General features: G+C 37.8%; 1 protein-coding gene across 6 annotated transcripts; it reads left to right on the forward strand.

Annotated features, from left to right (window-relative positions):
• Positions 1-4,449: 4,449 nt before the first annotated feature.
• On the forward strand, positions 4,450-46,468 carry VSTM2A (V-set and transmembrane domain containing 2A). 6 transcript variants are annotated; one of them, XM_074576312.1, is made up of 5 exons: positions 4,450-5,198; positions 7,591-7,757; positions 8,671-8,721; positions 12,858-13,194; positions 46,322-46,468. In XM_074576312.1, exons 1-5 carry the CDS (start codon positions 5,120-5,122, stop codon positions 46,348-46,350), a joined length of 663 nt encoding a protein of 220 aa, XP_074432413.1. In that variant the 5' UTR covers positions 4,450-5,119; the 3' UTR covers positions 46,351-46,468. The 6 variants fall into 6 exon arrangements, with proteins under 6 accessions (XP_074432413.1, XP_074432411.1, XP_074432410.1 ...); XM_074576310.1 differs by lacking the exon at positions 46,322-46,468 and adding an exon at positions 29,383-30,636; XM_074576309.1 differs by lacking the exon at positions 46,322-46,468 and adding an exon at positions 29,505-29,728.
• Positions 46,469-72,089: the final 25,621 nt, after the last annotated feature.

The following is a 72,089-nucleotide window of genomic DNA, read 5'->3' on the forward strand; positions in this document are numbered from 1 at the left end:
TTACTTCCCAGGCCTGAGCAGAAAGCCATTCTTAGACTAGGACAATTCTGACTACTGAGTGAAGTATGAGCCCAGGTTAAAAATAGGAGGGCTTCACCTGAAGTAGAGCTTGCTCATAATTTCATGCAAATGAAAAGAATGAATTAAGAAATGGACAAACATCATTAATGCATTTTCTAACTTTCAAGCTGTTCATTGATACTTCAGCTCCTTCTCATATCTTTCTTTTCTATTGCCTTTCTCCTGTTCCTCCAGATTCTAATTGCAGGGGTTTTTGTGCAGCTAGTCCCTTTGCTTGTCTGTTCACTCTGTGAAGATGCCGTATATGCACTTAGCATTCAAGGCTGTGAGAAATTTAGGCACAATGAACAAACACAGGCTTCTAAGGGGTATGATCTGTTATTGAGTATATGCAACTGCTATTTTTTCAGACCTTTGAATATGGCAAAATGTGCAGGAATTTTCACAAGAGTGGCAAAGGCACAACATACAAACACAAATGATAACTCTGTAAAATATCATGTCTCTTTTCCAAAGAGTAAGAGTGTGAGGGTATTTCAAATAAAAGATCTTAAAGATAAAACAGCACTTATTTCTAACCTTTGTTATAATCCCCTCTTCTTCCACTGTCGATTTCACAGATAGTTGATATGTTTGAATAAAAATAGGAAAAAAACCCAAACCTAACCACCACCAGCACCTCAAACCCTGAAAGACATAGCTAACATAGAAAAAACACAGCCCAAATGCTGTTTCACAAAATGACACATTTAAAAACTACGAACATGGAGTGGATGGCTTGTGTGTATGCAGAACAGTAATCGGAACAATCAATCCCACTGAAGTAACAAAAAGCATCATTTAGCAAGTATTTTTCAGACTGGTAAGTGTCCCAAAAGCTACTAGTTTTGAAAGATCATAACTTTATTCTCTGTCATGATTAATGTTATAGTGTTACTCTCCTTGTGAAACAGCTATCAGTTGCATTACTGTTTCTGGGAGCCCATGGTGACATCATATACAGACATGATAAATTCTTGTCCATTACAAGAATTTGTAATATCTGTACATACAGATCTGTTTACATACAAATACATACGAATCTATACATACAGATTTGTTTAACTTTTGTCTGTTCTTCAAAGATTACAAATTCTCTGAGCATAGCCAAGTCTCTCACTGGTCTGAATATTGGTAATATTGGTAATATACTGTGCATGTGATATGTCCTTAAACTGAATAAATATGTAATTGTGTAAGAAGTCCCACTGATACTCTCAGGTTTGAACATTAACCCTCCACAAGTGTTTGCAGAATTATTACCAAAATAATTCCTTTTGGGTTATACTTTTACTAGCTCTGCTAAACTTGCACTTATAGAAGCACTGAAAAGTGATTTGTTCATTGGTTTGTTTTCCTCATTACAAATCAAGCTTGTTTATAGACTTCCTATATATTTTAATTACTTATAGCAAAGATACAGTGATACTGTTGCAAAGAGGCAACAGCGATATACTGGAGGAGGCTTATATGAGCACTTGTCCTTAGTGAAAAAAAAGCAACCTCCTTTTTTTAACTGTTACAAATCAGAAATTTTGTCATAAAATGCAAAATTTCCCTTGAAATAGGAAACAAATTGTTGAAATAACAGTAACAATGATAATAAGCTGAAAATACCAAACGATCAAAGAAAGTAATATCAAACAAAATATCAAAAAATACCTTTTTTGTTTTCATTTTTAACTGAGCTTGTTGGATAGCAACAGTCAGTCATGGTCTCATGCGGAAACATAAGTCATCAGCTGACCAGCTTCCTGCAGGGCAAGGCAGCCTATACCAGTGCATGTCTTTGTGGGACCAAAGCACTTCAAACCTCATTGCTGACTAGCTGCGCAATAGCTTTAATTTCTAACTTTATTAGGCTTGGAATCGTAACCTCCACAGCCACTTTTTTCCTTAATAGTTGAAACAGATGCATAGACCTGAGATCTGTAGGCTGGGCATAGTGGTGAACATGGTTGGCCCTCTATGGTTTTGAAGGTGCACTTGATCTGGAACATGTACTGAAGTAGTAATAAGACACAGGATGAACTACACAATTCAGCTCCAAGGCAGCATAAATGGATCTTCCGTTATTACATTTCTTTGGCATGTTTGAAAAGTCATTCCTGTGTGCATGGACATTCTGGCTATGACCTGGGAGAGTGTCCAGTGATGACTCCTCTGTTAGAATCATTGAAAGAGGAAAAAAGAGGCGGTAAAAAGCTCACATAAACCATATCATTCATGCCATAGAGCATAACTGATATTTCTCACATAAGTTAACCTACATGAAAACTCTTTCTACAGCACAAAAGGCAGACATTTTACAAAAGGTAACTAGACACATTCACTGCCCAGGCTCATACAGCATGGTTGATTGTGGACAAGCCACATTCATCAGGGTGAAATTTAACATTGATAGCATGAGGTGGATTATTTCTGTTTTCTGCTTGAAATATTTGACAAATTCATACGGCTTGTTGCAGCACATGAATACAGTAAAAATAATAAGCATGTATCTAAGTTTTAGGATTCTTTCCATTAAATCCATTTCCTAATAAATGCATCCTCTGTTTCGATATCTTAATAACCATATATATTATTTTGTACCTCCCTGTGACATTAATTTAAGATTTCATTAGTTCCATTGACTACAAGGTATTTGGGAGAATTATTCTTGTTTCTAAATTACAAATTGATAAAATTCAATTTACCTATCAAGTGTCTTGAATTGGAATGGGCAAAAAAGAGAAAAAAAGTGATCTATTTTTGTTTTCTGCTTTCCTTCTAAACCAGGTGATGCTGCTTATATTCTTTTTCCTCCTGTCTAATTTACATTTAACTTGGCTGCTGATAATATGTCTCTAATTTGTAATTTCAACTGATTACTGATGACGTACATGGGTTTGAAGTGAATCCTATAATCAGCCTTCATTTTCAGGAGTGACTTAGGATTTTGGCTGTCCGTCTGAAAAGGAACTGATTTCTTTTATAGAAATTATTGAAACATCCACCATCTGAACCTGTAAAGATCACTATAGTGTGTGTCACAGTCCTTGGCTACTTAAGATAATTTAGGTCCACCACCTTTAAAGACTTGTGCTTTTCTTTTGTTTTGTGGGTTTTCTTTGGTTTTTAATATATCCATCATGACCTCCTTTAAAGTAATTAAAACTCTGTGGTAATAGAAAATCTTTCAGGCAACATAATTGTTTTCCTATTTGGGGGATCATTTTGATAATTTCAATTATATTTGATTTATTGTAGTCATTTTTTACTCAGAGTTATTGCTATGCTTAAGATATGACATCAATGGAATAGACCATTACCATGGGGAAAAGCCTCCCTTATTTTCATAAATAATGATGGGAATTCATGCAATTGCAAAACAAACAAATGCTAAAACATGGACAAGAAGATTGTTCTCCAATGAGATGGCATTAGTTCTGTGAAAAAGATCTCTGCAGCTATGTCAGATGTCTTGTATGCGTGCAATAATTTGGATGGTGCAGTAAGTAAGGTGAAAGTTGCATCTTGTACCATTGTGGAACTGCTGCCAGGAATGACAGAACCTGTCCAGTTCTTCATCCAACAGAAAAACATATTGCCCATGCAGATAAAATTCTCTTTAATTTGGTATGGCTTATATCTTTTTTTAATCTGTGTTTAGCAGTTAATTTCAGCTATTTTGCAGTCTGAGTGATTATCAGGTTCTCTTTTCAGATTCCATTTAGTCTTTGTCTCAGCCTTGTGAAGGTATTTGGTGTTTGCTTAGTGCAACAAGCACTTTCTAGATGGCTTCTTACTACAAGCAGCATGATGATTTTAGTCAGAGGAAGTTCCCTCAGTGCAGATGTTTTTCAGGGTGTTTTGAACATCTAATACAGTCAAGGTTAGTCTCTTGTCTAAACATTCTTAATATACATAGTCAGAAAACAGGGAACAGAGAAGGAAACATTCACTGCAGGAGGAAGCATTCTTTAATACGCTGTAAACACCTTCTCTGGTGTACATATATATATTACTGTGAGTAATCTGTAGGATATCAAAATCCATTTTGGTCTACCTAAATATTATTTCCAGAGAAATCTGTATAAATACCTGTATCTTAAGCACACTCTAAGTATCATCTTCTTTATCTGTCTTTGAAGACAAAATGAACAACATTTTAATGTAAGATGCTAGAAGCATAGTTATTTGCAGCAGGCAATAGTGAGTGCAGGAGGATTACTGACTAACTATTTTCACCACAAACCCTGTAAGAGGGAGAGAAAAAGGAGAAAACAGAAACAGCTTAACTCACCAAAAATCAAACCACTGCATTGCCCTCTTAGCCACTGAGTGTTTTGGGATGTAAGACCGAAGATTACATCAGTACAATAAAGGCTCCCTGCTCTCTCTACAATCGCAAGCTGTACACTAGGAAAAAAAAAAAAAAAAGGCAAAAAAAAAAAAAAAAAAAAGCACAGCTTTACCCTGGCATCAGAGCCAGTAGAAGTCAGAACAGTTAGAGAGGTTTAGAGAACAGGGAGAGAGAAGGAAGGGTTAAAGGCATCATCGCAGCCATTAGAGGGAAAAGTTGAAGCAATACAGGCACAGTAGACTTCTCTCTCCCCCACACCCCCCTTTCTTTCCCCCACTCTCCTCTTCCCAAGCTGGATCAGTGTGTAGGGAGGGCAGTCATCACGCCATCCTGAGCAGTAGGAGCTGACGTTGGACGAAGCTGCCAGGTAGCTGAAAAAGGCACAGAAGGCAGCTGATATCCACTTTTCAACGTGTTTTTTTTTTTTTTTTTTTTAAGTCTGAATCTGGACTTCAAGCAACACAGCGCCTGAGACAGCTCATCTGAACCACACTGTATTGCAATACTCGCTCTTCCCAAAGAAAAAGACTCCACTGAGTAGCAGAATGCTGCCAGTGTTGCAGCTAGGGCTACAATACAGAGCCTTTTTGTAACATTTTAAAATCTCTTTCTGTTCATATATTTAGAGATACATACATTCATATATCAATTCTTCCTTTTTTGAGGGCACCTTTGGCTTTTGTTACCCTGATGTGACTTCTTCTTCGTCTTGGAATGATGGGGATCTTTCTAGCTTATGTTGGATTCATTTTCTTTTCAGTTATCTATGTTCAACAAGGACTTTCTACACAAGGTAAGATCACTTATTATAAAATACTTGTGTGTGTTTTTCTATGCTAAAACAGCCTCAGAAGGGGGGGGGGAGAGAAAGGGGGGATCGCAAGGAAAAAGAGAATAAATAGAAGGTAAACAACCACAATGTACAGGAGACGAGAACACCAAACATCAGGTTTAAATTTAGCTTTATTTTTTTCTGTAAAAAGAAACAGAAGTGAGAAGTTTCCCCAAAGTAAACAGGCTTCCTTTACTTGATTGCAAAGAGGAAAATAACAGGCACCTTTGCAGAAGAGTAAAGGGGTGTTGGTTAATCAACATACATGCATTTAGGTTGTGCACATTAGTATATAGGCATGTATGCATACAATAAGTACCTACCCGTGCATGCTTAATTATTGCATTCAGACCAAGTGCCGGATGGCTAAATCTACTGCCTCCCTTAAAATATTGCAGTCTTCTTTTGTGCTGCGTCCCCTTTCCTCTCCTGTTACCCTGCAATCCTCAGAGTCAGACCTTCATTTCGATTCTGTGACTATGTGCATTTCTGGGCTCCCCCCCCAAAAAAAAAAAAAAAACCAAAACCAGAAAAAAACAACAGGAAAAAAAACAGAAAAAAAAAACAGAAAAAAGGGAGAAAAAGACAAGATCGACTTCTTTGAAGACCTCCCCCCCCACCCCCGTCGCCTTCCTCCCTCCCCGCCGAAAGGCGCGCCTTGCATTTCAAGCAGCCCCGGCGCTGCAGGAGCCGGTTGTTTGGGACCTCGCGGCTGCGGCGACGCTGTCAGCACCATGGACAGAGCGCGCCGGGCCGCTCCCCTGCGCCCGCTACCCCCTGCGCCCGCTGCCCGCTGCCCCCTGCGCCCGCTGCCCCCTGCGCCCGCTGCCCCCACACGCTGCCCGCTGCCCCCACACGCTGCTCCCACCCGCTGCCGCTGCCCGCCTTTCCCCGCCGGCAGCTCCCCGCCGGCTCTGCGAGGCTGTGCCGGGCTGCGCTCGGCGGTGCGATGCGGGAGGGCGCCAGCAGCATTCCCCTCCGCCTCCCCACACCGCTCACACGCACTGATCAGGAGGGGAGGGAACGAAGAAACCAAAAAAAAAAAAAGCCCCCCAAAAACCCCAAAACAAACTTACAAGCCCCGAATGCACAAAATGCACAGTCCTTTTGTCAGTTTAACTCGGTGACTAGCAATCGCTGACTGGTGGGGGCGGGGGGGCAGAAAAAGGGACGCCGTGAAATATAAAGCTAGTAGCTTTGCTGAGTATCTGTTGCCAAGCGCTAATGCAAGGGGAAAAAGAAGTAAAATTGGTCGAGCGTATTGCCAAATTATCCCACCAATTCCAGGCTAGCGAGGAACCCTGGATAAAGAGAGAGAGAGAGAGGGGAGGAGACAGCAAGCAATATTTCCTTCACATCATAATATGCTCTAGTCAATCTGTAACAACACATAACAGAAAGCAACATTGCAGGGTCTTTCCAAATTTCCTTCTTCTTGAAACACAAGTTTTATTTATTACATTGTTTGTCTGTAGTCCCCCTCACTTGCCTCATTGTGCAATTACGTTGCACAATTTTAAAGTGAGTTATAGGAACGGATGAGAAGGAAGTAAAGACTGAGACTTGAAGAAATACTGGTGCCCTGGACTATGTCCATCAGGATTAGTTTTGAAATCCAGCAGTGGTACATTGAAATGGGCAAATCCTGTTTGTTAAAGAACTGGGATACAAAGGTGAAGGTTGGTTCTAGAGAGTATATGCAAGGACTGAGAAACAGAATATGTATTGCTTCTTGGTCTGATTATGCAAGCAGAGGTTCTCAGGAAGAGTAACTAACTCAGGTAAACCCTTTGAAATGGGCATTTTGATGAGTGGTTGTAACCCGCACCTCAGAGGAGTGCCCGTTCCAACAGCCACTCCAGCCGGCTGTGGAAGGTTTAACAATTCACACTTCTCCAGCTCAGCCCTACGAAATACCATAAATCAGTCTGATTTTTTTTCCCTCTTCCAAATTGGTCTTGCACAAAATCCCTCAGTGAGTCTGATGAAATACTGCATTCTGCCCAAGGGTATTTGGACCTAATTACATAAAACTTTGCTAGCCCATGGGAGCAAGCAGGGGCGTCTATAGCATTTCCCATGAGCAGAGCTTAGAGTGTAAAGAAGGTGGATTTATGCCTAAGGGAGGAAAGGCATACCCGGGTGTGAGAGAAACCGGGGAAGATAACGTGTGGGGAAACTGGAAAATCAGAAAAGAGGGGGAATGAGAAAAGAAAACAGATAAATTAATTAAAAAGGAAAAAGAGAGAGACAGAAGCAAAAAGGCAATACGAAAAAAAAGAAAAAAAAAACCAGAGAATAAACAATGAGTAGGTAACAGGAGATCCCAATATCTTATGCATTTGTTTTGCAGCAAAATTCACTGAGTTTCCGCGAAATGTCACGGCCACTGAAGGGCAGAATGTTGAGATGTCCTGTGCTTTCCAAAGTGGCTCTGCTTCGGTGTACCTCGAAATCCAGTGGTGGTTTCTGCGAGCAGCTGAGGACCAAGAGGCTGGAGCTGAGGTGACAGGCACTCAGGTACTGACCCTCTGCCATGGGGTCCCCAAACCACCTGGGAATACCACAGGAGAAGGGGTTGAGAGAAATGGAGGGAAGGAAAGAAGTGGGGGGCAGGGGGGAAGAGGGAAGGAGCAGAGGGAGGCTCTGGTTCTCCCCAGGGACTTAATTTTGACCATGAAATAACAGCACAGGAACCTGCAGATAAAAATGCCCACCTCGAGGGATGGTGCCTTTGGTGGCTGTCACTCTCAGGATGCAGCTAGGGACATTCACAAAACCACACGGATTTCCAAAGCCTGCCTTTTTTCTTTTTTCTTTTTTTCCCCCCTCTCTTATTTTCCCTTTGGAAAGCAGCTGTTCAAGAGACTGCTCCCCGTGCGAATTTTTTATTTCCCAAATGACAAGATCCTACACGTGCCCTCCAATTTACAGCTGGTGCAGTCGAGTTGGCAACCCTAACTCTCTGTGCAGCTGCCACAGGAGGGCACACGCTCTGGGGGGAGGGCCGAGGTGGGGGGGAAGCAGGGGGAAACCACTGCCTCAAAGATGCAAAAGTCCCCATCATACAGCAGCGCAATTTAAGCCTTCCGAGCGGGACAGAGGGGACCCCGTCCACTTACATTGCCATCCCGGGACCCTCCTCCGCTGCCACCTCCACGCCGGTCTAGGCTTGCAGCCCCCCCCGACCCCACGAAAAGACGCCCAGGCGACTAGGGCGGGCCGTGGGTGCGTAGGGCACTGCCCCTCTGCCGTTCTTGAGGGGTGTCCGGCGGTTCGTGCCGGCTCTCCCCTGCGCGGCCCGCAGGTGGCAGACGCGCCGCGCCGCTCCACGGGCTCCGCGGCGGCTCCGCGGCGGGCAGCGGGGCGCGGAGCCGGGGGGACCGGCGGGGCGGGGGCCGGCGAACCCACGGCGGCGTTCCTTTCCCTGCAGGTGGAGCTCTTGCCCGAGCGGGACCTGGACAACGACGGCACGAAGATCAGCGTAAGTGGGGCCGCGGGCAGCCCCCGCCGCCGCGCCGGGAGCCGGGGACGCGACGCAACACCCCACCCCGGCGCTGCCGGCCGCCGCCTCTCAGCGGGCACGGCGGGGTGCGGCGAGGTTGTTGTTGTCCCCTCCCGCCCCGGCTCATCCCCCTCCCCACCTGCACCGCAAACCGAAGCGGCCGGCAGCCCGCGGCTCCTTCCTCGCCGGCCCTGGTAGAGGGTGCCAGGACAGCCCTGCCCCACGCAGCCTACATCCCTGGGCACCCCTGAGCACGAAGGCATCAGCAAGCGAGACCCAGGCAAAACACACCCTTTGGCAGGCTCTGTTTCCACCCCGTGAAGCAGACAGCCTGCACCCATCCTTGTGCCTATTGTTTTCACATACCCGGGGCAACAGCCGAGTCTGCCTTAGAGCTCCAAAACTGGTTTTAAGGCTGAAATTTGGCTGTGAAGCTGCACTTCTCTTCAGTGGGGTGTGCAAATATTTAAATGGATGCTTTCCCAGGTTCATATCCACTGACAGAAAAAGAGCTCTGAAAATCTTTGGGCAAGACCTCCCTGTTGGGACTAATCTCCTCTCTTGGCCACTGAGGCTCTTTCTTAGGAAAGTGGGATTCTGACACCAGAGTTACCGATCTGCCATTTTGAGATTAAACCACAATGTTGTCTTAAAATTATGAGCAGCGTTGCTCCAGCCCTTGTCCAGGGAAAGGATGCCTTCCTCAGTAGACCTGCATCCTCAGTCAGGCACAAGATACAGCCCCTGACTTCAGAAGAGTTCAGACCCTCCTCCCTCAGTGTCCCAAGAAATGTGCGGTGGTGGGGTCATGGTGTGGTGCTCACTGCAGTGGAAAGACACAGATACTATTAGGGAAACCCCCTTTGGGCTCATAAAGCAGTATCTTTCTCAGACACAATCCCTTCAGAAGTGCCTTTTAGATGCAGCCAAGGCTCTAACTACCAGCAAAGTTTAAAACAGCAACAGATAGAGGTGAATCATTTCTTTTAAATCCTTTACTCTGCTGCTCTTTGATGCCTACAAATAACTAACCAACTAATTACATCAGGTCAAAGTGCAGCTAGGTATAGCTAAAAGGCATTTATAAATGAGTGTTAGGTCCCAGTCCAACTAAATTGGGCCCGGAAGAGGTTCACAATGATTCCAAGTGTGAAATTGAGACGCAAACGAGGTCAGATGCCACTCACTGCAGGTCTGCAGGTTTATTGTTATTCCCCACCAAAAGTCACTGAGACAAGCGATAGAGTAAAGGCAGAAGTAGAGGAAAGGCAGAGAAGAGAAGCAATGTTACAGAGCACAGCAAGAGTATAGTCACCACCACAGGCCCGACGACGTCTCGGCGGTCCTCCATAAGTTCAGCAGCGTCCCATTGATCCGTGGTTGATGGTGGTGGGGGTCTTGGTCCCGATTCCCAAATTGTGGTGGGCCGCCGTGCCAGTTATAGTCCAGGTAGCCCAGGTCAGTCCGTAGCTTGACCAGTCAGCGTGACGGTGGCCTTTGCCCAGCCAATTGTCATTTTACATGATTGCCATATAAACTTTTCCTGCTCCCTTGCTGTTTGGGCAGTGCTTGGCACAGTCATTGTGCTTCAGCAATTTGGGAGTTAACAACAGAGGCTCGGGTGGGCCCCGGGCTGGGCAGGGCCTGGCCACTCTGACAGCCAGAGGCCTGCACCCTTTCCAGCTGGGGGCAACACACCCTCCTCAGCTGCTGGCCATCTTGGGTGGTGACTGGCAAGCAGGAGGGTGGTCTGCAGAAGGTGCTAAATAGATACAAGCAAGCTTCTTATCAGCCTGCAAGCCTGCTGTTGATTTGCAGAAGCTTAAGCAAGCTTTGAGACAATTCTTTTAAAGTTCTAGTCTTTCACAATGAGAAATCAGATACCATACAAATTCTAGCCATACTTAACATTTCCTATGATACTTCTCACCATAAACAATTTGTGTCATGGACCATATCTTCAGTTACATTTCTAGACTATCTTACAAAGGAGTGGTCTTTGGATACTATTCCACTAGATGTAGTGCTAGCAGCCAATTTATTCCTTATCAATACTGGCCCATAGTAATCCATAAGATCTATGACACAATATAGGCTGTAAAGTTTGTCCCATCTTTCAAGTTAAAGATCTCTTTCTCTCATTATGTGTTATAGTAATTCACAGTGGGGTATTTATACAGTGTTTTTATAAGCTTGCATAAAACTTTTTATATTTGCAATTAAAAAAAAGTCAACATTAGGTTGACAGTCTAAATACACTTGTTAAAAATGAAGCCTTCTTTTTTGTCTTTCTTGAAGGCACACAGAGAGTCTCCCTTACTATTACTGGGAAGTATCTTCATGAAGAGGAGAGCAAACTTTTAAGTGCATTTAGTAAATTCTTTAAAGAAATGGTAAAATATGCTGTGTTTTTAAACTGCTGAAATGCACCATTTCTATTGGGTTTAAATGATAATCAGGCATAAATTGAAAACATGTATACATGCTGACTGCAACCATTTCTAAATTTCAAATGCAAAACTCAAATTCTGTTTTCCATTAGTGCTATGCAACAACTTTGCAGATGTTGCATGGGAGCAAATGAAGGCAGAATATGACCTACAGATCCTCTGTCCAGTCATATGGCTCATGTGAAACTTCTTTAATCCCTTTACAGAATATGAGCTGTTCAGTAGAGATATGTTATTATTGAATATGATTTAAATAACTATCCAGCACTTTCTGTGTAATTAATATTGCATATGTTATGCCTGAAAGTATGCAATCCATACTTTCAACTCAGCTTGCCAAGTATAAATTCAAAGCTGGATACAACACAACAGCCCGTAAAGTCCATCCAGTACCTTAAAGCAATAATGTATTCACGAGTATTGCTCTTCAATTTATCAAGCAGGCAGAATAGGTGCTTTGCCAACACTGGTAACTACAGCATGCCAAGCTATCAGAAGCAATGTGCTGTATAATCACCAATACCACATGCCTAGTTTCAATCTAACAGCTCTCCATTTTTGTGGCCTACCATATATTCATTACCCTGATGTTTCCCCATTGCCTGTCACTGATATGATACAAGGCAGCATTTTTATGTTTACCATTTTTATGTAGTGGTGTAAGTAAACCAGGCTCAGGAGTTCTTCAAAGCTGAAGTTTTCTGTCCAACTGAATCCCTTTTAACTGGCTTCCTGTGGGGCAACAGATATTAATCCAGATAGAGAGTAATAGCCAATTAATTAAATATAAATTCTCTGAAGTGATGAACATACAAAAAAGAATCTGTATTACTTTTCCTAATGCATCTTAATACCTATCACAGATTTCTAGATGCATAATTTACTCATGTGTGTTTTAATTATGATGTGAGACAAAATTATATTATGTTACCCTCAGATATTAAAAGCAATTAAAAATAAATCAGGAGTCTTATTTTAGCTGACAACTTTTAAAATGATCTTGAGTATGTGCTCCCTGAATATGTGCTGCAGAAATGATACATGACTTCTAATAAGTACACACTTACATAAATGAGACAAAAGGAACTACCTGACACAAGATGTCTTGTTACAGTTAATAAACAAAAAAATACCAAAGGTTTAGATGTGCCTGAAGGAGACAAATTGAATGTCAAATATGCAGTTTCAATGTAGTGAAGACTACAACCTAATCTAAGAAATTGTTATTAAAGAAGTTTAAATATTGGCAAACATCTCCAACAAATTTTTTAATGCACTAGTTCAAAAACTGACTTATTCAATAAAGCCAACTAACTGGAATGGTTTAACGAACAAAGTGCACAGATAGTAGGTTTATGTAAGAAAGCTCATTAAGAATGTTTATGATCTTGAGCAATTAATTAGAATGAGGCCAATTAGCATTTCAGAGCACACCATCTAAACAGTTTTGGAAAGAAGATGTCAGACATCCTCATAGGTACAAATAATCATATTCATCCTTGATGGAACTTCCCTGCAGTAAGCACAATCACACCACTGGTTAATTTGGTACTTGATCTTCTCTGGACAGGCTCTACATCGGTAGAGGCTTCCCAGAGAAAGAATAATACCTGACAACGTGTTTGTTTGGTTTTTTGTTTGGCTTTTTTCCCGGCAAATTTGCAGACAGTGAAAGTACAAGGGAATGACATCTCCCACAAGCTGCAGATTTCAAAAGTAAGGAAAAAGGACGAAGGCTTGTATGAGTGCAGGGTGACCGATGCCAACTATGGAGACCTTCAGGAGTACAAGGCCCAGGCATTTCTCAAAGTCAACGCTAACAGCCACTCTCGGCGAATGCAGGCCTTTGAGGCATCTCCAATGTGGTTGCAAGACATGAAACCTCGCAAAAACATCTCAGCAGCTGTTCCAAGTAGCATCCATAATTCTGCCAATCAGCGTGTGCGTGCCACCTCCAGCCCTGAAGCAGCAGCCAAAATCCCCAAACAAAGTCCACAATCAGGTATGGTAAAGCATTTTGAGCTTTCATTTGATTGCTTACCAGCATGTAAAAGGAGGCTAACTCAACAAGGTAACCAGGAATTGTGACTAGGAAGAGTGGGGTGCTCCTTTATTCCTCCTTCTTTCTGGCTCTGTCCCTCCTGCTATATCTCCTTACTTCCTCAAAGCCGAAGAATAAGTTTCTGGGCAGAAGAGACAAAAAGCCAACAAAAATTCCTGTATGCGTGTTTTATCTCTACTGGCTTTATCCACTTAAGGTTAGCTGTCTAATCAAAGTTTAGCTTTCCCTGTAGTGAGTGAAGAGAGAGAGGAGCATGTCAGTGAATGACTCATCTCATTTTAAGATGGCTGTGCATGATAAATTAAATAAAACACCCATCCGGAAGTTAATTTATACCATTCGCCTAACTTTTATATCTCTAATATATGGTGAAATTAATCTACTTTTAGTATCAATCCTGTTTTCATAGGGAAGTAGGCTTGTAAATCTCAGCAGACCTTAGATGCAGCAGATGATAGTTTTTCAGTTGTGTAGGCTTTAGGAAGACCGTGGGTTTGTCAGAGAATGTAGGTTTGTCATCTTCAGCAGCTTGACCGTTGGCTTTGAATCAAGCATTAAAATAGTAACGCCTCAATTGTCTGTCACATAGAAATTAACACACTACACATTTTTTTGGGGAGATTTTGTACACCACTGTATAAATACCCTATAAGCAAAGTAAGTTTGCATTTTATACATTGGTACTGTAAATTTCAGTTATGCAAAGGTACATGAATATGCAGGAGGTGCAACTGTTGACCACTGTATGATGGCAATAAGGAGACAGGCAGGATAAAAAATTGAGACATGTTGTAAATCATCAAAAATCCTCTGGAAAAAAAACAGTGCAAGTTTAAGGGTTTCTGTGTTACTTCTGTTTACACTGAGGGCCCAGTGTAAGGCAGTAGATCACAGCCTGGCTTAAAATGTATAACAGAAGATAACCCAGTTTGTTGCGATGCATCAGTTTTCTGCTAGCAAATGCCGTGTCATCAAAACCAAAACTAGGAATATGACAAATTTCATAGCAGAACTATTGTGAAATCACTTTCATCTTTCAAGCATACTATTAGAAAAACATTTTTATAAGGAAAATATATTTAATTTACAGATTGGAAAAATACGATTATTTATATGAAAATTATTATTGCTATTAGAAAAGATGATGCGCATACTACCACCATTTTACCTCTGTATACATTTTTGACATTTATTTTAAAGTTACTTTCAGTTCTCTTTCCCTGAAATGGAGCCACTTTCATTTTGTAGCACTTCCAAAAAACGTTTGAGCTCTTAGAGGAAAAAAACTATTTCAATTGATTTAAAATCATTGTTCTACCATGGCTTTCCTTTCAGAGAAATGTATATACTGATTATTTTCCATCAGACTCATACATTTCAAAGTAGCAGACTTGTCCATAAAATGAAAAATCTGGTTTCTGTTCAGTTCTATGTGAAATTAATTAAAATAGTCACAAGTTTATGAAGTATATAGCTACTGACTACACCGCACTGGGGCCAAAGTGTGCACACAACAGCCAATCATCTACTAAATCACTTTGTATATACAATTGAATCTATAATATTGTTAATGTCTTTAGTCCAAGCAATGTCTTGCCTTATTACTGGACATTTATTATTTGACAGCTAGTAGGTTATTTCATGTCCCTATAGCAAAAACAAACAAACAAACAAACAGAAACAACAATCAAAAGACACCAAACCAAATCAAACCAAACAAACCCCATAGAAAAGCTTCATCTCTATTTTTTTCCTTGAGCAAAGATTACTGCAAATCAAGTGTAGACAATCCCAATCATAAATAATTTAAAAATTAAACAGGTTAAAATATAATTTAGTTTATTAATTCATTTGTTTTATGATGGAGCACAGATTAATGCTGTATTCATCAGAGGTGAAACTCATCTACTGAAGAAACAAAGAGTGTACAAGGAATCCACATTAGGCTTAATTTCAATTTAACGGTCACTTGCTACACAGTAATTACTGGTGATATTTTTGATGAACATCAGTTTAACACTTGAGAACCAAGATTTACTTTCCTTTTCTCAAGAAAATCTGGGCCTGATTTCACAGCTATGGTGTGATTTGGATTTTCGCTCCATTTTACACTCACTCTATACCAATAGAAATATCCACGGGAGCACAAGACAGTGGAGGGTCTCTATGTGACTTTGAGGACCAACTTCACCTAAGGAAGGAGAGACAACAGCTATGAGATGTCAGAAAAGCAGAAAGGGGGTGTCGTAGACAGTAATAGTCTTTCTTTTCGTGATATTGAATCAACACAATCTCCTTGATACTGTCAAAAGAGAAACTCTTCTCCTCTTAAACATCATGCTAACTATATATGCACGCACAAGACTGATATGTAATTACATTACATGTAAGCAATATATCCATCCAGCCTAGAACACAGAAACATGTCTGAGTACAAATTTATCATTATTAACCACATGTTTGTATTTGAAAGACATAATGGGTGATTGTGATATGCTTGTTCATGTTGAATAATACACTGACTTCAGCAATACCGTTTCAAGAGAGTACTATGAACCATAGGTAATTGTGTCAAATAGTCTCCAATATTAGAGAGCTGGTACATAGTTATTAGCAAGCAATATATTTCACTGCCCTGCTCACAGACTATTGCAAAATACATTTACAGCAGAGGAAAACATGACACTGTGAAATTATTGGGAAATCTGTATTCACTTATTTCTGAAGAACTTGGTTACAAATACAGGAAAGATTGTCTCTGATTATATGACTGTTTTGTCTCAAAAATTTATTAAGGGTAGATAGCACTTTACTTAACTCATTCTATCCTGAAGCACACTGCAGAATTCTATTTATTTCTTAACAATAGATGTTTAATGAGTAGCTCTAGAAAAACAGATTATAGTCACTGCCATTTTAAAATTACAGCTTTTCCCAGCTGAACATATGTTTCTGCCATTTTCCCCTTTTATTCAAAAGTAAGAATATCTGTGTTAACTATGAAGGGGTTATATAGCCAGGGCTGAATTAACGTGATACAAGGTCCATTCAGGATTTCGCGCTGCTCTGAAAAATGCTATGTGAGTGTAAAAAAGATATTTGTTATTTTTAGCATAATGGAGATTCTATATAGGAAGAAAGAGCTAAAGAGAACACGTCCCACAGACAGTCTTCAGATAATATACTGAGAAGCACTAAACGTCTACCCCAAAGTCAAAAAAGTCAAGAAAGTAAAAGTCAAAGCTAAAACAGCTTGACCCTTTCATTTCATATGCATGGGCTGCAGCAAATGAAGTAAGCCATCATATCTTAACAGGAATCTGAGTAATTTGACAAGCTAATCTGCATATATCCAGAAAATGTCCTATGTAGGTGGAGTGACAGACATTTTTTTTCTGCAAAATTCATGACAACGTATCTTAGCCCAAAGCTAAAAGTACAGAGTTATCACAGAGGCTTGTAACTCTAAGCAATGCTGCAATTAACTGAGGTCTAAGAGCTGCAATGAATTCACGCAAAAGAAAGCTAAATAATCTACAGGCTGTACCAAATCTCACCTTTTCATGGATATAAATCTAGACAAATTCTGCTACCTGCATTCAAGTCACACAATATTTATAGCAACACAAAGGGTTGCAGAATTTGATGTGCTGAGAATTTGTATATCCCTCAAACTCTTCCTGTTCTGCCAATGCCATGTTAAAGCACTCAAAGTCATTAGTTGCTTTTCAGACTCAAGATCAGGCTCAGAGAACTTAAAAGAGAATAACTACAAATGAAGAAGTGACATTCGGACCATTGTCTGACTGCTTGCATACAGACTCTGCACATTTCTAGCAATATTTTGTTCTTTCCTGATGTAACAAATTCAACTATTGGCCTAACTACATGCCTAAACTCTTCCTGTGATGATGGTAGTGTTGCGGTGAGTTACTTGAAAAGGAACACAAAGGAGAAGGTGGTCCTTACCTAAGACAGAATGACCTGGATTTTTGGCATCATAAATCACACTGAGAAGACAATCATCAGGCAAAAGAATGCAAAAGAAGAGAATGAAAACATGTATCTTCAGTCTGTTGATACTGATAAACTGATGACATTCCTTCCAGCCTCCATTTTTATCTAGAGAATCCAGGATTCTCTTATTATCAGACTATTGTAAGCACAAATTTTATGCCAATTTGGAATGTTATGGGATATAAACCCAACTTCTGTGTTGTTTTTGGTTTGTTTTTTTTTTTTGTTTTTTTTTTTTTGTTTTTTGTTTTTTTTTTTCTTTTATGCTACATCTCCTCCTAAAGTGAAGGGACAAAAAGTCTGCTCTAGCCTCCATCAAGGCGACAGACAACATTACTGCTTTCTTCACTAACAGAAAGACTTTGGCTTTTGAGGCTGCTGTTTTAAAAACTGTGAGTACCCATAAGGCTGAGAGGCACCAACTTGTTGCACTGCAAAAAGTCAAGTCTCTGTTTCCTTAGGACTACATTAACTACATTAAAGCAAAAGCCAAATGAGAGTTTTGTTCTTCTGATTCCAAACCTTATTCTCAGAAATTCTTGCAAAAAGATGATGCAAGGACTATCCCATTTCACACCTGCATACACTACAATCTCTGCTTTTACTTGAAATATACACTTTGGTTCTCCCTTCCTGAAATGAAGTCACTCCACTTCTTTATATTCTCTGAAATAATGGAACAAATCCTAACCATATTAATTGATGTAGCCCTATTAGCCAGTTAGTTGTTAGCCTTGAAACTGTAAGCATCTTCTGAGAAGTGCTAATCTGCTCCAAATAACTTAATTGACAAAGCAAGGTCTTAACAGCAGCTAAACCTCTTTTTTTAGGCTGGGGTTTCCAATGCAGAATGAACTCACTTTTGCCTTATGTTTCTTTCAAAAAACCCCCATCTTATACGTGCATACTTACTGATAGAACCAAATGCATAAAAGTATTCAAACTCCTTTTCCTAGTGCTTAGTCTAACTGAACCCAATAATAAATAAACTGTTTTCAGTGGATCTGCAGTTCTAAATCCTGTCACAAACAAAAGGGTATCTACTTTTTGTAACTCGCCCTCACTGCCGTTGCCAGTCAATAATACTGCACCACTGTCACCTTTCTATTCATTTCTCTTCCTCTTATAAAAACACAGGTTCAGGAACGAAGAAGAAAAAGCCCTTGCCAACAAATATGTGTTCACTTTTGTTGTTCTACGATTTTTATCAGTTGCTCAATCCCACACGCCCGCGCCAGACTAAGTACCAGATATGCTTAGTTTCAAACATATCCTCTCTGAAATCAGAGATATTATTTCATCCTTAGTTATGCCCATGGTTAAGCGCAAATACTGAATCATAGAAGAAAATCATGGTCTTCTCAGAATTTTTGAGATAATCATGGGTTCTGTCCTTAAACATACGATATCTGCACTGCAAAAGTGATCGTGTTTGGAAACAAATGCTAAATAACCTTAGCTTATCAACTTAAGGGAATTTGAGAAACGTAATGGCATATTAGAAGCAGCCTACTGCAGGAAAAGGGACTCCATTGCAGATATACATTTTTATTATACAATACTCTTAAGCAGTTGCTTTTTCAGGTACCGTACAGGTTATATGCTTGAAAACATGGAAAACTGTCTTTGGATGCTGTACTGCATATTTGCCTCCTGTGAAGCCAATCCAGAAACAGTGAGGACAAACACAGCAGGAACTAAATGCCCAAAGTTTGAGAAACTCATTCTGCCCTTTCTCCATCTACATTGTTTTTTATCTACACACATATATACTGAGATCTTTCCTATTCTTTTAGTAACCTCATCAGTATATTTCACTGTCCATCTGGCACTGCTGTGTATGCACTTAACCACGTCTTTTCCTTTCTTTTAGCTATTTAAAAATGAATCTTTCAGACTTACCTCACCTCTGGAACAAAACTGATACATAAAGTTCTGGTAGGGGACCCCACAGGAGTTCCCTGAGTAGCAGAATCACAGTCATTCTGTTCTACTTGCCTGATATAACTTTATTTGCTAATTAACCACTAGAAAGATTGCAGATGGGCCACAGAGTTAGTAAAGAGAAGAAAAGAAAGGAAGAAAAGAAAAATGGGGGGGGGGGGGGGGGGAAGCTGTTTATGAGTTCTTTGTCAGTCACTCAAATTGCTTTTCATTGCTACACAATTGGACAGCTTGCACTGGGCCTTCAGAGATTGCAGCATATGTGTCAGGGCCTGCTCTTGAAATAACTGATGGGATTTTCTTGCTTCAGAACACAACTCGTTAGTTACTTGACACATATATAGCAAAGCAGAGGGCATTTTCAGATGAAAAGCAGGAAGTTTCCCATCTATGGTGCCCTACTTCATTATGAAAATCCTTTGCATCACTTAAAATTAAAACAAATTGGTAGAATTATGTGGTAGTTGGAATGGATACAACTCTGCTGAAGCCAAAAGAACTGCATTCATTTACAATAGCAAAAAATTTGGCTCAGTCATGAGGATGAATATGAATTCTCTTCTACTCATAAAGTGAGAGTGAATTATAAGAAGAATCTAAGCTTTACCCAGCTTGTACCACCTAAAGTTGTTTAGGACAGTGAAGCTGTCTGGCAGCAAAATGAAGGAAAGGAAAAAACCTGAAAACTGCTATTTTCAGCTCATTCAGATTGAGGGGGAATGGGTATTCTTGGTGGTGGGTTTTGTTCCTTCAGGTTTTTTGTGTGTTTTCTCTTTAGCTTTGACCAACCTTTTCCTAGTATTTATCTTGAAATCTTAGGCTGAACTATCTGGAAAGCTCAACATTCTTAGTATTTTCTTATTCTCTGGACAGGGATTTTCCATTTGATTAAATAATTCATGAGCTTCAAAGATATTCCAGACACAAAACCTTCTTTACAGCTGCAGTAATAATCAATTAATCCTGCTTTGCTGATGATAAAGCCGGGTGTCATTTGAAGAGCAGCTGATGATCTTTCTACTGGCCTTCTGAAAAGAAGACTCTGCCCCAAACCTTCTATTTTACCTTATCGTAAGGAAGTTGCCGTCATACTTTCTGGGAGTGCAACTTGCTATCCTGTCTGTGTGTGGGTGTTCCAGTCTGATCCACCTCGCTGAAGTTTTTTCCCCCACCTACTGACAAATGCTATTGTCTCGGAACAAAGATGCCTAATGTGCTGAGAAGAATAAAAATGTGAAAGTTAACTGCCACAGCTAGAATTCCCAGAGCTTCAAACACACAATCTGTGTGTTCATCAACAGCAACGAAAATACAGATAGCAAATCTGGATGACACTGCAACACTGCTGCTATTCCTGTTTCTACTGCTGTTATTCCCACAGCTGCTACTGTTGCCTGCAACAGTGACTGGGGCTTTTGGCCACCAAATCACAGCCATAGAGCTGTAATGATTATAGAAGTGACTTCTATATGACCATAGAAGATGGTGTATCCAACTCCAGTTCATTCTGAGCAACTGAAAAAAGAGTTAAAAGGGCAAGATATTTTGTCAAGGAGCAATAATACATGAACTATGAAGCCAAGAACTAGCAGTAGTTCTCACAGAGAAGTAGACATTCAGACGCTGCAAAGCCCTTTAGGAGAATAATACTATTTGAGAATATGGATACATAGCATTGTGCCTGTCTGAAACTCTGCCAAAATAAGAGGCCGAATGCCTGTTTTGTATTCTGTTGAATTATTCACATGCATACAATACGTACTGATCAGTGACCATCTTATATCTGAAGAGTCTTTGAATAACAATGAATGACATTTCATGATTACGATTGATCCCACATCTCAGAACTGTAATGAGAAAGGTAAAAAAAAAATGAAATAAAAGTAGAAAAAAATCAACAATATGGCATGTGAAGGAGATAGAATTAATACAGGATTTGGCACAAATACTTCAAGCTTCATTCTCACAATCTACCATTTTTGAACTAGTGCACTGTGGTTGTAGGGGTGATAATGTTGTATTTTTTTATTTGTATCACAGTAATAACAAGGGTGAAGCCTTTGAGTTGTGAACTCTGATTTAGCTCTTACAATTTAAAATGTTGCCACCCAAATTTTCTGTCTTGCCCCAGTCAGAAGTTATTGTCCCAAACCTGAGCAGCAGAAGGAAATAGGGGCCTGCTTCACAGCTCTCCCAGTTCGCAGTGTTGAGCATTACATTAAGCCTCTATGACAGCTGATAAACTAAAACATTGTGGTTGTTAAATTGACATAAATGAAGAGATGGCATGGGTTTTGCTTATATCACTCCTACCTTTGGGGGTTTAATTTCCATAAGAGGGGGAGGTAGGGAGATGGAGGCACTATCGTCTTAAACTGCTTCAGCTAAAACCATTAAGAGCTCGTGAGTCATAGCCCTTAGACAGAGGTATGTTCTGTTAGTCAGAGGCATTGTTCTAATCTCTATAACAACTACATTATCCACCCGGCAAACAAAGGATCAAAAGAATGGTCCCTGCCTCAAAACACTTACCATCTAGGAATCAGGCAGAAGAAAACAGACTCATCCAGTTGGATGGGTACAGATAAATGTGAGCTTAGCTGAGTTCCATGAAAAAAGCTCTTATATAAATGATATAAATAGAAGGAGATCAGGTTGACTGTATGTCAAACATAAGCCTAAGCAGTGTCAGGTGTGAAAAGCAAGCAAAGGGATTGAATATCTCATGCTGAAATATTTACAAAGAAGGATAATTTTCCTTCTGTCTATGTTATAATAACCCTCTTTGTATATATTTTTCTTGGTATGACAGTGCTGTTAAAGATGATAGAGTAATATTAAGTACCATCCCACTTAAGATTTTTTTCTGATAGATGAAAGGAGGAACAGGATGCAAAAACCACAGGAGGAAAAAGACAAGTTCAATTCTATTTTTCTTCAAATAACAGTCTTGTTGCAATTTTATGGTATCTTTCAGAAATGGCTTTGTTAACGGTTTCATTACAACGTGGCATGTATCAAATATACACACATTAATACATATTACAAAAATGCTGAGCAATTTATGCTGGAGCCATGTTTAGTTACAACAGCAGAAGCTGGTTACTAACAAAAGGGTCAATGCAAGAAGAATTTTAATTAACAACCCAAGTTCCCGCCTTCATTCAGGATGGGGCATAACTATATGCAGGTAAAAGGATGAGGACAGGTCACAAAAAACTGCATTTGCTTTGGAATCAGCTGTTACCTGCAGATAAATAGAAATGCAATGGTTTATATATTTTTTCTGTCACACATTTAAAAAAGTCCAAGATATTTTATATCCATGGTTTTCCGGGATAGAATGAGAGAGAAAGGTGCCCAGTGCTGATAAGAGCAGTCATAAAGCATGCTGCCAGTGGTTCTCAAACAATATCAATTAACCAATTTAGGGCCTGCACATACTTGAGCTTGCCCCCTTCCTCCTCAGATTTTAAATGTTGCAGTGGGCATCGGATATTGGACTGTTTCTCACACTAGTTTTATTTAAATAGATAACACTGATATTTCACCGATGATTTGCAAATACTTCTCTTAGCAAGCTTTTTCCAAAAAAGTACTCTCTCACTGAAATAGAAACAGCTGAAGTCAATGCATTTTTTATACACATGAAGAGATCTTCAATGTAAAGAAAGAAAAACACAAAAACAAAAAAACCCCAAACTTTGCAGACTCAAACACCAACTAAAAGAAGGAAGAAAATTAGGATATCTGCTACAAATGGCTGATGCCTGATCATTTGTGAATGAGAGCCCAATGTCTTTCTCCGAAGAAAAGAAGGTCAGTCAGGGTAGTTTGAGTATCAAGACAGAAAAGCTTCCACAATATATTAAATATATAGTGATGGAAGTAGTCATAGTTGCACAGCCACTAAACAATTCAGAGACATCAAGAACTCACTATATCCTTGGCTGAACACACAAAATGTGAGGTAGCTGAACACTAAACAAGTTTTAAGCTGCTAGAAGGAGGAACATGCTTCTGGGTATATCTAAAGCTGAAAGCTGCGTGCCTTAGGTTCAAAAATCATTTTGAGTCTGATATATTCTACCCCACATATCACCTGCAGAGAGAATTAATCTACACTTCATTTCACCCCGAATGGGTACCTAACTTACTGCTACTTTACTATTTTCAACTTGTTTATGAGACTATCACATGAAAATGTTAGGAAAATTAAAATTTCAGAAGCTGAATTTTTGATGGAATAGTCTCTCCAGATAGCTAGACTTGCTTTCACACCAAAACAGCCTAAGTAAATTTCTAAGAAGCATAAGCATAAGCATTTAACAAAACTTATGATCACAGCTATAGAAATGAATGTCAACCATGAAGCCAATGCAAAACTGTATCAGGATTTCCTAATCACGCTAATATGTAAAATATTGTTTAGTCCTGAACTACTTGTTAACACAATTTAAACAAACTACATATTAAAATAGAAGGAAATGCAGTGATGAGAATGTAGGTTCTGAATTACAGGATGAAGAACACAGGAGAGTGCAAAAATTACACTAGAGGTGGACTAAGCCAACTACACTATCCAGTTCATCTTCCTGAAAAACTGTATTCAAACTCAACAGTGATTTTTGGCTATTTTCATCAGAACAGTATGCAAATCTGTAAATGTTGAAGCACTTTGCATTTCAGTAATATGTTTCACAATCTCACTCCTCCCTCCTGCCTGTTCAAAGTAAAAGGATGACAGGGTCAGATCATTCTGATGATCTCATTTTCATCTTTGAGAATGACATTAGACATCATCCGTCCTTCCTTCCTTCCTTCCTTCCTTCCTTCCTTCCTTCCTTCCTTCCTTCCTTCCTTCCTTCCTTCCTTCCTTCCTTCCTTCCTTCCTTCCTTCCCTCACTCCATTCATTCCTTCCTATTCCTTCCTTCCTTCCTTCCTTCCTTCCTTCCTTCCTTCCTTCCTTCCTTCCTTCCTTCCTTCCTTCCTTTCTTCCCTGAGGAAGGAAAGGGGGACCTCAGGTTTGTATAAGGGAAATTTTCTTCCTGAGTGTGGGTATATATTCCAGCAGTATAGGAGAGCTATAGGTAACTGTGATTTCTGCAATTCAGAGGAATAAAAATGATAATAATTGGTAGGCCAGAGAAGAAGAATCTATTTCTTTAAAACCCATGTGACACATATTAAAATAAAATTTCAAATAAAATCAACCATAATTGGTTTAACCTGTCTTTATGGATGTAACACTGCAAATGCCTTCCAATAAATCTTGTGGTTCATTAATATCCCCAGTAAAATTAAGGCAGGTATTTCATGAACATTTCCTTACTTTACATGGAAATAGTGCAAAATTATGATTTCATGTTGTTTCAGCTGGGGTTGGCAAGAAGGCTATTTCAAATCTAGCACTACAAAGCAAAGCTGAGTGTTGTAAAACAGCAAACCAGGTGCTTAAAGATGGAAAATATCAGCACAAATTCCTGAAAAATGAAACTTCCAAGGTTTTAACACCTATGTGATTTCAGAAACCAGTAGTAGAACAGAATTAACTCATTCAGCACAAGCTGAATATATATCCCCCATATATATGCAGGGATAGTTTATATAATGCAAACAGAGAATCTAAGATGGACTTTGGTGTGACTGGCTGTATTTCTTCTGTACTGATCAGCACAGAACCAAGACTACTCAGGCGTTAGTCTTCACTTGTGATCAGTAGCTTACTAATTAAAGGAAACTCAAGGATAGTCTCACTAAACTTAGATGTTTAGTAAAATATTAAAGCAGTGCTGTTGAATTCACAGATGAGTTCTGCTTTTTATATGACGATACACTAATCATTGTAAGCATAACTGTAAGAATCCAGTTGTCCGAGGCTCTGATGGGTATTGAGGCTCAGCGTGCAGGAGGCTAGTTCATCCCAGAGACCTCCCAAACCTTAGCAAGCACAAGGAATGCCAAACTTGCTAAACTTCAACTCTTGCAGATTCAAACTATTTGAGACCCAAGGTGGTTAACCATGTAAGGTACTCTTACAAATAGAGGATGCTAAAATTGTAAGACCTGAGGCAGCTGCTTAGTTTACAAATCCCTGTTTTGTCCAGTTGTGAAAAATACATGGTCAAAATTATGAAACCAGCATTTGCTTTTTTCTGCTTGCATCCTAAAGTCACACGTATTTTTAGACAAATTTTGTCTGATCAATATCTTAATGAGAGTGAGGGATTATAGTCATTCAGGCATTCAATAAGTAACTAGTTTTTTGATCAGTTTGGGTTTCCTAACAATTTATAACTTCTGCTGGTTTTATTTTATACTTAGATGCTCTAACATTAATCTCGAATGAACAAAATTGATGTTTAGCTATTTAGTCCATACACCATGAGCCTTGAAATATGGTTCAGCATTTGTGACAGAGATTATTTTATTATAAAATAATAAAACCCAGATCACAACTATTTATCACTATTGCTTTTTCTGTTTTTCTAGCATTTAAGTAAACCACATATTTGAATAAATCACAGTTTCAAAGAGCTTAATGACATGAACTACTCTTTCATGCTGTTTCACAGAAACTTATCTCATGATCACATGCCTTTGGCAATACAACATTTGTTTAGAGAAGAAGGCTAACAATTTCATGGTCACTTGCTCTTTTGGATGTATGTCAGTCACAGGAAATTAAAGAAAACACATGGGTATTTACATCTCACAGGAAGAATTTAACTGAATCCCAGTGGCTGATAGGTAAAAACATGAGAATCCCTGACCCACATGTCAAGTAGAGTTTAACTAATAATGTAGAAATAATATATGCATATACTACCGTTCTTCTTCCAGGTTACTGTCTTTAAGGGTAACATAATTGTAGTCCGGTTTGCCCAGTGTTTTTGACCTGCAATAAAATTTCTTTTAGCTCTCATTATGTTAATTAGAAAATAATGTTAGAAATGGTGAGGAAATGAATAATCAATTTAGCAAACCCACAGCCAGATCAACAGGGTTTTACTTATATTACCGTGCTCACAGTTCCAATGATACTAAGTCCTGGTCAAAACTGTACACCAAAAACACATCTACATGAAAATTCTGAATTTTTATACTCTGTATTTTTGAGGATTTGGATTCTGGTCTGTACTTTACCTCTTACTTAAGTCTAAAAATAGTGAAACTAAATCTCCGATTTAAACATCATATGACTTTTAGATTCACAGTCAAAATGGAAATTTCTGACTATTTCTGGTCACTTATCCTTTATCAAGATGGAAACCAAAATAATAGAATATCAGCAAATATGACAGAATAGAAAAAGTAAAAAATCTAAAAGGACTACTTTTGATTTTACTATGTATTTTTACTATGTATTGCAGCTTTCACCCCTCCAGTATCTAAAGAAACACTTGGGTTCATAAGAGAACAAATATAGGTTTTTTACACACCTAAGTATATTTAAACTCCAATTGTATTTCATCAAGAATCACCAAAAAGATAAAAGTACACCTAATAGTCATATATTTCACTGTATATTGCAAGGCAATTTTATTGGGGGTGATACATTACTGAAAATGTATCAGTTTGGGTTAGACAGCATTTTGGAAACTATTGAGCCAGTAAATACAGACCTGATATGACATTAGAATATACTAATCAGCTCCTGAAAACATGCAGAGGACACTGTTTATGACAGTGATTTCCAACAGTCCCAACAGCCTCTTTCTTCTCCTAGAAGCTGAAATTGTTTTAGTTGCATTTTTTCCCTTAAATTTTTCTCATGTGTTCAGTATTGCTTTAGCTTGTGCTTACTGCATGTATTCTGACCTAAATCCCTTGCAAGATAAACAAACTTGCTGTTTACAGAAGAACATGCTATAGAACATGTGATATGAATTGTAGGGAGGTCATGATTTATACAGAGACTGAACATTAAAAATAAAAAGATTATCATGTGTATGCAATGTATGACACCTAATTTGGGGATCTGCAGATGTCATATTGAAAAAAAGGCAAAGCAAAACAAAACAAAAATCAAAGAATGCTTTGCCTGCAAATATTATGGTGCTGCTTTTCCCACTGTGAAATAGTTTAAGTCAAAACTATTTTGTATCATACTGTTTCTCTTCTACACAGTACAGCTTTCAAATTCTCAAATTATAATGCCATTAATCGTTAAAAAAGCTCTTTTGAAAATATCCATGAGACTTTTCTGAGTATTTATCCTTATTTGCGTTGTATGTGTCTTGTGCAGAGGAAATGTATCTCCAAAGACCTCTTTAGAATTGTCTTGAGCAGTGTATTTTTCTAGTTCAATCAAAAAAATAATTAAATGGAATAAAACAAGTGAAAACAATTCAATACACCATGAAATAATCTAACACTAACAAAGGTTCTAAGTTCTGCTAACCTCGTCAGGAAAAGAAAAGCCTTTATAAAAAACTGTCAAATGACAAATTTTACATCTTATATAAAAGAGAGAACAAAGCCATGTTGCCGTAAAACCAAAACCAGAAATTGAACTTGACCCTCGGGTGCAAGCTTGTAAATGCTACCTGTATGAGAACAGCCCACAGGAAGAAGTTACACCAAATTTGCTTGTGTGTTTGCTTGTTCCTAATACAGAACAAGTGTTTTGAGAAGCCTAGCAAACTACCGCAGTGTAGTACAGGTAGACTAGCATTATCAGATGGGCAAGGGAAAAATAGGCTTCTCACTCATGTCTATGTGCAGTAAGAGCTCAGAGTTCCCTTGGACTTCTTTGGAAATCTCTGTAACGTCTTTGAGACATGTCTCTATTTAAAAGTTAATATTCATTTAGAAATTCAGTTCACACATAGATAATGGAAATATCACTGTTACGTAGAAGCCCTTGTGTATGTGGCAGAGGACTAAGAGTCTTTTATGGCAACTACTACGTATGCAACGTCTCACACCATGTATTTACAAAAGGAAGCAGTGTTCAGAGGTCTGGGATTTAGTTTAATCCTCATTTTTGAAGGGAAAAATTTACTAAAACCGGGAACAGAAATACTTCTTGCTACACCTATAAACATAGTTAGCAGATATAGAGAAATGTTTTACTGATAAATATCTGAAAACTTCTAAAAATGAGCATTTTCCTTGAGTTCTTTTTGTTTTCATTGAGTACATTCTTGGTAAGAAGATAAATGTGCTTTTAGGGGCTGCAATGGGATTTAGCATTCTGTTTAATGTTAAAATCTTTACAAAAATAGCTTATACATGATTAATAGATTTTTTAAAATATAACCAGTTATTAAAAGCCCAGCATTATTATGGCCTGCTTATAACACCTTTATTACTTTGTTATAGAATTGATGCCTGTAACCATCAATACCATCCATCCTTTTCAAGTATACAACACAGCTATAAAATCTATTAATCACGCATTAACCTGTTATAATTGTTTATAGTGTAACCAAATTAAATTTATGGTTTTCACCTCAAGTAATACATTTCAAATTCTGAATGTAATTCTTTATGATATAGGGAGTTATCAAGCACTGAGACTTGGTGTGCAAGACAACTAAATGATCATGTCCTTGGTGTGTGAACATTTCAGTCTAATTAGTCTAGTTCTGAATGGTTTTATTCTGACAACGTACTTAAAATATAAAGTCATGTTTTTAGAAATAATATGTACTATTGTTTTCATAGTTTTTAAAAAGAAAAAAGAAATCTGAGAAAATGTAATTTCTCAAAAATAAATACTCCAGACCTTTTAGCATTCTGTTCCCCCCTTGTAAATAGCACAGCCATTTGCCAGTATCTGTCTCCTCTGTTTTACAAGAAAACGCTCTTTAGCCATTAGATGAATTTTTTGTTAGAAGTCAATGATGTGATGCTGGAAATTATTTTGTAAAGAACACTCTGAGGTGCAAGGTGGTTGGGTTTATTCCTTTTGGTATATGGTTTCACTGGATAACGTTGTTTAAAAAGAGAAAGAAACAAAAGCAAAGCAAAACAAAAAACTCCCTGGGACTGAAATACTTTGTATGTGTTGTTATTTGCAGTGCATGCCAAGACATTCATGGGCACCAGAGCCAACCTGGCGAGCTAATTAAATATATAAATGTATGTGTTTAAAACAGCCTTATAAGGAGCATTGGAAATCTGCAAGATGAGCGAATATCTTATAACTTCTTCCGCAGGTGCGAGGATAGCTACAAGCCATGGACTTTCTGTCCTGCTTCTTGTTTGTGGCTTTGTGAAGGGTGCTTTGCTTTAATCTAAAAGTGCTGACTTTTTCCAATATCACTTTCTCTTCTTAAAGCAAAGAGCAAATCGCCTGTAAAATCCACGGAGCGGACAGCAAAGTTGACCCTAACCTCCAACCACCACTCTGCACCCAATGTACTCTAAATCTCTACACAAGGAGCACCTTCTTCAGGAAGTACAAACAAAAATACTAAATAAATAAAATTAAAAAAAAATAAATATTATAAAAAGAAGAGGATACCACATGTTTTCTTGATATATCTTATTTTCTTTGGCGTATCACTGATCTTTTATTTGAAGAGAACTGGTGTGATGTAATCAAATGTTTTGTAACAGCAAGACCTAGTTTCCTTTTCTTTCGGCAAGGAGAAGCCTCATCCTTGACTTCTCAGGGGTTGGCCTGCAAGTCATCATTATTACAGAATTAACCATCGATGACATTTGGTTTCCTACGCTGAAAGAACCGTTCCAGCCTGGAAGCAAACAGAGGCAAAATAATGAAACAAAACATAGTGATTTAACATCGACCCCAATAAAATACCCCACAAACTTTATAAAAAAAAATATTCTTTTTTCATTTTTTTTTTCTTTTTGCATGAGGAATAGGGAGGAGAAAAGGAATTCTACAAAGCAGCTAAGCAGACTAGAGGATGTTGTTTCTGGAGGACAAATTTTTTTTTTCTTTAGAGTTCTTTAGGTTTTGTGTTTTTTTTTATTTTATTATTATGCATTTTCCCATGTGGGTTTTTTTCCTGTCTTTTTTGGTTGTTTCTTGTTCAATGGTGGCAATTACTGACTTAGGCCAACCCCTGATGACTGTGTGGAGGTTTATATATATATACATCTTTTTTTTGGTTTTGTGTGCGTTCTATATTTCAGTGTGTTTTCTCTAATTTTGCAACTCCTGTATATGCAAAACTAACTTAAATTCTGTAAATTGCTTACAGTCTGTGTGATATAACTTCAGAGTAGACATACTTGGTCCTCATGCAAGCCAGTTTTTAATATTATCTATATGTCGTGCCACCAATCAACATCTTTATTTCCTTTTTTGACAAAACATCACTCTTTAGTTTGTAATTCAGTACTGTGTGGATTTTGTAATACATACATTCACTTCCACAGGTTTGACCCCTTTCAGCCCTCTGTTTACTCTGTAAATGCACATTAAAATTTGTTATGGTCTCTAGACAATGAATTATTTTAGTTTTGTGTATGTTGTGTTGGAGTTCAGTTGCTGAAAGCTCTTTTAATTTGTGATGTTTATAGAGAATTAAGTGATCCGGTCACTAGAGACTGTAAAACGCAGGTTTGCAGTTGAATACTGCATGTAAAGGAAGGTTAGAAGGGGAAAAGAGACAAATAGAACATGGCTTAAAGGATATTCTTTTGGTAAAGAGTTTTAGGAAAGTGAATTTATTACATTGGTAAAGTATATTTACATCACAGCTCTTTCTACATGGCCAAAGAAGTGTCTTTTTTTTTTTTACTTTTTCTGGAAGTGGATTGTCTTTACTCATTGCTATTCTTAATTAAAATACTTTATGTCTGTGAACTGAATGTGAGAATTTTGCTGTTGAATGAAGTAATATGCATTACATGAATTACATTCATTAATGCAGGAAGGAAAAATTGCTACCATTTGCAGCTGCAATCAGGAAGGTTTTTTTTTCTTGTTCCCCTCCTTCCACTGATGCTGAACAATCCACACCCTTTCATTTACCAGCACAGACAATCACGTATACCACATGCTTATTATGATCTATTTACAGCAGCATTAAGTAGCTGCAGTGTGGTCAGCTGTGTGATTTCTCCTCATTTTGCAAGTAATATAGAAGGAAGTAAAACAGTATGTTTAGTATCTCACCAGTCCATGGCCTACAGGCCTAACATTTTATTTTTAAATGCCCATAAGTCTGACGTTTCCCCCCATTAATTTCCAAGGAGAAAGAACAAATAGTCAAATAGAATCAAAGGGTAATACACGAACATTTTGGAAGAGGATAACATATTTGTGCAAATCTTATTTCCCTTAACCATAGATTGTGTACTATACACTTGACTGGGAATAGTCAGCCTTTCTTTGTTTTTAGAAGTCTTAGCAGTAATAAAGAGAGTAGAAGTTTTGTCTAATAGAGATAAATCAGGAATAACTGTCACAAGAAAAAGGGGAAAAGTTCTTTTATTTCAACATAAAACTAATGACCCACTAAGAATATTGTGTATTGAAAAGGTTTTGCTCCATAGGAATAACATTTTACCAGCTTACTGACAAAGGACATAGAAACAGTCCCCGTTAGAGTGCTCTGAATCAAAACAAATATTGTGGACCAAAGAGGAAGTAAATGAAAAAAAAGAGCCAGAGCTTTTAAAAGTTTCATTTTATGACCATACCTTTGGAACAAAACTTTCAGAGTTATGGAGGAAAGGCTGCATTTTCCCCATGAAATGTATATCTGTGAGTGCATACTGTGAGAAGTTCCCGTGTGGAGTTTGGAAACCTCAGTTTCCATTGGTCTTAAGCAGAACTAAATGCTTAACATCACACGTGTTTCATATGTTTACTGTATACATATATCTTGTATGAATATTCCATGTATGCACATAGTCCTATAGACAACCTGCAGTGACATACGGCATTTTTCAGAAGCAGTTTTGCCTTGCATTGTTAAAGTTAGCCTCTGGTTACTATGTTAAACTGATACCGTGTTTTGCTTTATGCTGTTAGATGCTTAGATATAAATCACCATGTACTAGAAAGTAAGATTAAAGAACCAGCTGAAATTAAAAGCAGAATTCTAGACCACTCGGACTAGTTTGACACAACTCAGAAGACATTACCAAGGAAAGTGCCGTATTGTGATCTGCTATTGTTCTTCAACACTGTCAGCAAAAAATGGTCAAAAGAAATCTGTAGGACTTTTGAAAAGCCTTTAAGTCTTGCATGAGATGCTAAGGGAGTGCTGTAGAACTCCTTCTTCCCCCCTCCCCAAGATAATAAACCCAGTTTCTTCAGATGACACTGGTTCAGCACTTCTGGTTGCAGATGTAGAGCCTAGCTTTACAGTTTCTGACAAGCTGTGTGGATGTATCAGCAACACCTCCTAATAGGAGCAAGTATTGCGTTTCTAAATTCTATGCTGTGTCTCAAAACAGAAGTAGCCCCCCTTTTTCTTAAGAATTCAGTTATGAATGATGTTTGGTATAGGAATGGAACCACTGCCATTTTCTGCTCTGGCCCAGTTCTAGTTTGGATTTAACACTAATGCAGAAAAAAATGGCATAATTGTATCCTTAGAAGCTCCATTGAGTTAAGTATCTAAAAGGGCAATTTACATCTAACAGTGACAAAATCTCTCAAAACTCAATGTCCTTAACCTTTCTGCAAAAATAGTCTAGTTTTGAGGTGGTCATTTACATGACTCATGCTTCTCACTTGGTGTCCACAAGGCCTCATTGAATATATGACTTTCTTCAGGTTGTTCTAACAGCTTTTGTTTTTAATAGAAGAGTAAACACAGGTGAGTATGAAACACTTTTTGTATTTCAAGATATATGCTATCTAAATACAGCTCACACACTTTGAGATGTTATGTCTTGTGAAGCTAAAAGAAACATATTCCAACTCCATTAAATATCCCTGACAGCTTTTGTACTACATGAAAAAAGATCTATAGCTCTTTTGTACTAGTATCAAGGATTAGTACTGCTACAGAGCCTGTCCCATAGATTCTCCTTCATTTCAGTGTTTACCAATATTCTTTTAATCTTGAACTTCATGCGTGCAAGTTGCTGCATAACATGTTTGAACTTCCCTTTCTTAATCGCCTTTTGTAGATTCTTTCAAGACATTTATGGAGGAAGAGGGGTGCTCAGACCATACATTTAAAAAAGCTTGGCAGACCAATTTAAGATAGACTCTTTGTACCTCAGAACTCCTGTTAAGAAAGGTACTAGAAAATTTGAATGGTAAACACTGAATCTATGATGAATTATTGTTATTTCTTTTTAATTCTCAATATTGAATATTTATATTACAGCACTACCCAAAGGCAAAGATCGGAAGTAGGTATAAACATATGAGGCATCACAGCAAAAGCAATAGGATTGCTTGGAGGTTCATACCTATGCACATAATTCAGTGCCGCTGCGATTTAGGATCAGAACATGCCCCAGGACCAGTTTTTCTCACATTCATTCTTTGAAGTATTTTACCTTCATTGAAATAAAATGGGGAAACAGTTGCCACTGCAGAAATCTGAATGCTTGCCTAATATTTTTCAGTGTTAAACATTACACTTCTAATGATCTCTACAGTGATGTCATCATTTAGTTCACCATTTTAAAAAAAAAAAAAAAAAAAAAAAGACTGCGCTGCTGCCAATATTCAACTCCTTCCTCAGAAAAAAGGAAGAGAAAACAATCTAAACCTTTGTTATTTGCAGGACAGGGGAACATTTGTCCATGACATTACTATTGGTAAATGTCAAATGTTGTTTACAGAGCTAAAAGCATTAAGAACCAAGATTGGGATCATCATATTTTGCAATATAAATTTTTAAAGGTTAATCTTCTATGATTAGCTTAGCTAAACAATGCTAAGCACAAAGTAAATTGCTTAATGCAAGTCACCATAAATGGCTTCAGTCTTTTGTTCTGAGCTTCCGAAATATTGATTTATTTGATTTCACAGTCATAAAGTTTGCACATACATTCACATAATTGAAAGATTATACACTGTTTTCCTACTGCTCTTCATCTAAACAGTACAAGAAGACAAGAGCAAAGAAGAAAGTTAAATTTGTCTGTAATAATGAATCACAATCAATTGGTAGAGTTACTTGCAAGGAAAGAGAAGCCTGCTTTCTTGAAAGTCAAGTGTAATTGCAATCTTATTTCATTTTCTGTTTGTGCTATTCTTTTCTTGCCAGCTTTTCAATCTAAAAAAGACAATACTGTGTTTCTTACTACTCACTTCTTACAAGGTGACAGAGGACAAAATAATGTTGTTTTTGTTATGAAAGAAGCTGGGGGGAAAAAGAATTGTTTCATTTAACAACAATCTAAATGTTTACAGTGTCCTATCACCTCAGAATGTCTCTGCTCATAGGTTTATGGGGAAGGAGTGACAGAGAAGGTGTTTTGTGTTTCAGCTTGACTTCCCAGATCTAAGAGTGTTCTCAGTTAATTGTTATCTTACAGCTAAGGACAGGACTCTTCTGTAAGTTTCACAAATACAGTACTTTTTCCTGTAACTACCAGTGACAGATTGGTTTGAGTTTTGAAATGATAGATAAATACTTGCAACTCAGAATATTTTTTCTTAGAGTTATAAATGTTATGAGGAATGGCAACTATTAAAGCCATAAACAAGTCTGGAAGAATACCACCAACTAGTAATCTCTCAAAAGTTTCAAAATATGACAAACACTTTGCTCAAAAAAAGGTTTTTGGTGGGATTTTCATTTAAAGTTTTATTGTAACCCACTCTTTTAAAAAAGTAAGGCAATGTTTACATAATTTCATAAGTATTGTAGATTGTTGTGGTTTTTGTTTTGTTTTGTTTTGTTTTTTTAAATATGTTTCTTAGCACTCAAGATAACAGAAAAGGCTTAAAAAGAGACCCAATAGCATTCTAAAGCTGTGTATGTGTGAAGAGCTGATTGCATTAATGGCAAAAAAAACAGACAAAAACCTCCTGGCCTTGAATTCTTTCTAATCAGATATGAGAAATGCCAGGGAAGGGAAATGGCCAGGAAAAAGCTGTTGGAGTGATTCTGGTGATGGTGATCTGATCTTTGTCTTTAACCTTTCCAGTATACTTCTTGGAACCACCAAGGGCATAAATTCTGAAAGGACTTACTGTGCACATGCAGCAGCAGAAATAATGTATGCAATAAAGCTGACGATCCTGTACAAAGCACAGGACCCAGTGAGTTTGCACAGTGGCACCGTGCACATGGGCAGAATAGCTGGCATTGTCTGGATTCTAGAAATTCTGAATGCCTGGTATGTACTGAACATCTCATCACACATCCCAGAAAGAGCTGCAAGATATAGGCTGCTCTGACCTCTGAATAGGATTTGTCTAACTAGAAATGTTGTTTCCTCTCTAAGGCTCCTAACCTATAGGACAAATAAAATATAGAATACTGAAAAATAAAGAATGTTGAACAAAATTTCTCAGGTATCTCCCTCACTTTGTGTGTTTGTGATTGATGCTTCTTACGTGGAAGTTCAAGAAAACTGCTCTCCTCTGCAATAACCTCCACAAATGGACTTGGAGAATATTGTTTCACCTGAAGTTTACAGCCCTACTTTATTACCTTCACTTTTGAAAGGTATGCCAACATTTAAATAGAATATAAGCAAATAAAAAGAAGCAAAAGCAGAACATTGTGCCAAATCCTCACTCAAAACAATATAAAACATAAATTCTCAAGTATATCTAATAAAAAACCTAACTCTTTTAATGGACACATTTAAAGAATCACCGATTTCTCATCATGAACTTTAAGGAGACATCTGGGAATTTATGCTCTATTATTCATTTGTTTCAAAAAACAACAATCTTAGAGATGCTTGCAATTTGGTAAATTAAATGCTATTTAGTATGGTGAACTATAAAGTTAAACAATATAGCTTATCTAAAACATTTGTTATGAAGATGTACACAGAACACACAGAATTATAGAGACAGACCTGCTAAATCTGTGGTAACACAGATTTTTTTTTTTCAGCAGATGGATAAAGCAGATGGATGATTTGTGTTTTCTTCACACTTTGCCTACTGATCAGCAGTTGCCAGCAGTAATATCAGTGTCTACCCCGGAAATATATACATGCAGAGCATTTTTTCATTAGCCACTTTCCTTCATCAGACTAGGCTTTTGGTAGTCCTCAGAAATACGTAGTGCATAAAAAACCCACAGGCAGTTACACAGAAGTATGTGGGCCTTCAAGTATTTTCACTGGACAAATAAAACTAAGCCAAACATTTCCTTAGGAAAAGAAAGACATGATGTTATTCTGTAAGATGAGTTTGTTGTATACAAGTTATATTTGAGACAGTGTTCAGAAAGATTTGCCATCACATATGCCACAATGGAGGCTCTACTTGAAACATTCCCATTGCAAAATTCTAAAATATCTTATTTGTCATCATTTTATTGTGGATTTCTGTATTGTATTCTGTGTTCTGTTTCAGCAATTTAAGCTACTAAGCCATACAACATGGCTGAACTGGATAAGAAGCACTTGCACAATTTGTTTCACCAGGTCAATTTTGAGGCCTCTGACTTCCTAGCTGTACAGTGGTAACAAGCAGGTGGAGTGGCAGAAAGGTTTTAAAATGTCACAATTATTTCTGGTCACCAAAAAAGCCCACAAAACAACCAAACCATCTGGGGGGATTTAAAAGGTATGTCATCCAGGAAGCTGGCACGAGATCTACTGACGAACAAAGCACCTAGTGTAGGTGAAGCTATGCCAGTGGAAGACCACAACACTGGACAGGTGGGATAAATAAGCTGGCAACTCCTTTTCTCTGTCCAGGTTCCATCTACTGCAGAGGGCTCTTCTAGTAACGCTTATATTAGCATGGGTATAGGTTTTGAAACTTCATTACATAGGCAAGGTCTTAACACATCTGAACCTACCACTGGAATGGTTTGTTTCTGTACTAACTGTAGTCATTCCAGAGAAGGACTGATGCTCAGTGTGACGGGATCAATGAAAACACCGTTGTAATGATTAATGGGTAAACAAGCAGAAAATATATTATGACATACATGAAACTACGCATATAATAAACTCTAAAAATAATAAAATGACATGACACATGTTTCTGCTGCATGCTGCTGAGGAATACTACATGCAGGTTTGGACTCATTATCAGTGACAGCACCAATACCAGAATGTGGCAGTGAGATAGAGCCCTACCTCAAAATGGAGCTGCGATGGCTGAAGCCATTGTATCCTAAGAAGTAACTATGAGTACTTAATGATAGATAGAAAATTTTCAAGTGAAAGTGGACACTTGTAAAGATAATAATAAAATCAACAAATCCAGTGGTGGAGGTTTTTTTAAAAAGCTTGTGTGGGTGAATATAAATCTTGATGTTTGAGGATTGAAGGCAACAAACATCTACCAGTGGTGAGGAATCAAATAACCTTTAGGCATATTATTCCATGAGCACATTATTCCATGAGATTTCATTTGCCTATTTCTAAGAAACATGTAGATATGGCTACTACTTAACACTAAATACTGAACTAGGTAGAGCCCAATACGTGCTGCAGAAATGAACAGTGCAGAGATTTCAGAGATTTTTCTGACTGGGATCATGGCTAAGACTGTAAAGCTGTAGTGTGCCCTTTTAAACTTCCTACTATACACTATAATTCCTACACCCCAAGAGTTAACTTTCGAAGAGAACTGTGAAAACCAAGACTTTTTTCATAGCCTTTTCTGCACTACTTTTCAAGCTCCAGAAGGAAGACTTTGTTGGTTTATGAACTTAAAATAGTTTAAAACAATTTACTGCCAGCATTTCTTAGAGGGAAGAAGGGTAGATGTGGTGGTTACTTCAATATATCGTAAGTAGAGCATTAGCACTAGCACTTTAAGGCAGTGTAACTGAGACTTTTGATTTGTAAATTCATAAGATGTTGTAATGAAGTTGATTGATAGTATTATTTTGCTCTGGTTGGAAGCACAAGCAAATAATTGTCATGTGTCAAGAAAACAGAAGTGTCAACTCAGCCAAAGACATCGGGCCACACTGCTAGCTACATAGCTAGGAGAAACATACCTTGTATTGACTTTTAAGCTGATTTCTGTCCTCTCTATTCAGCACATATTTTAGCAGAAATAAGCAGTCTATCCTTAATCGTAATGCAGTAAGACAATCTTGCCACTGACTCACTTGAGCAAGAGACAACAGGCTGTGTATGAAAATGGAGGAATGTATAAATTAGTACATAAAGATTAAACACAGGAAGACTGGCAGATAAGTTATCATCGCTACCAGCTCACGTCTTTCTTGCAGGAACTACCATGGAAGCATTTTTTTGCCTTTTAATATCCCAATCTGCTAATCCTTTTTCTTCACCACCCCCTTCATTTTCTGTTTTCTTCTTACACATTTATTGCAAAGGAATGTATAAATATGATGTGCTCAATTATTAATCATGTATAATTCAAGCCTGGCAAGCAGCTTCAGAAATAAAAATGCAGAGAAGACTTAGAATTAAATCCTACTTCAGGAGTTTTACCTAAAAATAGCTGTTTCCTGTATCAGCCATATCCTGTTGATTTTTATCACTCAAGTACCAGGCTGGAATTCTAAGTATTCACAAACTGTAAGACATACTTACTTTTTTAAAAAAAAAAATTGAATGAGTAAAGCTAACCCAACGCAAACTCAGGTGCTTTCCTCTGGTGCGTTAGTACAAAGAACCTACTGTCTTTTGAAACTGCATCTAAAGTCATGCAGTAATAGGATTTGTTTGCCCAGATTACAGAGAACTGATACTAAGAACAGAACAAAGCAAAGCTTTAAATCGTATTCTACTTCTGGGTGTCCAGCTTGAAGAGGCCTGATTAGAAATTACTAAAACACTTTCTGCATTGTAAAAGAGCAGATTCTTTAAACCATCACCAGCACAGTACCTACTAAAACTAAGAAGAAACAAGCTCCATTTACTTTTGAAAATACAGGTCAATTCTGAGAGAGGAAGGAAAGGAGAAGTGGGAGAACTGGAATTGCTGCTGCTAATAATAAGGGCAAAGTAGGACAGCACACTCCTAGGGTGTAATTTTTTACTAATCTCTCTTCCATAAAGAGCATCTTCTTATTACATAAGGAGACATTGCTTCCCTTGCCCTCAGACTGGATGTAAATGACAAGGTTTTAGTAGTGTGGGGGCTACAGTGGTGGCCCCTGCATAAATAGGTTGGGAACTGCCCTGTGCTGGACACAGCCAGTTCCAGCCAGCTCTGCAACAGATCTACCACTGGCCAAAGCTGAACTCATGAGACTCGTGTATGGTGCCTCGGGGGAAACATATTTAAGAAAGGTCAGACAATGCTGGGGAGAAAAAGGAGGAGGGAACAAAAGAGTAAGAAACAACAAAGGGAACACCAAAGTCAGAGGAGGAAGTGCTCCATGGAAGAACCTGAAGGGACTACAGCCCGTGGAGATCCCACACCAGAGGAGAGGAAAAAAGTGAGAAGTAAGGAGCAGCAGGGGGAAATGACTGTGTACTGACTATAACTCTCCCTCTCCCACCCAACAACATAGCATCATGCGTTGTCTCGCTGAAAGGTCTCTTCAAAATTTCTGAAGAGAGTTGCTGGTGTTAAAATGTAGAAGGTTAAACGGCAGAAGGTGTATATAGCAAAGGCTGGTCAACAAACTGGTCATCTATGAAACACAGCCTTTATAAGCAACAATCACAGAAGCAAACTAACAACGTTTATCCAGAAATCCTTGCCTTATACTGGGTTGATTACCTCAAAGGAGCTAGCATTTCCCACATCAGTGCCTGTCACTGACTGATGATAAGGGTGATGGTTCTTTTCAATTTCCTTCTCTGCGTTGATTCATTGTTGGGTCCTCTGAATGTTTATTTATTAATGCATTTATTTTCCATGGCAGTTCTTTATGTCTCTTGTGGGAAGGAAGAAAAGGGAAAAAAAAGCTTTGATGTGTCTCTTGACTAGAAATATTTGTCCCCAGATGGAAATGAGTACAGCTATTTAGTATGGAGAGCTGGGGTGAGAAGTCAGACAGGCAGTGTCAGGTCAGAGGGAGAAAATAAGACTGTTTTTCCTTAAAACATTGACTTTTAAAAATGAGAGAGTAACAATACTAAAGATGCCTAGAAGCCTCTCAAGGATTAAGATTTGGAGAGCAGGGAGCTCTAAAGCCAGCTAGATGCTGGAGTTTTTTATCAATGAGGGAATCTTGCCAATATAAAACAATCCCTTCATTAGTTGCTATGAGAAGAAGAAAGACATGAGAAAGAAGAATGGTATTTTAAGTCTTTCAAATAATAAAGTGATCAAATTAAATGGTTACTTAACCCTAGAAATATCACTAGCCGAGAAAGGACATTCAGAAGAAATAGGGAACTGGTTACATTGAGAATTTAGTCTTGAAAACACAAATTCTCAGGTCTTTGAATCACTTGGGCCACAGTTTTTCCTCGTTTAGGCAAAGGACTTCAACAATGATAAGAGATTTTTTTTAGCTTGCAGGAGGTTTTTCATTGTCAAATTCTCCTCTTAGAATCTGTTCAGAAGCTGATTTTGTAGTGTCAAATGGCAAGCATTGTGAATTGCCTCCCATACTTCTATAACATGACGTTCAACTTTTCTTCAGAGTCATTCTGTGCAATGATAATGATGGTGTTAAATAGCATGGGGCAAATCACTAAAAAGGCCTCATGCAGACAAGGGTGAAAATGTGTAAGAAGAAGGAGTTCAGACTGTGTAAAATAGGAAAAAAAAATATATTAGTGGTTCTGTGGTGAAGGGAAAAAAAAGCAGAAGATAAGGAAAATTCTGATAACAACAAACCTTTTAGCAATGGTTTGGAACAGAAGAAAAATGAAACCCGAGATATTCCAGTTTATCTGATGAAAAAGTGGATGATTTCAACAATCAACTGTGTCTGTTGATTACACTAGTTAAGCCATATAACACACAAAGGAAGACAGAGATAAAAAGAAAGCATTCTTCAGCCCTTGCTCAATTCCGCATGGTAAAAGGAATAGAATTTATCACATAAAACTCTACATACCACCAATAAAATCAATGTAAGTATATAGATCTGGCTAAATCTCTATGAACATGTCACATCGCTCTCCAGTTATTTTGGTGCATGCTAAATTGGTAATTGCACCATGCAATTAATTGTACTTTAAGTTTGCCCACATACTAGAAAACTTTAACTCTTTCTAAATATATTTTTATCTCATTAGAAAGTATCTATGTATGATTTCTGTATATTGAACTATAAAGTCACTTGTTGCTTTTCCTTGTGGAAAAGAGAAAACTGAGAGGAGGTATGATAGAGGAAAATAAAACTACAAGTGTCATAAAGTAAGAGGGACTGAAATTGTTCACTGTCTTTTCTAGTGCAGGAAACAGGATGTGTCCAATTAAGCCAGTACAAACATGTTTCAAAACAAACAAGAGCAGGTGCAAAAGACCTTACCAAAACTGCCGTGTATCCTAGAAGTTCATGTGTGTTGATTGGGAGACTGAAAAGGTTTCTTGAAGAATAACTCATTGTGGGTTACAAAGGTAGAGAACCACATAGGGTCAGGAGATTTCTAAAGTGAAAGTAGCTGTAAACTGAAATTAGCATTAGGGAGAAGCATCATATTATAACCTCATCTTGCTCTTCCTTTTTCCAAGCCATTCACTTATGGATGTTGTTGGATACAGTACACAACACAGCCTTTGGCTTGAGCCACTACAGGTGTTAAAACTGTATTAAATTCTCTAATTGCCATAACCCACTGATGTCTCCAAGTGAAACTGTAAATGAGTTTTCAAAGCTATTTGACTCTATTAACTTCATATGGTCTCAATATCTACTCCAGGGATTCTTAAGAGTTTTTTAATAACCTGCAACTTTCCTTCGGTTCCTACTGGTTTCCTAAGGGAGATTTATTTATTTATCTAATGCATTTTTGATGTATTACCCAAAACCATAGCTTTGTCTCCCAACAGAGAGCATTCTGCTGCACATGATTGTTTAGAGGATATATCCTTAGCCAACACTTAATCTCTTGCTAGTCATATACATCAAGCTGGCTAGTCTGACAAGATTTTGGTCTGGAATGGATTCTAGGAAATTTTTCATGTGCCTGCAAGATGAACTAAGACTTTGCTGAGCAATGGAAACCCAGTTAAACTGTTCATGTGGACACGTCATAATCTTCCTTTTTTATGCACAGAGAAGTAATACTAATTCCTTCATTTTAAATCTTGCTCTGTATAACTGTGCAAATCCACCAATCTCTCAATTTCTCACATGGAAAGTTTTCCTCTACACAATATTTTTCCTGAACCTTGCTGACATGAAGTAACACAAAGCTTTCCATTGATTAAGATCATGAACTGTCTTTTGTTGCTTTCCAGGGTGGTAAATTTGACTTTAGTATCCAATTTGGCTATCTTGTGGTTTATCGTTGGTCATATATCACTTTATTTTTCTTTATTAATACTGTTTTCTCTTAATAATAATGATGATTTACATTCATATAGTTCTTTCTCTTGTGCAGTCCTAATGTACTTTACAAACTATACATTGGAATCACTTTGTCCTGCCCTGAATTTTATCCACATCTCAGCTGAAATATAACTACCTAGTAACATTCTGCAACACCTTCACAGAGGTTTAAAACAGAAGAGATCAATATATTAAGGTGAAAATGCAAGCATAAGTTTTCAAATACACACAATCTAAGTAGCTAAATTAGAATCATGGTCAGCACACTACTCTTAGAGAGCACCAAGGAAAATTTATTAATCAATAATAGGCAGAAGCTTTCATTTTATTTGACATTTTACTTTTATGGCTAACCATTTATTAAACAGATCATTGTTTAAGAGAAAACATCTACTACTCATTTATAAGATATCGTATTTATTTTCTGCTTTAAGGTTAGAATTTTATTATGGCATTAAGACACCGCCTTATGCTAACTTTGAAAATACTGACTCATCCTGGCAACAATGGTATAGCAGTGCTTCCAAAACAAACCCAGTTTTCAACATTCAGTGTTGGAGTGTCTGGCACGGTTTGTTTCCATCAGCATCTCCATAATTCTAAGATCAGAGTGAGTGGATATTTGTTTAATACTAAATTAATACCTATAGCCCTGGCTCATACAGTGCCTACCTGTGTACTTATATAAAGCTGCATCATCTTCACTGACAGCACCCAACTGTATATATTATGGAAATTCAGAGTTGTTTACTAGCTTTCTTCTAACTGGTGAAGAATCCAAATCAGTTGTATACCAACACATTGATAATGAAAATCAATTAAGTTCACCACCTGAAAAAGCAGCAGTAACGATTTGCTCTTCTGTCTTAAAAAACACACAAGCTTTTACATAAAATAATCCTAAAATATTGTAGTATTTCTTAAAATTATTCAGTATGTCAACTCAAAAGAAAAGAAAAAAAATTACTTCAAAAACCATTATCCAGAAAAATTACAAACAACACGATTTATTTCTACTTTCTACTTAGTGCAATGCTATGGCTTAATAACACCTATCCATTGATTGCTCTTAATTTATCTCTTATTTCTGTATCTACCTACATGTACAGCTAGACTAAAAATGGTTCAATGAACAGAGTGTGCACTATATGGCAAAGGCTTTTCTAAGTTACTATTTACCTGCACAACTTTGCTAGCTCAAAGCCTTTTTTCTAGAGTGTTCTTTTTCTTTTAGCACTGATTTAATGAATGTGACTAGAGAGTCTGTTTCATTAGAGGTTTTTAAAAGCAGATTAGAAAAACAGTTATCACAAAGTTTGTTGTACAATTCATCCTATATTGGAGCAGTGGAATAAACTCGGTGACACGCAAGGTCCCTTCAGCTTACATGCTAGGCTTTTACAAAAGTTAACAACAAAGTCAAATGTTAGAGATGACTTTGACAACTTTGGGCATGAACCAATGCTATGTAATATCAGTGATGGCTTTTTCAATCAATTGCAAACTATATAGGATTAAGTGACACAACAATGATTATTCTAATCCATATTTTTACAGTCTTTTATATCTTTTATCATTATAGCATAAGTTGTCAGTGGGATGATGATAATAGATATTGCAAATACATTAAAAATATATTTGGACACATACATACATTACAGAGTATCAGACAGCAATGTGTAATCTAAGTTGTCAAATATGTTTTGAAAGCTATGTTTATAGCCCAGAGAGCTACTCAGTGATTTGTTGAAGGGCAGACATCTGGATCATTATAGTATGTGTATGAACAAAAAATAGACAGTTGATTTCACAGCCATTTTTGACCTCTCTGAATAATTTCAATCTGACTATGCAAAAACTCTTCCCCAAGCAGACAACAGCATTGTACCCATGTCAATTATTGTAGGCAGTCAATGTATGGCTGGTGAATAAGTGATTCAGTCCTTACAGAATTGGTATTTAGATCTGGCATCTGTTTTTCTTGGCTGCTTTCTCTGCTGACTCTGCCAGCTTCTTAATCTACATCCCTTTCTTTCTCTTACATGCATAGACATTTTTCCTTTGCCTCTCAATTTTCTGCACCAAGCAACACGTTGACCTGTCTGCTTTTCTGTGATCACGTTTTTTTCAGATGCAGTGTGAGACTCCTTCTATAATTCCAACAAGGATGTTCAAGTTTGAGCATATTGTTTGATTTTGATTCCCGTTGACATTGCTCCATACACAAAGGACTGTGAGACAAAATACAGAAAGATCTGAATTCACTGTAAAAGTAGAATACTTGGGGTAACAATAGGAATTTTTCCTCCCAAGTGCATATTCCTTAAGCGTGGTTAAAAAAGTGTTAGGACACCATAAAAGACATTCAAAACCTACTGCTTCAAAACTAGAAAGGCGGCAGAGACATCAGAGATGATAGGTTTCTAACAGGGTTTTCACAGCCATTTCATCATTTCCTTCTCTTTAATTTAAAGAAAGCAAGGGCCATTTAATCTATATGTATCCTGAGAACCTAAACAGCTATCAAACTTAGACCCACCAGTTGCCTAAACACCCACAGACAATGCAAAATCTATCCACGATACAGAACAATATGAGGTAACGGAACTCAGTACAGTGTAATACTGCTTAAAACTACCCAGAATCTAGGAATCTCTTCTGTAACCTACCCAGCTTCGGGCACAATGGTTTAAAATGTAAACACATGGATAGTGGCCAAGGTCACAGACTAAATACAGGACTAAAGGACCCTCACCTCTCACCCCGGAGGGCATTTCTAATGTTAATCTAGAACTCTAATTATATAGCCTAACAAAAAACCCTCACTCAAATAACCAGTTAAGGTCACTAAATTGAATAGATTCCAGCCACAACTCTAATCATATGGCAGCTGTATTCACTGTTCACTTTAGTATTACCAAGCAAAATATTTGCATGCAATGTAAACAGAAAGAGAAGGCAGTTCAAAATTAAGTTCTTGGGAATGGAAAACAGAAAAACAATTGGTAATGACGACCATTATGACCAACATTCTCTACACAGATGTACATGCAGGTGGCTCACAGACATAAGTAGATGAACTGAAGCCATGTTTTTGGGAGGGCTTTTGGAGACAGTTGAAGGACTGCTTCCCATAATAATGAGAGGATGGAACAGAATTTCTAGAGGTATCTGTTTTGCAAGGATTGTATGTAATGATTATTTCACTGCTGTTGAGCTCTTGTTGTCACCACCACTGGCAAGAAAAAGGCGCTTTGAGAAAAATAAAATCTTAAGAGACTATGGGAGGTGGCCCTAATGACCTTTTTTATTGCTACTTATCTGGCATTGATTCAAGAAAGGTCACAAAACTCTTGAAAATATGCTTAAGTTTCTGTGGAACCTACCAGTAATGTCAGGGCAAAAATTAAAGGAAGTCTTGACCTTTCTCACTCTTTCAGAGATCTCAGAAGATTATTATCTCCTCGTTTAAGTGTATGCCTGCCTCCTGGACTCTTATCCACAGAAAAAAGCCAACAAATTCATAATCACCAGTGGTATAAAGAGTATGTTTTCCTATTTTTACCTGTGGTATTGACACAACTTCACTAAATCAGTCACTCACTTACCTCTTTGACTTTCACAGGTCCCTTCCAATTTATACATTATTACTGAGTCTCGAAGTACAAGGCCTGTTGAGCCAACTACATCATCTTCTACCGGGCTGCTCAATTAAACACCACTACTTTTCCATGTGCAAATAAAGGAGGTATTTTCATTGTTTCAACACTTTATAACCCTGTTCTTCTTTCTTTCATTTAAAGAAGTTGATCTTCATTAGCTTACAAACTTAATGACATTTGAAATGCCATGCCATTCAATTTCAGCTCCGAAAGTAAAATAGCAGGGTTGACTTTGGGAATTCCATCAAAATCCAATAACCCAACTCTTACACTCCACCTTTGCTCCACTACTTAGCATGTGAAGGAAGAGAGCTTCTGCAGATGTCTACTTTACACAACCACTTGTATTAAAGGTATGCTTTCATGTCCTGTCCTCCCCCAAGTAAAATGAACTTGTACTCAACCCAGCAACATTTCTCTGTGTCTGATCAGTACCCCCTGCACCTGAACCCTGTCAATATTCTGCCAAGAATCCCCAAATGAACCTGTCTGTCCCTGTAGTGTCAGGTGACACTGGGTATCTGTCTGTTGCACCTCATCTTTGAACACCATGGGACATAAATTCCAACGTTTCATAGAACACTTTATAATCATTAGGACATGCTTTTAGAGAAAAGTGGAACAAAATAAGAGGTTGGTAAGAGAGGAAAAAATCAAGCAGGCACATAGGTCATTTGGCTCGACAGACTTAAGGATTTTCTTCCATCTGCCAAGACAGCAGTTAAATACAATAAAGTTAATCTCTGACAGCATATCTCAGCAAAATTTTCCAGAGCTTTTACATTCCCTTTAATAAAAACATTTTTAAGAGGCATGCCATTATTTCTTACTCTCCAAATGAGTTACTCACTGACCTTTACTGACTAGGAGCAATCTTAGTACCATCTCAAGTGTTATAAAGAATATTTGTTTTATTTTCCAGCACTACCTTTTCCTATTTTTGCTACTGGACATCACATTACAGAAAATGAAATCGGTAAAAATAAAATGCAAAGAATTCTCTTTGAGAAGCCAAGTCATATTCAGAAGACCGTTCCCAAGAGAAATAGCTTTGAATTCATGGGAGAATTGTTATTCTCTTCAAATCTTTCTTTTCTGTCTTATGTATATTCCCACCACTCTTGCAATTCCACAAATTATGGACTGAAATTACGTTAGCTTTTCATAGACAGTATACTGATGAGAAAGAGAGGAGGATCATCATTCTCTTGATGTTTTCATGTTGTGATTTCTTTGTTGTGTTCTCCGTAACTCCATCATGAGTGTTATTTATTAAATAACTAGGTTAATTAATGATAAGACCAAGCTGTTTCACCTTGGGTAAAATTCATAGACTAGTATGATTGTTCTGATGTTTATGGAAGTTACATATTAAATATATAATTATATTTAAAGAACTCAGGTTTGCACGAATAGGCAAAGTTTGCTCTGCCAAGTCTCCATTTTTAATTGAAATTAGTTAAACAGTGCTTATTCAAAGCAAAATCAATTTCTTATAACTTGTCAGCAACTTCTACATGTGACAGCAATGGGTGGAATTATTTTTACTTGTAAAAATACAGTACATCTTATTCTGTAATATGTGTATGATACTTAACTTTTTTTTTTTTTGGTGGTTTAACCAAGAGCAGTTTGCCGAACTCATATTAGGGTCCATGAGCTCCAAGCCTAGTCCTCAGCTACAAGGAAGAGTAACCCTTAATCCAGTTGAACTGTAGCAAATTACAACCTCAGCATCTCATTCTCTCTTAATCATTTAGAGTTTAGAGTGAGACTGTCGCCTTCAACATCCAGACTGATTTCAAGCTTTGATTTGCTTCTATTATGTGCATCTTTTTGTGCAGCTGCAAAATCACAGCACCTAGGTGCTCAGTTGACAGCAAAGCCTCTCCTAATTTGATTTTATAATTTGGATTTTGCAGACGTTCTAGATTTTGATAGGACTGACTGCATATGCTGGCATTAGCTCAGCTAGTTTATGAGCCTACATATAACTGGTACTGACAAACACAGAGGGACTGGTGGAGGACATTAAGGCTGGGGGCACCCTAGGTTGTAGTGATGATGAAATTATAGAGTTCAGGATCATCAGTACTATGCACAAAACATCAAGAAGTAAAATTACAGCCTTGGATTTCAGGAGGGCTAACTTTGACCTCTTCAAGAGATCCTGTGGGCTGGGGCTCTGGAAGGCAAAGGGGATCAAGAAAGCTGGTTGATATTCAAAGACCACTTCCTCCAAGCTCAGGATCGGTGCATCCCTAAGAGAAAGAAATCGGCCAAAGGACGCAGGAGACCTGCATGGTTGAGCAGGGAGCTTCTGAAAAAGCTCAAGTGTGAGAGGAAAGTTTACAATAAGTGGAAGAAGGGACTAACCCCTTGGGAGGATTACAAGAATGCCGCCAGAGCGTGCAGGGATGAAACAAGGAAAGCCAAGGCTGCCTTGGAATTAAACCTGGCTAGGGATGTCAAGCTCAACAGGAAGGGCTTCTTCAAGTATATTGGAAGCAAAAGGAAGACCAGAGAGGTTGTGGGCCCAGTGATGAATGAGACAGGAGCCATGGTGACAGAGGATGCGGAGAAGGCGGAGTTACTGAATGCCTTCTTTGCTTTGGTCTTTACTGCTTGGACCAACCCTCAGGAGTCACAGGCATTGGGACAAGTAACAGGGAAAGAAGAAGACTTCCCTTGGGTTGAAGAGGATCGAGTGAGGGATCAATTAGATCAATTAGATATTCACAAGTCCATGGGCCCCGATGGGATGCACCCGAGAGTGCTGAGGGAGCTGGCAGAAGTCATTGCTGGACCACCCTCCATCATCTTTGAAAGGTCCTGGAGAACAGGCAAGGTGCCTGAGGACTGGAGGAAAGCCAACGTCACTCCAGTCTTCAAAAAGGTCAACAAGGAGGACCCGGGGAACTGCAGGCCGATCAGCTTCACCTCCATCCCTGGAAAGATGATGGAACAGCTCATTCTGGGCATCATCTCAAGGCATGTGGAGGAAAGGAAAGCTATCAGAAGTACTCAACATGGATTCACCGAGGGGAAATCATGTCTGACTAATCTGATAGCCTTCTATGATGGCATGACTGGATGGATAGATGAGGGGAGGGCGGTGGATGTTGTCTACCTTGACTTCAGCAAGGCATTCGACACAGTCTCCCACAACATCCTCTTCGAGAAGCTTAGGAAGAGTGGGCTTGATGAATGGACAGTAAGGTGGATAGATAAGTGGCTGAAAGACAGAGTGGTGTTCCTCAGGGGTCAGTACTGGGTCCAGTCCTCTTCAATATATTCATCAGTGACCTGGATGAGGAGATAGAGTGCACCCTCAGCAAGTTTGCTGATGACACGATGCTGGGGGGGGCGGGTGGCTGACGCAGCAGAAGGCTGTGCTGCCATACAGAGACCTAGGCAGGTTGGAGAGTTGGGTGGAGAGGAACCTTATGAAATTCAATAAGGGCAAGTGTAGGGTGCTGCACCTGGGGAGGAATAACCCCATGCATCAGTACAGGTTGGGGGCTGACCAGCTGGAGAGCAGCTCTGTGGAAAGAGACCTGGGAGTCCTGGTGGACAACAGGATGACCATGAGCCAGCCATGTGCCCTTGTGGCCAAAAAAGCCATTGGCATCCTGGGGTGCATCAAGAAGAGTGTGGCCAGCAGGTCGAGGGAGGTCATCCTCCCCCTCTACTCTGCCTTGGTGAGGCCGCACCTGGAGTACTGTGTCCAGTTCTGGGCTCCTCGGTTCAAGAGGGACAGGGAACTGCTGGAGAGGGTACAGCAAAGGGCTACAGAGATGATCAGGGGATTGGAACACCTCTCTTATGAAGAAAGACTGAGGGATTTGGGTTTCTTCAGTCTGGAAAAAAGATGGCTGAGGGGGGACCTTATCAACACTTAGAAATACTTAAAGGGTGGGTGTCAGGAGGATGGGGCCAGGCTCTTTTCAGTGGTGCCCAGTGACACGACGAGAGGTAACGGGCACAAACTTGAGCATAGGAAGTTCCACCTAAACATGAGGAGGAACTTCTTTACTTTGAGGGTGGCAGAGCACTGGCACAGGCTGCCCAGAGAGGTGGTGGAGTCTCCATCTCTGGAGACATTCCAAACCCTCCTGGACACGTTCCTGTGCAACCTGCTGTAGGTGACCCTGCTCTGGCAGGGCAGTTGGACTAGATGATCTCCAGAGGTACCTTCTAAACCTATGATTCTAACTGTGCATTATGAAGCAGTGACCATGGGGAAGTTCTGCTGAATTGCAGGCATTTATAATCTTCTACTTCTCCTACCAGATTCTTTATTTCAACTGTGAAATATGCATCTTCTCTGTCATGGTACAAATACAACTATTTGATTTTTTATGTTACTAAAGTTGTATTACTCATCTTACACTACATGTCCTAACTCTTAGGAGGGATCTATATCTTGCGTGTTGTGCCACCAGATCTGTAACACATCTTCTCCAATCATCCTTTCCTACATCTGATTTTTTTCTCTTATTTGCATAAAGCTCAAAGATAAAATTGTTTTTCTCCCTTGGATTTGTATATTTTAAGTCTAACTTGATTAGTTAAATTGGTATTTTTCTGCTAAATGTGAACAATTACAATCAAGCACAGCAAGAATTATGTTCATTTTTTCCCTAGTGTTCTTGAAGTTCAACAGGTCCTACTGCAGCAATTAATTGGTATCGTTCTCTTTCTGCCTTTTGGTAATTAGATAGAATTTCAGGATTTTTTACCCAACAAACAGGTTCTTAAGAAAGGAAGTCCACTATGTATTCTCAAAAACTTCCTGCCTCTCTCCTTCTGAAACTTTGAAGAGCTTTTCAGTGTTGTTTTATGAAAAAGGAAGTACCATGAATCACAGGTAAAATACAATAATTATTTATCTGAAGCAACTGCCTACAGATATTACAGTAGTAGGATGCCACCAGTTCATCTTTTATTGCCTTCTACTTTCTGTGTAAATGGAGTTCAAGAGGGCTATAAAAATCGGTGTGGTATTTCCTGAACAGAAGCATAAATAGTAAAAAGCAGGAGATTTGCTTATCTGTAAGCTGAACTCTGGAATTTATGATTTTAACTAGTAATAATCAGTTCAGGATCTATAGATACATTTAATTAAATATATTCTATTGCAATAGAAGAAGCAAAATGCTCAACTGATTGCTATACTTTACTACATTGAGTATCTTGTACAGCATAAGTGCTTAATCAGATCACAATTCCGTAAGAATGGCACATTCTATAAACCATGGCACCTTTCAGTATAATTTTGGAAGAGGGCTTGGAAGAGGCAACTGGGCTGCCATTTGAGGACCTACAACAAAAGAGGACCTGGGACTAAGACATAGCTAAAGAAATTCAACCTAGTTGCATGTATTGACTCTCTCACATGGGTCTCTGGAGAAGATGGTGAAAAAATAAAAATGAAAAAGGCCATGTAGCATTTAGTAGAGCCAGCTTTCAGATGCTGATTAGTGAACTGCTTCTTCACAGGTATGGGGAAAATTGCAATTCAGGTGCAACATTTGCTGTCCCATTCAGAAATTCTGCAACAACCAGTAGCCATTACGTATGCAAAAGGTAGAAAGATCCCACAAGTTTATGCTAGTTCTGCAATTCCAGAAGCTGACGTTCAAGTGAGTATAATTAATAACTGCTTCGCTTATTATATCAACTCAAATTTTAATTAATATATACTGCATTTGTCTTGAGACACAAGGTAGAAAGATCTAAAATGTTCTCTAAAGCTTTGCTGACTGCCTAATGATTGTCCCACAACTAGCCTATCTAATGGTTCCATTGTCTGACTAACACACATGATCTGGCAGTAAAAACAAGTTTGCAGTGTGCTGAGATAGTAAAATCACTTCAGCTTTTAGGGCTTTGAGGGGAAGATGTGATGTCTTGCATTTTACCCACTAAAAAAAAAAAAAGCTTCATATTGCACAGCACAGGAAATCTATGTTATCCCTCTGTAGATGTCAGATCCCCATAATGTCAATTACCACAGGGGAACTTGTGTACAGGTAACAGTACATATCTATGTACCTATGGGAAGGGAACAACACAGATGAGTCCATATGTCAATCATGCAAGTGAACTCACAGACATCAGTCAACAAGCAAGTATAGCCTGTAGTGTCAATATGCTCTTATTGATATTGAGAGGAAGCACAATTCTCACAACAATTTCTCCAAAGTCATCAGAACGAGCTGTGGAGCAAAACAGCATACAACAAAAACATGGGGATCTAATAAGTTATAGGAAAAAAATTAAGGGTTTTGGCTCAGAAATTAAGGTTTTAGAATATTATGCATGCTTACTAAAATATGCTACCTCATCCCATGTACCCTGAATAAAAAAAAAAATAAAAATAATAATCTCCCATGTGTTGTTTCAGTGGCATAGTTCAAAACAATCTTCACTTAGAATAAGTCAGAAGATGAGTATGATACTGTCTAGGTCTGCAAACACAACTGCCTATTGTCAACATACCTTTCCCTTTTAAGTAGTTTCTGTCATCTGAATGTGTGTTATATTGCTCCCACTATGGAGATTATACACTGTCACAGAATGCCAAGGAACAGAAGATCATTGGGCAAGTTCCCCAATGTGCAGCGTATGCTGTGGTCATGAAAGCATGAGCCTCGTCACCTACTATGAACGCAAGCTGTTCCCAGATAATGTGAAATAATTTGCTGTTGCATATACAATAAATATTAAAACCATCACCGCAGTGTGAAATTAAGTGGCTGCCTGTTTTCTGAGAGATATTTGTATATTTGCTAATGGAACAGGCATTAGCAAAGAAACCATCTATAATCAGTTTTTATTGAGAAATGGCAGGAGAATTTAAGCTTAAGAATTAAATTAAATTAAATCTTAAGAAATATGTTTTCTGGAGGGGCTATTCAGCCTTTTCTACAAAAATTTTACTTCACTTCTATAAATCAATGGGAGTTTTGTCATTGTCTCTAAAAGAAGTAAAATTACACCCTACTTAAACAACCTCTTAGTTATTAGACCATAGGGAATTCAAAACTGCTTTTCTCCTCATGCATAAAATTTTCAGTAATCTATAAAATACTGTTTTTCTGCATACTGTAACCTTTTGACTTGAATGCTTGGATTGAATTACACACTTCCTTCTAGTTTGCTCTTGACAGTACCAGCTCTTACCAAAGTATCTCTGTATCCTGGTATCCTGGCTGGGAAACCTTTGTACGTTGATGAATTAGTGATCTATAGAATTGTTTGAATGGCCAAAAAGGAGGATGTTCATCCACAGGCAGGATCTGCAGAGTGTGCCATAGGAAAATCCATATGTGTTCTGTCCCATGTTGCACAAAAGCTGGGTTTCTCAGCATCTGGTGGGATATAAGATTTACTCATTATATATATTCCTCATTTTACTCTGTCTCATTAAAACAGCTATTTTCTTAAGCCATTTGTTGTCAGGCCTTTCCTACTGAGATGCAGAAAGAACCCCGCATCATCTCTCTATCTCTCACACACACACTTCTCCTTGCCCCAGTGCAGAAAAAATTCTCAGGGCTATTCTTGACTCATCTATCTTTTATATTTTGTTCTTCTTCAAACAGAAATGGATCTGCAGAATGTTATGAAGCTGATTAGCCCCTTTCTCCAAGAAATCAGTCAAGAATATGACTGCAACTGTAGTTGCAGAGCTCAAGTTCTGAAGTCATTTAATCTCAGAGCCAACATTTTTAACTTGAGACTTTTTTCCCTCTTTGGGCAAAATAAAGTATATTACTACACTATTGCTGAGTGGTTAGCACAGATTATAACCTAACTAAGTTCACTGAGAGTCTACAAACACAATCTGGATGAAAAAAATCTCAAAAACTCAGTTCAGCCAGAAAAAGTCTTGGCAACCTAGAAGGTAACGCTCTTCCAGTAGTCAATGGGCAGATGACTAACAGACAAGGTGATATTATGGAATCCAGCTTTCAAAAACAAAACCTGTTTTGCTCCTGAGAGGCTCACTTTGAGCAGAGGGAAGACGGCTTAAGTGTCCAGCTTCTGATCTCACCTGAATTTACCCAGTGTGAACTCCAGAAATGGCTGCTTTTTAGCAATGAAAATACCATTGCAAACATACAGCTGACAAAGTTCAGGAAGGCTGGGGAATGAAAACAGCTGTGTGAAATCTAATGCCAGAATCCTTCAGGTTAGCCTAGAACTCCATTAAAGAAGATTTCTTGCTTAACACAAAACATTTCAAAAGAATTATTATTTGGGGAGCTTCAAAATCAATCATGCTGATAGATGGTTTCATTTGTCTGAAAAAGGGCTGTTTCAGTACTGTGAGAGGGAATAAGGAACAGCAGCTAAGTCGGCTGTAAGCCACTTGGCACAGTGGTGCAGCACACACTGGTCTGCATCATGGTGATGGAAGGACAGAAAGCTCTTAGAAAAGTAAGTGGATAGAATCAATCTCACATGAAGCAGCCAAAGTCCTAACTACCATTTTCATCTGAGGATTTCTTCATTAAAAGAACTGATTCTCCCCATTAAGCAGCAGTCTTTGCTAATAAATGTGACTGGTTTTGTTCAAGTATTCACGGAGTAATACTGAAGCAGCAGATTTCCTTACTGAGAGTGTCCTGAGCAAGTAACTATTAAATTAACTATATTTTACAGGCCGGGCCAGAAACTCTTGCATATATAAGGATTCAGAATTAAGCTACAATCAAACTACACGGTTTCCACTCAGTGCAAATGATGATGGGCTTTAGAGGGCAGATATTCCTCATCTGAAAATCTGCTACATGGCCACTCTAATGCTAATGGCACTGGATCCCTAATGAGGCCAATGCCAGTACAGGATTCATCTGGAGTGATGAAGGTCAGCTGCATCACTCTCAACGTGCCTCCTACCAGCACAGGAGCCTGAGGGGAAAAACTAACGGCTCATCAGTGGCACAGATGTGCCTGCAGGAAAATGTTCCTCTGGTTATTTATGGTTGGATTAAGTCATTTACAGAATCTCAGTGGAGCCAAGGGGCCATAACCAGACTTGAGAATCTATTTTCTTTTTTTAATCCTCACAGGAATTTCTGAATACTGTTACTAGACTGCATTCACAAAAAGTTCCCCTCAAAGAAAAAGCGGTTTCATCCAAACCCATTATTTGAAAGAGGTCTCGGGGGGATTTCTGCAGAATATTTCCCACTAGAAAATCAGGGTGAAAAGAACAATTGGCATATGTTCAAGTATAATCTATCCATTTAGTAGGGGCAAAAGAAAGCAGGAACTATAAAGGAGAATGGGGTAAAAGAGACAATGACCCAGTACCCTCAACAGTCACCAGAAGTATCTCTGGCAAACATACAGTTTAATGGTAATGCTACTAAAGCAAAATATTCTGATGTATGCTAAAGTATTTTTGGAACAATTTCCCCTCAAAAAAATGGGGGTTCTGTGTTTTTGCTTTTGAGCAGATAGAGGCCAAAACAGTACATCAAAATATCAACACTTCCTCAGTGACAGAAATTCTCTTTACTGGTCAGTTCTACCAACGACTGGCAAGGATTTGTCTTTGATGAGTGAGAACAGAAGTTAATCAGAAGAAAGGATTATGTGAACCTTGAGATGGACAAAGCTGAGATATTTCAGAGGAAGCCCCATAGAGGAACAAATCGGAGAAAGAGTCAGCATATGAATGAAGTGCAGGTTTAGGAAGAAACTGAAAAAAGATGGTTAAACCTTAAGTACAGTCTTCCTGCTAATGGTCTCAATTTCTTTTTCTATTTTAGCCCTCTAAACATCATTTGTTAAGGATTCTTGTTACAGCTAAATGATAGACCTAGTATGTGATTTAACAATATTCTTTAAAGAATACATTGCTTAATTTTCATCAGTCTTTCTCTTTTCTACTACTTAAACAGTGCAAAGTGATCTTCCCTTGGATCGTTTCATATATTTAGGCCGCTTCCTATACACAAGTGCATCAACACTGAATTATTCCAATTATCTTCATATTATTTGTCATACACATGAAGAGAAGGTCAGTTTTAATTTATTGCATATGTAAAACATCCATCTGGGAAGCAGTATACACAAATTTAATCATCCCTACAGTGAAGTGAATCACCATTTCCTTCCCTCAGCACATCATAAAACCTATCCTAATAAATAAAAAGTTTTCTCGATTTCTGCATTAGTTCTTCATTAGCTTTCTCTGAAAAGTCAAGATAATTCCTGATACATGTGCCATTTTATATAAACAAATTATTTTATCTTATTTCTCAAATTCTATAATCTAAAACACTGTCAAAATCCTCTATTAGATTATTTTACATGTAAATCCTTTGTGCCTCAGAGAATAACGTAAACTCACAAAGGTCATTTTTGTTTTCTATCATATAGTCAGTCTACTCAGTCAGAAAGTACTAAACAGATCTATAGTCACAGCACTGAATAAAGTAAAAAAAGAAATAAAAATTTTCATAAACAGGATAAACATTACATATGTGTGCATAAAACACAGAACTAAGTACCAACATTTAGTATTTTACAGGTAGCATATATATCTTTAATTCTCTTCATAATCTCAAATAATCCTGCAGGTTATTGTGATTATGCTAAACAGTGTCTAGGTTATCCTACTGCTAAAATCATCAGTTACATTAAAAATATTTTTTTTCACATTTTTGAACCTTTGTATACAGTTCTGAAACTTATAATTGTGTTTAAAATAATCAATGATTTACTTATGCATTAAAAATTAAAATATGGACATTTTAAAATTGTTAATGATGAAAAAGAAAAAGTTTTAAAAAGTCAAAACTAGATCTGCTCCATCGATGTAAATAGTGAGAAACTTCCATTTGATTAAAACACTACTCTTAAATGATAAACCTTTTAGTAGAATGCATATTCATGTTAGAAAATAAACTGTTCATTTTATATCAGATGAAAAATTAGCTTTGTTTTACTTAATTTCCTAGTGGAAACCACTGTGGTAAATGACAGAATTTGCAGAACAATGAAAAGGGCAGAAGAAGAAAGTCGTGCACGTGAAAGAATAAGAGGTTTTTGTAAGCATTCTTTCTGAATTTGTATGATATCATATGCTCTACTACCTCAATAAAAGTAAGGTTCAGTGTCCTACTTTTAAATGAAGATTTGAAAATCATCATGCAAAGTGGAAAATATTCATCAATGTATTCATTTAGTTTTTCAAGCAGCTTGCACAATGTTAAAATTGTGCAGCACATGACATTTCAACACACAGGCAGGATAGACTCCTCAACTGCATAAAAGCAAATGTGCTTGCTTAAAGGAGAATACATGTTTAAACAGAATGATGAAGAGCCAAAATAAAAAATGTGCCTGTTCACCTATACTTATTTTAGCTCTACCCCAAAATATATTAACGAATGAAGCAATCCGACTGCTAATGAGCAGTTGTGAGTTACACAATCTCCAGACTTACTAAACTGGACATAAAGTTTTGCATATACTGCTTGTAAACAAAGATGTAGGGAAGTGCAATTTTACTTTAACAATGTGGCTTTCTGTGAGCACACTGAAAACATACTGTAGTAACAGAACAACCCTGAATGAAATCAATAAGCTTAAAGAATTTAAATAGCTTCCAGTATTGGGGACACAGAATTTACTACAGGGTACCAACAGCCTTAATTTGGCAAGGCCCGAGTGCTTTGCTGAATAAGGACTTCAACATATGCATAAAGTTTAGCTGTAAAATATTACCAAGTACGGCCCATAATGAAGAATTAGCTGAAAATCAGGAATGCTTCTGGTCTTTCAAGTGTATTTTTTGCTTGAAGTTAATAAAACTTCTTTCACGAACATTTATTATGGAACAGACTTTCTGAATTTTATTTCTTTGCTTGCAATCCTTTCAGCCATTAATTAAGCAACAGCACAGTTTTAACATTTCTCTCCGTGCTTTGGTTCATGTCTTGTAAGGTGGTCTATGAAAAATTGCAAGTGTTCAAGAGATCAATTATAACCAAAATAGGAGTCAAATATTAGTTCTTGAAGAGCATTGCTTGGGGTTTTCTATGAAATAAATTATAAGCTAGGGTACTGATTTCCTTTGTGAGAAATATATTTATAGAATACTTGCACTTTTCAAGTTTCCCTGAAGAGTTTTGGTGAAATCTGTTGCCTAGTCCACAAAGCCCTTCATGCTTATTCAAAATGAGTATGGATTTTGATTCATATTCACAGATGCTTACCTGGAAAATTTTAGGTTGCTTTGGACGTAACTCAAAAAAAAAGTTGTGCTCGGAAGCATTTGCAACTTTAACTGGATACTGACTGACAAGTACATGTGTAGACAGGTGAAAAGACCAACCTCTCTTACCATGGATGTGCTGGAATCTCCATTACCCCAGATCAAATTTGGCCTTCTGTCAATAGTTTGCATAGAGAGGGAGGATGATTAGTTACTTTGGGTCAAAGATGTAATGCTAAATTCCATACTTACTTATGCCTTCTGCACATCACCTCTAAATAAGGTAAAATTTTCTGTGACCTTGTCTATTGCTGTCGCTTGCCACTGTGAAGATCAATTTAACTTTACAGCATCCAAAGCATCTTTTATTCCCTTTTGCTGCCACAGCATATCTCAACACGATTCTTTCATTGAGTGCTCTTAGGTCCCCAGTGGGCACTTAAGACTCTCAGGGTAACTGTAATAAAATGCAGTCTGACTGGCTGCAACCTACTGGCTTTCCTGCACTCCAGGAAAAAAAAAATAAAGAAAGAAAAAAAGAAAAAAGGAAATCTCACTTCTACCCTCCAAAGAAACATTGCAGGGGGCTTAATGTTTTGGTTTTTAGAGAGAAAAAAAAAGGGGGGAGGGAGGTGTGAAATCAAGGTGAATAATGTGAATATCTAAGGAGTGATAACAAAATTCAGAAAAAAACCTAATAAGCTGGCTGCAAGCATTCAGTGCAAAATCGAATTCATTGCGTGCAGAGTAAAGACTGTGATTTGAAGTCAGTCATAAAAGCAGAATTAAGGAGAAAACTAGGCCTTCAAACAAGGAGTTCTGATATTATTTTAAATGCTAGATAAGGTTATACCATCCAAAGTCTCAGTTTTTAATATATGTTTGCCTTCAGCTCACCTGGCAGATCTGGCAAACAGAATTAGTTATGTAAGCCATCTACTCAATGTCCTCTCAAAGTCACACAGAATAAGCAGTTACATAACTTCTTCAGCATATGTTTTTTTAAAAATTTGTTTACTATTTACTATTCTTATTGCCTGCAGGTGGTTGCTAGTATACAACAGCAAACTGAATGTGTATTCTAAAACAGTTTTAAACTTCAAATATTGTTCAGTACTTAACAGTATTATCATCCACCTCGTTTTCAGCTTGCAAAGTCAGATTTCAAGGGAAAGATAGAAGAAAGACGGTGGACTTTAGCTCTTTAAAGAAAACCACTTAAGAGTCCCCACTGTTTCTGCTTTGAAATTAGTTAGAGGGGGACTTGATGCTAATAAATTATTCAGTACAATGTGCAAAATTAAATGCCATTTACAAATATTTTAGACATTAACTTTCAAACTTCATTTTAAAAAGGTATAGTCACAGAAAAGCAGAGGTAGCAAGGTATTTCATCGTACAAGCATTTAATGTTTAAAATTATTAGCTTCAAAGGAAAGCAGTAGTTCTAAATAAGAGAATATGCTGTTTTATCTAATTTGTTTTTAAACCTCAAGATCTGTATGTTTTCATGCTGCACTCATGGAAATTTTGCAGACCCAAATTTATTTCCCTCGGTCAGTGTGGCTGCTCAAGCATTTAACTGTCTATTTATAGGTTTTTTGAGGAAAACATGTAAATTATCTGTCTACTGAAAGATGACAGGAAGATTAAAGGAAATATTTGCTGTTTCAGTATATATAAATATTGTTGGTTTACGTTTTTCACCTCAAACTCCAGTTCAGAGACTTAAACCAATTCAAGCAACTAGGTGGGTATGGAAGGTCTGTTAGAGATAACTGCTCTCTGCATCAGCAGTTACACATCACCCCACTGCAATCCAGATAAGCTTGCAAGATTGAGGTATTTTTCTCCCAACAAGACAGTTCATGTCCTACTTGTGGTGCTTTAAAGTACATCATACAGTCTTTATGTACCTAATTACAACATATGTTTTGAGATAAACCTGAAAGTATAAATTGTGCACTATTTCTGTCTTGAAAACTAAAAGTCCAGCTCTTCTGTTTGGGGCTGAGAACAGTCTCACCTTGCAGCAATCACTCTGGCTAAACCATGGTGTTAAGATATAGAAGACCAAGCCCACTAAAACTGATTTGCAACTACTCTGCATCTGATGGGTGGAATCACAACCAAAATAGTGGATTTTCAGTACTGATTATTGGGTGAATTTGAAAATTATAATACATCCTTACAGCTATACGTCATTACATCTTTGCATGAATCATCACCAAATATAAGAAACATACACACATTTTTTTATATATATATGGTGCTTCGAGAATATTATGATTTATATGTTCAGTGCATACGCTGCAAAAAAAAATCATGTTAATTAAAGGAGTTCCAAACCGTGTCTGCTTTTTCATCATTTAAAGACTGACTAAAACTTCTGTAAACGTAATTACACATGCTTGTAAATACACATAGGTTAATTACATGCTTTAAAAAGAAAACTTTATAGCTTTTGCCTTACTTATTTTTCTAAGATGTTTTAGATAAGGAACATTTTATATAAGCATTCATTACCGTGGCTTGTGCAATGTATAAAATATTTCACAGGAGAGTATTTTACATGCAAAATATATCAACAAATGATAGTCTTATTAATTGAAGAGCCATTCTGATCAGAAGGCAAGTAAGGCCTATGAATGCCACTGCTAAAGAAAAAAAAACTCTCTTAGTACTGAGTTTATTTCATCCCAGTAAAGCATGTTCAGGAAATGCCTATACTTCAGAAAAAAAAAAACAACAAACAAACAAACAAAAAAACACCAGACTAAAAATGTGTAAAAGATTTCTGTCTCTTCAGGATATAAAAAAAGCAACATGAGAATCTTTTTTTGGAATTCAGAAACTACATTCTCCCCCTCCAGCCCTGCTACAGAGAAGGCAATATAGCCCCATAGCCCACTAAATACAGTGTCGCTAGCAATAGGCTATGGGCTTTGTACTGATGTTCAAGGCCTCAGAACTGAGTTCTGTCAGGATTACTTTGAACTTCTCTCGACCTGCCTGGAGCTTTCTTTTAGCTTGTTTAGCTATAACAGCATTTTTTTCCAGTGACTAGTTGCCTATGCCTAGTATGTTTGATTTTTGCCAATCTTTGTATTGTATAATCATAATAATATACACACTGTTGTAACAAGTAGTTACTCTGTGTAGAACAAAATATTCAAGACCCTAACATAATGGTGTAACAAAGAGAAATACAGTCCTGATATGACAGTGGAGGCTTTAGAACCAGGGACTCAGGGTGCAATGTAGAGGAGCACAGGCATGGGATGATAAGAGAAGAAACACAGGGTGGCTCTAGAGACCCCAGAGCCATACACAACTAGACTATGATCAATTAAAAGAATGCAGACATAGAGCTGGGCAGAACTAGCTAAGGGTAACAAGGAGAATAACAAGAAGTATCCAATATATGCAACACACTTCCTATATAGTAAATTCAGCTTTAACAGGGACTTACAGACACACAAAGAAAGAGCAAAATTTGCAATGTGTGTTAGCAAACACATAAAAATGACTCTAAGCAGATCCTACAGTTAGGAGGAGGCAATTATCATTAACATCATACTGCTCCCAGCAATAGACTCAGGATCCCAACAACTTGCATGCCCAATTGAAGCTGTCAACTGTATGAACCCAAGGGGCAGTGGAAGGGTGAACATAACAGCAAATAAAGGGGTAAATACCAAGAATTCCACGTTTAATAATTTTACTGTATTACTATTATTGATGTTTTTCTATGATACAGGTTGGGGGTATTTTGCTTGCTTTTTATTTATTTTTCTGTAACAAATGTGAAGCAATGAATATTCTTTCATTAGTCAGTTAAGATTTCTATCACACGAAGAAATTATTGGCTTTACATGTGTCAGATTTGTTTACGTTTTGCCCTTCAGAAGACATTGAGTGTAACAGAAGCTTCAGTTTAGACCCCTGAAAAATTCTATTAAAAGATTTCTTAGTGTCTCAACAATAGGAAGTAACCTTCCAGTTCAGTCAAATCTATGCAACCTGATGTTCATTTGGAACATTTTCCCGCAGAATGTCTCACAGACTGTTTTTGCTTCTACACACCATTTATCTCTGTTTGTGTGTACCAACATTTACATTTAAAAAGAATTCACAGGGGTCTATAGATTTGTGCAGATATCTAAAGAAAAAAATATTTTTATGCTCTGCTGTCTACTTTTTGAGGCATTTAATCCTAACAATATTATTTGGATAATGCTTTTCGTTTCAGTTTCAAATAACATAGAATGGAAGAAAGGTTTGATATAATTAGGTTGCTTCTAGTAGAAGCTTCTTTCATAAGGCTTCCTGTAACTTCAGGGTATCTGGAGCATCTGTTCACACGGACAACATATCCCTTAAACTGTGAAGTGGACAATGTATCAGCAGAGACTGCATACTAAAACATCAGTGTACTTCTATGACCCTCCCTTCTCAAATGAAAATGAACACCTTTAGCTGACCTTTTGCAGAAGTCCTTTCCCAGAAATGTAAAATAATAGGAGTACATACCCCACATACTGCCAAAGGATATGGTCTGCTAATTGAGGAATGGTTACATGCAAGAACAAACATGAGAAGAGACTACATAGAATATGGTTTCCCTCATGGAAATATTCTTGCAAAACAAGCCAACTGTAAGTAGAGTAGGTTGCAGCTATTCTAACACTAGGTAACAAATTTCAAAGCTGAAGGCATCCATCAAGCTAATAATTTTAACTTTTTTGCACACACTTTACAGTTACTTCAAGCAGATCTGGAAATCTGAAAGACTATAGGTTTTGATTGAAACAAGTGCTGCTTCCTTACTGACTATGCTAATTCAGCAAAATGGTAAAACTGAGATGAATCATCATGTAAATCTGTAAGAAGCTTTAAAATACTAGCTGCAAAATGAATACACATTTTATATCTATTCATAAAGCCAAGAGACTAACAACCTGAATCTTCCTGAAATCTGCTGAACTTTACAATATGCTACAGAGTAAGAATTCTAATATTAAGAATTTAAAAAACCACTAAACCTAGTACATGGTACAGTCATAACTACTTGGAATAGAACTGCCTTTTCATTTTATCTCATTATTATAATGTGCAGAGGTAACGTGCATTTCCTGGTAGAGACATTAAGTACGTTCATGTTCCAGTACAAGACACATGCTCATGATGTTTCACTAATAAGTAGCAACTAAGAGAAATATGCATCAGAATTCTGCATCAGAATTCCAGCTGCAGAGGACCTAAAAAAATCTCTGCATTTGCACTTCTAGCTTCACATTCAGTTTTCAATCCCCTAATATCCAAAATGCCTAAATGTTAACATGCAGCTGGCCACCCTTCTGACACACATCAACAAGCTCCTTTGTCAAGAGAATAAATGTGGCAGAATCTACATAAACACATGAAAGTGTTGTCCCAAAACAGACTACTGCATGCAACTAGCAAGCTCCAAACAAGTTTTGCAGCTTCCAAAGCATGGGAACAACTGAAAAACACCCTCTGCTTTTTAAATCTCAGAGAGCATCCAGGCACTGCTTCAAAGACGAGGTATCCTTATTGAAGATACTGCTTCAGAAAGCAATTCAGACCAGGAGCTTAACCTGTCTTCTTCCTGAAGTTGATCCACAGAATTCCATTCTTCACTAATTATACAAATATGTCAGCCTTGCTTGCCTTTCCTTCTAGGGCAAAGGAAACTATATTTTGCCTGAAGAGGCTCTGCTTCAATAGTGAAACTTGCCTAGAATATTCAAGATAAGCATCTCCCGTTGCTGCAGATGGTTGGTCCCCGGTGTGGTGACTGAAGGCACAGTGGTTACACTCTTCAACATTTGAAAGGTTGTGCTTGCAAATTCAAAAGTTGAGCAAGCTGGAAACAATGAGGCTGGATGCATGTGGTCTCAATGCATCCCAAATCCCGAAGTCTACTATTTCCTGCCTGCTATGTGTCTCTCTGAAAACTCAAAATCAGCCATTAGGAAACACCAATGCAGATAAAATGGCATAGAGAGAGCAGTACATTTTCTAAAAATGCATACAAAAGCTGACCATGCCTGTCCATGAATATCTGCCATTCCAAGTTTCAAAATTAATTATGCCTTCAACAGGTGGATCATCATTACACATAAGCAACACCACACCATACATCTAAAATTTTATGTTTGTATATCTGTACATTACAAGAAAAAAATGATTTTTGCCAAGATTTAAGCTGCCTGAAATGAGACTTTCAGTCTTGCAAGGAATGAATCAAAACAGTTCAACAGATGAGTAAGAGAGAAAGAGTAACCAAAACAAAGAAACCTAAGGTGAGAAAAAAATTACAGAATAGTTAGGAGGCTGTCTAAGATTTTTTTTTTCTATTCAAAATTATAGCAAAGATTTTAGTTTGCTTCTGAAAAAGTGAATAAAAATCTGTAGATGAGTTGTCATCTACAGTGGGACTTAGTACTTCAGTACTAAGTAAAAGAAGCTTAAGGGCCTTTGTGGACTATATTTCCTGCTAAGTGTATTATGTGCATCAGGGGGTGGGGGAGGAAAGGAAAAAGAAAAAGGCTCAGAAAAGTGTAATTCTCCAAAACGTATTCTTTCTAATGAGTGACTTATTTTCTATGTCTGAAAAGTCTTCAGTTCATAATTTATTTTAGGGATTAGAAGTTTTTAAAAGTTCAAATGAGTCCCAGTTGTCATGTTATGCCAATGTAATGACATTGTTATGTGTAATATGTCATCAAATTGACATCTTTGTGGTACCAAAGGGGAATGAAAGATAATGGATTACAATGAAGGACCTTGAAAAGTTAGGTTTCAGAGTTTAATGATTTCAGCTTACACAGAAATCCTTTCTCAGTGTAGCATCCTACTTCCTCTTGTTAATCCTGTTATTTCATTGTCTCCTTCATTTAGGCTTAAAATATTGGTAACAAACTATTCTTTAACATCTGCTTCTAACAACTGTATTTTTAATAGTGGTCTTACTTCAAAGCATCCTATACTGCTGTGATTAGCCTCACGAAGTCTCTGACAATTGCAACCATTGAAATAAAGAGTCATTCCCTATATATAATGTTCTGGCCATTGTCCATTCTTTTCACACTAAATCAACAATATCCAGTACAATGATTTGTTCTCAGGCTCAAGACATTTATGTGAAATCAGTATGCATGATAAAGAAGAAGGTAAAACACATTTTACTGATTGTGGCATGTACCCAAACTCATAACAGAACAGTGGAAACAAGTAAATTCTCTAAACATCTTGTCAAACAATATCTCACCTTTTATTTGATTCTATTCATACACAAGTATATATCTTTAATAAAAAATAGAACAACTATAAAAAGGAAGGAAAGACATCCACTGCAAAATAGCCCACAGCATTGTAGCAGCTTCCTGCTGCAATTAGAGCTGGAGCTTGTACCAGAGTTTCCCACCTATCAAGTGCATATTCTAGTAAATCTGAGTTAGTTGTTCAATTTTTTCATCAGTTGTCAGAAATGGGCATAAAGAAGTTGATTTTTATTTTCAAACAGATCTTCATAATTGTGGGTGTCGGTAAATGTACTTAGGGGCAATCTAGCAAGATGCCGTCTCTGAAAGCATTCAACACACCCTTAGGATGGCATAAACTGGTAGAGCTTCATTCAATTTAAGAAAACTTTGTATGTTCAAGGCAGCTAAGGACATGAGACTAACAGTGCATCCAAAATTCTTTTCCTTCTTGTAATTCCATGTAGTTTGAAGTCATTAAAGACTTTGTATGTCCAATTTCTAATGGCTGCAAAAACCTTGACAAATTAAATGCATCTCTGAAATGTCACCTGTACCGGGTGTAGGTGGCAAGACTTTGGGCCATGTGGAGGCTGCAGGAGTAGCTTCTGTGGAAGGAGATCAGAGTGTCTCCTATTCCAGACACAGCTGGTTTCAGCCTCCTCCTCAGTGGACCCACCACTGAACAAAGCTGAGGATGTTAGCCATGTGTGTGATTCTTCTTAACATAGTTAAGAAAGGGCAAAAATGACAGGTGGAGACAGGAGGAGGGAGAACAGTGTAAGGAGCAATCCTGTGGGCAACAATGTGAGACAAGAAGGAGGGTGAGGAGGTGCTCTAGACGACATGCCGGAGATTCCCTTGCAGCCGTTGGTGGAGCAGTTTATTTCCCTGCAGCCCATGGAGTTGACCATGTCAGAGTAGATATCCATCCTGCAGCCCATGAAGGTCCCCACACTGGAGCAACTGGATATTTCAAGAGGGAGCCACAGCTCATGGAGAGTCCATCCTGGAGTACGGCAAAAATGTGAGGAGGAAGAAGCAGCACCGCTGTTATGGACTGACTGTAACTCCCATTCCTTATCCTCATCCTCCACCCAACCCTGCACTGCTGAGTGGGCATCAAGCTAGTGACCACGGTTAATCCACAACGTCACCAAATTCAGATTTGCTTTGAGCAATGAATGAAAGTTTGTGCTTATCAATTGTTATGGAAAATTGACTCACCTCTCTTGAGGTCAAATGCCCAGCTCAAATAATGATTGTTTGGTTCTCTGAAGGGCCAAAGAGTCCAAACAAATATTCCTGTAAATATCAAAACCAGGAAGATATTAAAATTAGATCTTTATTTGTTAAGTAAACTGAAAGATTTATTAGGAAGTGGCAATTATACCAAAGCCTAAGCTCTAGGAACCTTCCTGCCTCCTTTGGAGTGCCTCTTAGAAAAGAATGTTTCATGTATTTTTCTTTTTTTCTACCATTTCTCAAAATGTTGCCCATGAACACAAACTACATAATGAAATATGGTTCTCCTTATTTGTAACCATTTTCAGCTAATACACAAATACAATGCTTAAAGTCAAGTAAGTCTTCTACTCTTTTTTCTGCTTATTTACATCAAAACTTGACTACTTTCTTCTACTCCTGAGACAGATTCCTATTTAACTACTTTAAAATATTTTATGAAGGAGAAAGTCAAATTCATCCCTTTCATAACTTCTTGAGTTCTCTCTTGCACAGAAGAATCTCACTTGCAGATTCATTTACAGGTATACAATGGGACAAATATCCATTATGCATTAATTCATGCCCCCCAAAAAAACCCTCATTAGACAGGGAAATTCATGATGTCTACCACACTTCAGGAAATGCTTCCTGCAGTCTGCACATGTTAACAAGGAACAGAATTATATTTACTCTGCAGAAGCAGGGTTGATGGAACTCATTAAGTATCTATGTGTATTTGGATAAAGCATTTGTTGTAGTCCTTGGACTCAGTCCTCAGACCTGCCAAGCATCAGCAGTTACTGTTAACTCAGCACTGGAAAGGGTTAGGCCTTCTAGAATTACTGAAAGACAGAGAGAGTCTCTTGAGTGACTTCTGAGTTAAATCAGTAAATAGAACACTGCATAAATGGAAACAAAAGCAAAAACAGTGCCCTTAGCGTATGAACTGTAAAAATGGGTTACTATCAATCATATTTAGGGACTATATAGGGGCAGCCTGAACTTCCATGCTGCTGAACACCATGAGATACAGCATTAGCTGCTCAACTTCGTGGAGAGAGCAGAAGCCAAGCTGTTGTTCAGATACATAATTAAATGTTAGAAGTCCTAAACTGAGAATCTGAAAGCTTTTGAAAACTTGAAAGCTTTGTAAAAAGACCTTTCCTAAAGTTGAATGTTGTGGTTTATTTGCCTTCAAGATTAAGATATAAAAGAATCTATATTTTCTGTTTTCATTTTTCTCCACCTGTCTATTTTCAGTTTTCTAGAGCTGCTATTTATTTGTCATAGAGCATCACCATGGTCAAGGCTGCTTTCTATTACAAGCTTCGTGATGGTTTTGAGTTAAATTATTGTATGTCCTGGAATTCTGAATGACACACATATATAGCAGAAGTTTAAGAAAAGCTGATTTACTTGCTATCTGATACCATAACCTCACCTTAAAGGCTAATAAATGAGGAGATTAAAGAATTGGACTCAAATAAAAAGGAAGAGATGTCACTACTATGCTATGTCTTGTATGAAGAATTATCTTTAGACTTTTTCATGCTTTTTTTGTTTTGTTAAATAACAAATCATTTCTATACATAGATGCACAAATGTGAATATTTTATAGATACATAAAATAAATGCTTAAGTGTTTTTATTTTATAAAAAATGTGCACATGTGTCTACACCCTGAAAGAGCATGCTATGCAGCTGGCTTTCCGATTGCAGCAATCACTTCTAATTATTTTCATGTACAAACCTATATTTGGTAGCACATATTAACTTATTCTACTGAAGTGAGGCTCAGCTGAGGGATTATTCAGAACACTAAAATGCCATTGGAAAACATTAGTTCTCTGACAATAAAGATCCTGCCAGAAAGAGTCACAAGAATCAAGACCCAACTGTTTCTTTTAATTAAGAATATATATTTTTTTTACTATGTTTTTTCATTAGTGTGGTTCTAAATAAAACTTGGCAGCTTTCTAGAGATATTAATTCTTACAGTGAAGTAGTGTTTGAAACATAATAATCTATTCAGGCCAAAATATATCTTATAGTTCACCTTAACAAGGATAAATGGGCCCAGACTCATAAACCCAACAGAACCTTGTTGACTTAAATCAACTGAAGATCCATCTCAGAATACTCTCTCTATTATACCATGATGACAGCTTTTTTCCTTTTTTTTTCCCTGTAAGAGCATTTACTTCTTATGTCTACCTCCTTTGTTATTTCTCTCTTCACTCCAGCAACCTTTTCTCTTTTTTAATGCATACCTGAGAATACTGAATGCTGCCATCTCTGCTTTTTGCAACAAGAAAAAACTAAGGAACAGAAATGTTACTTTCCTGGTCCCACAATTAGTCTTAAGTAAAACTTGTAATAGAATAGCAAATAAACTATTACCTGTCACTAAGAGTTCTTTTGTACATATACTCTTCAAGGTTAATTTTGGATTAGTCTTCACAATTAACATTTTCTGTAAGTTTTGTCTCAGATTGCATCTAATATTTATTAAAAAGTAATAATAAAGACTTAAATAAGTTCAAGAGTTCTCCAAAACAAACTGCTATCTCATGCAAGCGAAATATAATAGCTTTCAATCCTTCATCATTACGTACAGCTAAACAAGAGGAGGACAATAGCAACATAGCACATCTCCTCTCAAAATGAAAAGTCACTGAAAATCATTTAAATAAGTGAATCCCTCAGGACAGAGAACTTTAATCAATATGAAATATCTACAGCAAAAACATACTTCCTTTTACTACAATACCCTCAGATTATCAGCACTATACAGCTTTAATGGACACAGGAATTCAACCTTTTGTGACAACATATTTGTCAGAGTTCAGATTATTAATTATTGTTCTCCAGTGTTTCACTTAGGGAGACTGAAAATAGGGATCCATTCAACATGTAGACCACTCCAGTTAGAGTACTTGACTTTCAACCATCTTTGCTCATAGGGTTGGTTTAAGATGGTGGCCTCAAAAGTTTTGAAAAAAATACTGCTGTTGATGGGCAGCATACACCCTCTGGCAAAGAAAAGAACACATAAATAACATGATCCCATAAATAACCAAAATATTTAGATATTCCATTAGCCTGTGCTATGTAGGGAGTGCCGTAAGCATGCTCACCAGAAGATTTTATTATTATTGTAACAACATGGAACCTAAGCATAAGGTTTAATATTGCCCTGTTCAATTAACAGTTTGAATAGCCACTGTCTAACCTGTGTAAACTGCCAGAAGATTGACTTCTAACTCAATACACCTGCATCATTCACTTTTATCACTGCTTAGCTAGTGGGACTTATCTGGGAGCTCAAGGCAGACTGTTTCACTGCACCACCCAACCCAGAGAATCTCTGTTATCTCTTATCACTGAACCACACTCCAATCCAGTCTGGTCCAATCCAACAGAATTTATTCAAAGCCAGAAGACTGCCTTACTGGCATCCAGGTTTCTTCCCTCTCTCTTTTGTACCTCCATCAAGGCAATTTAAATAACCAGTAACTACCCACTTGATTTTATCAATGACTGAGTCATTTCCTGAAGAAAAAGTATGTTGGAGTCTTTGCCTACCTTCCATAGCCTTTCTACTACTACAGTGGAGGTATCAGGAAGCTACAAAACTGTGTAGAAATGGTTAATTCCTAGAGTTGAGTACTGCTTTTTGACCTAAGTCTATGGCATCACATAAAAATGCTTGCCAAGAAGAATTCAGTACATCTTAGCAAGAATGTGCTTTAAAGAGAATGATTACAGATCACTTGCTTTTAACTGAGAAAAAAAGTGGAATTGAGTTTCCGTGAAGAATTATGCAAGGAATGCTCGCTTTTCTCAAAGTTTTGGCTGTCAATAGCACACCACCATTTCTACACGAAGAAAAATATGACCACCTGGTTTTAACTCTCACATGAATACATAATGCCAAAGACTGACAGACTCACAGGAGTGTGTGATTTCTTTTTTGTTTTGTCTTGGAAGCTGTGCACACCTGTTTATTTCCTGAGGTGAGGTTTTCATAGGACAGAAGGAATTAGATGACAGTAAAACAGAAAGGGAGAAAATAACTGAAAAGAAAGAAATAAAAAGCCTGTGAAAACATAGAAAAGAAGTAAACAGGGAAAATGGAGGGATGCTGATGTAAAGGGCCTGAAGGAGAGAACAATCAGAGAGCGGAATCAAGCAGTAATTGTGTTGACAAGGGAAAGAATGTCCAGATTAAAAACTTTGAAAATTGCCTGCACTGATGGCACCATCTCCTTTGTAGCCACCATACTCTGCTCTTACCAGATTAATTTCTAGGTATTATAGCAATTGCGTTTTTTCTTCTCTGATTTAATGGCCGGGGAGTTCTTGTTCTTTTCCCTCTTCTTTCCACCACGACCAGAATGACAGAGTCACTGTTGCAGTGTTCTAGATACTTGCTACAGAGGAAGCAAAATGAACTCTAAAGCTACGCAACAATATTGGTTCAGTCCCATGTTCAATAACAGTTCAGTCACAATCACAACCCTATTTTCCTCAAAACATCCTAGGAATTCCCCAAGCCAATATTTGCAGAGCCAGATGTTGCTTGTCTGATAAGACTGGATGCGGTAATATCTGGGATAGTACAGCTACTTGTGACAAACATTTTTTTGGCTACAAATTCTCCTCTTGTTAGTGATTCGGAGAAATGTTTTTTTGTTTTTTTTTTTCCCCAGCATAGACATACGGTCATGTAAGTGCACGTGTTTCATTCAACCTGTTCTATACGTGGAAGTCCTAGATACTGTACTCAGAGAAACAGACCTCAGAAGGTACCTGTAACATTTCTGCTATTGCATATCCCATTATATCTGGTCCTGTTTAGAAATAGCCTATCTTGGGGTAAAACTAAATGGTTCTATTTCAAATAAAATGTGCATTAATGAAAGGATACCCCTCAGATCTCATTGAAAACGTGCTAAATAAGTAATACACTAA

The sequence above is a fragment of the Larus michahellis genome, chromosome 2 (assembly GCF_964199755.1).
Source record: "Larus michahellis chromosome 2, bLarMic1.1, whole genome shotgun sequence".
NCBI lineage: Eukaryota > Metazoa > Chordata > Aves > Charadriiformes > Laridae > Larus > Larus michahellis.

Coding starts and splice junctions, on each gene's coding strand:
- VSTM2A (XM_074576309.1), top strand. CDS start 5,120: ATGATGGGGATCTTTCTAGCTTATGTTGGATTCATTTTCTTTTCAGTT. Junction 5,199..7,590: donor ACAAGGACTTTCTACACAAG/GTAAGATCACTT, acceptor TTTGTTTTGCAG/CAAAATTCACTGAGTTTCCG. Junction 13,195..29,504: donor CAAACAAAGTCCACAATCAG/GTATGGTAAAGC, acceptor CTCTTCTTAAAG/CAAAGAGCAAATCGCCTGTA.